The 63,396-nt window shown below is 37.7% G+C and overlaps 5 protein-coding genes across 7 annotated transcripts; 2 read left to right on the top strand and 3 right to left on the bottom strand.

The window, feature by feature from the left end:
* The first annotated feature begins 4,298 nt into the window (after nt 1-4,298).
* Nucleotides 4,299-5,801, top strand: LOC111366422 (polyribonucleotide nucleotidyltransferase 2, mitochondrial-like). The gene is made up of 3 exons (XM_022987183.1): nt 4,299-4,551; nt 4,596-4,801; nt 5,329-5,801. The coding sequence occupies exons 1-3, from the start codon at nt 4,299-4,301 to the stop codon at nt 5,437-5,439; spliced, it is 570 nt and encodes a 189-aa protein (XP_022842951.1). The 3' UTR covers nt 5,440-5,801.
* Nucleotides 5,802-12,365: 6,564 nt separating this feature from the next.
* LOC111367074 (cysteine-rich receptor-like protein kinase 42) lies at nt 12,366-15,651 on the top strand. The gene is made up of 6 exons (XM_022987775.1): nt 12,366-13,299; nt 13,597-13,710; nt 13,788-14,138; nt 14,275-14,509; nt 14,696-14,840; nt 14,956-15,651. The coding sequence occupies exons 1-6, from the start codon at nt 12,495-12,497 to the stop codon at nt 15,328-15,330; spliced, it is 2,025 nt and encodes a 674-aa protein (XP_022843543.1). The 5' UTR covers nt 12,366-12,494; the 3' UTR covers nt 15,331-15,651.
* A 6,071-nt stretch (nt 15,652-21,722) lies between these two features.
* On the bottom strand, nt 21,723-23,628 carry LOC111367073 (tRNA (adenine(58)-N(1))-methyltransferase catalytic subunit TRMT61A). 2 transcript variants are annotated; one of them, XM_022987772.1, is made up of 4 exons: nt 23,497-23,628; nt 22,902-23,385; nt 22,441-22,685; nt 21,723-22,316 (listed from the first exon to the last, which is right to left on the bottom strand). In XM_022987772.1, exons 2-4 carry the CDS (start codon nt 23,348-23,350, stop codon nt 22,084-22,086), a joined length of 927 nt encoding a protein of 308 aa, XP_022843540.1. In that variant the 5' UTR covers nt 23,351-23,385; nt 23,497-23,628; the 3' UTR covers nt 21,723-22,083. The 2 variants fall into 2 exon arrangements, with proteins under 2 accessions (XP_022843540.1, XP_022843541.1); XM_022987773.1 differs by having other exon boundaries at nt 23,488-23,627.
* Nucleotides 23,629-25,433: 1,805 nt separating this feature from the next.
* On the bottom strand, nt 25,434-34,322 carry LOC111367072 (DExH-box ATP-dependent RNA helicase DExH17). Its single transcript, XM_022987771.1, has 28 exons — nt 34,165-34,322; nt 33,687-33,775; nt 33,002-33,185; nt 32,312-32,473; nt 31,984-32,221; nt 31,831-31,867; nt 31,698-31,744; nt 31,090-31,127; nt 30,908-30,929; nt 30,605-30,817; nt 30,317-30,473; nt 30,181-30,232; nt 29,954-30,025; nt 29,761-29,810; nt 29,535-29,652; nt 29,386-29,449; nt 29,219-29,302; nt 29,014-29,139; nt 28,739-28,935; nt 28,474-28,662; nt 28,109-28,363; nt 27,968-28,017; nt 27,685-27,702; nt 27,446-27,528; nt 27,160-27,358; nt 26,649-26,686; nt 26,201-26,560; nt 25,434-26,120 (listed from the first exon to the last, which is right to left on the bottom strand). The coding sequence occupies exons 2-28, from the start codon at nt 33,764-33,766 to the stop codon at nt 25,579-25,581; spliced, it is 3,675 nt and encodes a 1,224-aa protein (XP_022843539.1). The 5' UTR covers nt 33,767-33,775; nt 34,165-34,322; the 3' UTR covers nt 25,434-25,578.
* An 18,888-nt stretch (nt 34,323-53,210) lies between these two features.
* Nucleotides 53,211-57,255, bottom strand: LOC111367070 (sirohydrochlorin ferrochelatase, chloroplastic). Of its 2 annotated transcripts, XM_022987769.1 has the most exons (8): nt 57,129-57,206; nt 56,322-56,415; nt 55,968-56,182; nt 55,599-55,816; nt 55,065-55,126; nt 54,727-54,837; nt 54,496-54,588; nt 53,211-53,605 (listed from the first exon to the last, which is right to left on the bottom strand). In XM_022987769.1, the coding sequence occupies exons 3-8, from the start codon at nt 56,000-56,002 to the stop codon at nt 53,501-53,503; spliced, it is 624 nt and encodes a 207-aa protein (XP_022843537.1). In that variant the 5' UTR covers nt 56,003-56,182; nt 56,322-56,415; nt 57,129-57,206; the 3' UTR covers nt 53,211-53,500. The 2 variants fall into 2 exon arrangements, with proteins under 2 accessions (XP_022843537.1, XP_022843538.1); XM_022987770.1 differs by lacking the exon at nt 56,322-56,415 and having other exon boundaries at nt 57,129-57,255.
* Nucleotides 57,256-63,396: the final 6,141 nt, after the last annotated feature.

Below are 63,396 nucleotides of genomic sequence, written 5' to 3'. Positions count from 1 at the left end.
AGATTGAAAAGGGAGGGATTTACAAAGGCATTGTTACTTCAATCAAAGAATATGGTGCTTTCGCTGACTTCAATGGAGGCCAACAGGGCCTCCTGCACATCTCTGAACTCTCCCATGAACCGGTGTGTGCTTTTGTGACATTCAGCATGCATTTTATTTATTTATTTATTTATTTATGTATGCAGTCATCTTGATGCAGGATGAAAATGAATTCCTGCAAAGTAGTTAGAACAGGTAGAATATAGCATAACTAGAAGAAGAAGAAGGCGGAAGCAGTAAGAAAGGGGGAGGAACCGGAGAGAAACAAGGGGAAACGGCCGGCTGCAAGCCAAAACCAACTTTCAATTCTAATTCATCATCAACTGTCTCAAATAAGAAACAAAACAGAAATAAATAGTAGAATACAAACCCTAAAGAGAAAGGCTTGGGCCAAACCCACTAAACAAGCCCAATAACGAAAACATAAACAATAGTCCAAATAAAATATAACTAATAGTCCAAAAAGAAAATAAATAATAAATGGATGTCCGAATCAACTCTCCCGGGGTGGGAGAAAAACTCGACCCCGTCGAGTAGATAAAGCAGAATGTTGCGCTGAATCTGATGCGAAAGGCTCCAAGTCATGCCACGGGGGACGATCTTTCTCGATAACCAAATACCGAAACTCCACAAATGATAACAATGATAGTTGTAGCTTATCCTCAAGGATATGATCCAACCAAGGAGGACGATCTTTTCTTGTAATCACATACCGATACTGAACTCCCAATAGTAAAAATTCATGCCACTCATCTCCAAAATTTTTCGCATTGGTCAACACAACCTGTTTATCTAAAATAGCATCAATTACATCTTTGTGTGCTGTGACATGTGTTATTGGAGTGAAAATGGTAATATATTTAGATTGGGGATCCACATAAGGAAGTAGAAAAGGATCATCAAGGAAATTAAAAAGGCTTCTGTAAGTAACTAAGTCTTCAATATGTAAAGTAGAGTGGTGGCCAAAATGTTATGAAAAATTAATGACATGCGTATGGACCAACATGCTTTAAAACTTTAAAAGGACTAGCACTACCGGCTTGCAATATAACATAATCCCCAATATGAAATTGAAAATATTGTTTATGCAAATCAGTTTGAAGTTTATATAATGCATTACTTGCGTAAAGTTGTTTATTGATCTTAATATGCAAGTCATGAAGATGATGCACAAATGCTTCAACTGATATCGACACACTAGCATGTGGGGACATGGAAATACGATCTAACGGCCGCCTAGACTTATAACTATGAACAGCTTCAAATGGATTCAAACCTAGAAACCGATTTACAGAATTATTATATGCAATTTGAACAGTTGGGGGAATCAAGTCCCAATTTCTAGATTTTTCTAGACTAGAGACTTGAATAAATTGCCAGGACTTTGGTTAACGACTTCATTTTGACCATCAGTTTGAAGTTGGTCAGTAGTGGGGAATGTTGATTTAATGCTAACCACAGGCGACTGGATTCTCCAAGGGTGGCCAGTGAAATCATCAAGCTCTTTGAGTTGTGCAAGGGTATGACATATAACATGTGACCAAGAGTTGTCAAAAGCAAGGGGTATAGTATCTAAAGTCTCGGGAAGAGTTTGGAGTCCACCTAAAGAAGTGTCCTCACTATCATCCAAGTCATCAAAATCTTCAAGTTTAGGTTCATAGACTAGATCTTCTAATGGCATATCTATTACATTCTTTCGTTCTTTCATGACTAAGGTTCGATTAGTACATTTGGAAGAAATGTGGCCAAAGTCCTTACAGCTGACGCACAACAAGTGAGAAGAAGTCCTTGAAGTTTCAAAAATTGTACCCTTATTTTCCAAGATTGTATGAAGATTAGACGGGGAAGGTCTTAGAAGGGACTTAACGGGAGGAGGTGGAGCCAATGAAATCGAAGGATGTTTGTCAATATGCTTTCTACATGGAGAAGATCTTGGACTATCACGACCTTTACAATTATTTTTCTAAATAGGAGGAACATTAGACGGAGAAGGCTTTATGATAGATTTATGACGAGGCGACGCTAATGGGATGGGTGAATGACGATGACCACGCCTTTCATATGGAGTACTAATAATCAACTCATAATCTCGAGTTAACGAGTAAGCGTGATCAAGAGTAGTGACACCTCGAAGGAAAAGCTCATGCCTAAGATCATCTCTCAGACCTTGGCTAAACTTACTCAAAGTCAAAGTCGTAGTCTCGTCCTCAATTAAATGACATTTGATTCGAAATTCCTCAAATTGTGCGATATACTCGGTCACTAGTTGATTTCCTTGTTTAAGGGCATTCCATTGAGTAAGAATTTCAAAATTATCTCGTTCTCGCTCATGAATCTGATCCCTATACCTACGATCGTGTCTAAAGCATTTTTTATCACCATGATGATGATGATAATGTCTATTATGGGACACTTTGGATTTATGAACGTCGGTTGAACGAGGGATTTTCTTAAGGTTGTTCAAATTAGCAGATAAAGCCTTACTTTCTTCAAAAGTAGTAATCACCTGAGTTTGGAGAGCCGCTATTTGTCGGGTGAGTGCATCAAATTGTGAGGGGTTCATGTTTAAAGTAGTAAAGTGACAGGACGACCACTATACAATTGTACGCAAAGCAATACTACCTAAATGAAATGCAATAGAGAGACCAATATGCATCAAGGACCAATGATTAAAACGTCAATTTGAAATTCTCTTTTCTTCCCTTCCAAAAATGCAAGTTAATAGTGCTGATGCTTGTAAATAATAAAGCAAGGGTCCAATGCTTGTCAAGATCAAATGGTATTGTCAAGATTTACAATCAAGTAGATAAAAGAGGTAACAATGGCACATCAATTCAGTGAGATAAATGGGGCAACAATGGCAAATCAATTCAATGAGTGATTCCAGTCAAGTGAAGTTTGAGGTCAAAGTTGTGATAGTAACAGCAACACAGAATCTAAGTGATGCACTTTTAAAATAAAACAGCAGTATAAACCAATGAGAATTAGGAGATAGCAACTCCTTGTAGTCTAGTTGCCTGAATTGCTAACGATTGGGCCTCTGATCTGCCTGTGTCAAATGTCTCCAGCTCCTGAACTCACGGTCATTGCATATTCTAAATTGTTGGCTTCACTGAAATTAGACAGATGCTGAAATAGAAACCTCTGTGTAACTGAATGGGTTGCTTGGTAGTAGAGACAGTAAACTGCTTGATCAATGAAGTCGGTGGCTGGCTGCAATCCTCGAAGAAAGTTGTTGAACAATTGGGTTAGTGGTGGGTCACCCGCGATGATGCTACTGTGGGCGGAAGGGCAGTTGCGGTTAATCGGCGTAGATACTGTGATGGCCTGGCTTCTGAGGAATTGATGCGTGAATGTGCCTGGGTAATGAATGGGTCTCTTCAATTGATTATGGGTGTGTGGGCTGCCGACGAAATTGACGAATGGCCAATTGTAATTAAAGGGCAAGAAGATGGAGAAGTATAGTGGATTGTTGCCTATATGAGGGGGATGATTGATTATTGCAGGTAGTGGCTTTGTTGATGTGGAAGGAAACGAGAGATGGGGCTGTAGTTGGTGACGACTGCGAGACGCCGTCACAACGCTGGGGAAGCTGCGCTGTGCCAGGCGAAAAGAAGAAGACGGTGTGAGGAGGATGATGTGAGTTGTGCGATACTGGTGCTGGCGGTGGAGATGGTGGGTCGTGAGTGGGTTTTCGGTGATTGATGGTTTGTCGGGGCTGAAGGTTCGGGCGATTGGGTCGCCGGCTGGAGTATTGAGTTTCTGGAAATGGATTAGTGGGCTGGGCCTGGGTTTGTTGAAAGAGGGTAGATGAGCTGGGTCATCGATTTGGATCAAACAGGGAAACAACTACTGGGTTACGTTAAATGGGCTACGTAATTTTCTGGATGCTTAAGCTAGTCTAGGGTTATGAGGCTAGGGTTTTGAATATAAATCAGTAAAAATTGATTAATATTAAACAACAACAATAATAGAACTTGAGCAGCAGCGTGCAACAATAGACTTCTAAATGATAAAGACTTCAAAATTTTTTTTTTCTTTTTGCAACTAACTGAAATTGGAGAAATTGCCGCTAAATTTTTTTTTTTTATTGCTGTTTTAAGGTTTTGACGGAAGATGGTTAAAGGGTTTGGATGAGCGATTGGATGGCGGTGTTGTGTATATTTTTATGAAGATGAATAGAAAAATATCTGAAAGACAATTGAAATATTCCCAAGTTTTAGCTCTGATACCAATTTGATGCACCAGCACTTAATTTGATGTGCATTGGGCTAGACGTTCGTGGGAATGTTAATTTATCTTTCAAAGCCACTTTACCTAGGCCAGGATCAAAGACAAATGCTTCAGTTGCTGCACAAGAAGCACCTAAAGTCTGGGATCCCATTGATAATGTGCACGAGAAAAAATATCAAGATGACAAGCCTTTAAACACTGGGGCCTCCTTGTTATTAGGAACATCTGGAGTTTTTATCCGAAGTGCTGTTGAGTGTGAGGAGGAGGAAAAATATGCTGGTTTGAATAAGAAGTCTAAACCTAGTTCGAGATCCTACAGTGAGTCAAAACGTCTCCAGTTGAGAATAATGCTAATTTTGTAAGAGAAGATGAAGATGAGAGCACTACCGGTAAAGCAGCAGCTGAGCCCACCTTGACTGCAAAGAAACTAAAGCTTGGAACAGAAATGACAGCTAAGGTCCATCAAGTTCGTGCTCGCGGATTAGTCCTTGATTTGGGTGGTGGTATTCGTGGAATGTATCGATTTGAGGTAAGTGCTATCTAATAATTATTATAGGAAATATCAGCTTCAAGTTTTTGATGATTATAGAACTTTCTGCACGTGTTTTCCATCCTGTAATGCCTGCTTCATCTCTTTAGATTTACCTACTTTAAGCTCATGTATCTTTCGTTATTCTAACTCAGTGGTTAGAGTATTGCTTTCGTACAGCGCGAGTCATTGGTTCTAATCCAATAGTAGGTAGAACTTATAGATACCGCAGCCAATGAACCAACTAGTCCCTATCTAAATCTTCCCGTTACTCAAGTAGCTTCCCCGTCTTTTTAAAATTGAACATCTCCAATTAATTCCCAGACTTCCCAATAGCTATCCACTTTTCGAAATAGATGTTTTTGTAATCTTGTTCGTTAATTATCCACGGTTAACCTTCACTATACACCTATATCTTCCCCGCCCCCCACCTCTTCCTCGTAGGGTTGAGAATAGTTGCTCTCAGTCGGACGAGTCCGAACCTAGGAAACCATTAAAACCAGTTTCATTTGTACTCTTCATTGCAGGTTGGCTTTCGGAGAGACTTCGAAGTTGGCAAGGAGGTTAAAGTAAAATGCTCCAGTTTCACAGCCAAGGGGATCCCTGTAGTGTCATTGGTTGAAGAGGAGAAGTCCTAAGCTTTCAATCCAGTGCAAGAATCAAGCTTGGCAAGGTGAATGTCAATAACCTGGCACGTCTGTTTCTTCCAAATTTGTGAGGAATCTGTGGAATAGAGAGCGTTGAAGATCATATCATCAGGTGGCTATTTCACTTCATTTCGACTAAGCTTATTAGACATGGCCCCATTTCAGCATGTTGCACTTTGCCAATAATGTTTAGTGCTACACAGCGTAAAATTTTGAGTTGGCAGGCATTGTTTTTAAACTGCGGTGATAATGTAAATTTTGGTTCCCTTTTATGTGAGTTCTCTTTCCTATGAATATTGTCATGATGACAGAACCTCAATAGAAATATCAAGAATTTGGTTCTGATAGGAATATTTTTGGAATCAGAATTTGTTCTCTCCCGCACACCTTATTCTATTCTAATAAAAAAATTGAAGGCCTCTGCTGAAAATAGGTGGCCAAACGTCTCGTATTGGCTTCCGAAAGGGTTAGTTGTGTAGGGTGATCGTGCTCATTCCTAGTATGGATGTAATGATACATTATTACTTAAAATTTTCTCGATATGGTAGTGGTTATGTTAATTGTACAATGCTAAAATATTGTCAGTGTGTAAATTAGCACCACAGTTTTTGTTATGTTTGGTGTACCACTTTTTAGTTGTAATAAAGGTCTTAACCTTTATTCATTATGACACACATTTCTTCATTTTTTTTTTACCATCCTGAACTTTCCATTAATGAGCACATTTTGACTTTTAATGATGATGGTTGCCATAAAGAAATTTGCCCCTCAACGAATACAAAAGTTTGACAAAATGACTTAACACAGTGTAGACGACGCTAGGAGGGCTGAACAACGAAATCGTCAAATCGCAAAATCGAACCGAAATCGTTTTCTTGAAATCGTTAGTTTGGTTCCACGTGAATTCATCAACGTTTTGGTTTTGAACTCAAATCGATTTGGTTTAAGTTTCAATCTTTACAAACCGTTTGCCAAAAAAATTGAAAATAAATTAGTCTAAATTTTATTTAATCCAATTAAAACTTAACACGTTTCAATTAAAAAGATACATCTATATTAGATATAATTCAATTAAACTCAAATCCACAATTATACATCTCAATTAATTAATTAATCATATCTAAATATTTATGAGTCATCATAGCTGTGAATGCAAAACCCTAAAATTGGGTAAAGAGTTGAACAATTGATGCTAAATTACATTCATCGATTCTTCGTCACAGTTGAACAGACAATAAAATCTAGATTTTAATTCAAACGTGCACATTTCATTTCCTTTTAATAATTTTCTCAAATTTTGCTCAAATTCAAGTCAGATTACCAAATTTTTTTTTTTGATAATTATTTTTATATTTTTATTGGTAGTTATATTGTTTTGTTCTAATAATTGTCAGTTTGTCAGTCTTCCTTAAAATAATTCATCAATATTTAGATTTAGTAAAAGTTTTGAATGATTCAAAAAAAGTATTTGAATGTTTTTAATCATTTTCTTTTATTAAATATATCATTTAACTGTAATCAATGAATTTATGTACTATATTTTTATATTTATGAAGAAAATGAAACATGTATTACACTTGCAGATGGACGTCATTAGTATCGACTAAGAATTTAAAATATTTATATCATGTTTTTGCATTATAATGATAATAGTTATAACTTTGATTTGTATTTTTTTTAATAATACAATTTATATTTTAACATGAAATTTTAGACTAATATTTATTATTTAACTTATTTGATATATATTGTATTTTTTTTTTTGTTAAACTGTGATTTTAAATCGAATCAAACTCAAATAAATGATTTGGTTTAAAAATTGAAATGGCTTGATTTGAAAAAATTTCAAACAGCTTTAAATAATTTTGTTTGAAAATTTACCTCAAACTATCCAAATCGAACCGTGTTCACCCCTAGACACTAGGCATTCGAACCAGAAAATTTACATATGTGAGGAATAAGATTATTTTTCCATTGTATCTACTCAAAGTAGGTGAATCCTCATTGAGTGGCATTGTCGAGCTCGATTGACATCCATAAAGTCTCTTAATGTGTCCTCTTGTCCTCCCCCATTACATCTGCAAACACACAAAAAATAAAATAAAATAAAATAAAAGGAAGGTTCTTGGGAAAGAGTGGTGAAAATAATATAATAAATCTGGGTAAAAAATATTACGAGTGTTGCGTGTGGATTTGTTATTGTTGAAAAATAATATTAATGATTTCAAGGTTAAATTCATTAAGTTAGCCTTGTCTTCCAATTTTTTTAATTAAAAAACAGAAACTTAAAAATTAGATGATCTCATCTTTATTTGGTAAAGTCAACTTTCACGATTAATGAGTTAAAACAAGAATGATTAAAAAAAAATTGTACATTACAGCCGTTCAACTTTGATCGGCACTTCAAATAAACATTACAATTTACACATAGGGAAGTTTATATTTACATTTTGCATACTCGTTAATTTATATTTTGCACACAAGACCCTTAACTAGAAATAACGAATCATAAATAAACTCCTAAAGTTTCAAAATCCCATTGTCAATGCTTAGGGATGTGTTGCTAGGCCTAGATTAAACCAAACCATGAGACAATCGATAGCAAGGAAGCAAGTTATGTTTGCTACTTGAACTGCTGTTATGTCTGAACGTCATCTTGCCTTTCATTCACTAGTTGATCCTCCTGTCAAATAGAAGCTTTTCAAAGGGTGCCTCGCTTGCCTTGTCTTTATAGAGGGTCACCACTCCTCGTCCAAGGCGTCTTCCCGCCCTATGTCAACATTAGGAAACAAGTGGATCAACTAAGCGTTGTCTCACCTCAGGCCTTACTGTTCGGTTATCTAGAAAATTATAAATCACTTAAATTTACTAGGTGTTTGTGACAACACCCGTCCTACAACAAATATCATTCAACGTAGTAAACAAGTTTATCACATTCTGAAATTTGCCTCTCTTCAATACATCGTATCTAAATCTCCATTCGACAAAATTACAAATCAATTTATAAATAATCAGACTTCATTATTAAAAATTATATTTCAAAGAAATTCATAAATATTAGACAGTATTTTCATAACTCGTTTTTATAAATTTACAAATTAAATTATCTTTATAAATACTTTTCAAATGGACAGTAAGCTTTCTCGAAAGATGCAAAAAGTTATCTCGTCTTCGCCTGGAGTCTACCATTTTGTGCTGGACCTGGACTTGCTATTCTGCAGCCGAAACTTTTGAATTTTTACTCTGTCCTATCATGGGTGACTTGTGGTCTTCACCAACTCGCCGCTCGCCGCAAGCGCCCTACCCCAGCCTACAGGGAAAAGAAGCTTTGTTCCGCATTTGTTTGGTCGTAACTTATAAGTTTTAATCAAAATTAAATATTATTTTTAATCAAATATTGATAACTGTTACATATTTATTTATGTAGAACTCAATAATATTCCTCTTTATAAATAAATAAAACGTTGGTTCGCAATTTTAATATATGAAGCACAGGGGCAAATTGGGCTCAACTTTCAAAAATGAGTAAAATGATCCTTAACTTTTAATTATAATTATACAATTAATCTTCTAAATCAAAAATAGTACAAAATTCATTTTAATTTGTCACGTGATACTTTAACGTCTAACCTTAAATGATTAGATTTTGGTTTACAATCCCCCTCGAGTAAAAGCTTCCACGATCGGTTGACCAAAATGAGGATCCCAAATTGCATAAGCAATAGATCTTACATGTAAAGGGTCCTGTACCCATATGAAACAGATTTGCAGAAGTTGGGGATAATGTCCAACAACATTTGAACGGAAATGTAAGAATATAATGAAAATTTTAAGGATTACCATTCTTGGAAATCAATTATGTAACTATAACGAAAAAAAAAAGTTGGAGATCACTTACTATCTATTTAATAAGTGAAAATCCAATGATATCATTATTCTTTTCGAGTAAATAATTTTTATCATTAGTGATCGATCTACGTGACAGTGTGAACCACCTAATTCATTGTCCAATAAAATTGTAATACATTGGCTATTGAACAGTAAATCAAGAACTTCCGTCATATAAATTAATAACGTTATTTAGAAAGGACGAGAACCATTAATTTTAGTTTTTTTTTTTTTTTTCTAATACGAAGATAAAAAATGGAAAATGGTTAGTCTTTCTATGTCCATTTAAGAATTGAGTCAAATTTCAACTTAAGAGGGCTGTTAGTGCGGGAGAATAATAAAAGATTGGAAACGTGATAACCTTGGATTGTCTATGAAAGTGACGAGACTACAATAACACCAAATATCCTTGCGACAACTTTTATTATTCGGCGTTGATTTAGGCCTAAAGTCCAATTCAACGGCTTTAAATTAATCACAATGTAATCCCACATGTAATTGTCGAGTTATTTTTTTTGGACCCCCCGCACACACACACACACACATATATATTGATATTTAATTGAAATTATGCCCTGTTTGATTCTCTTTTTGTCTCTCTGATTGAATTTCGTGATTTATTTATTTTTTTATTCCATTAGTCAAATGATTTAATTGGAAGGATCCATTAAATTTCTTCTCATTACTTTTCATAGTTTCAACCATTATAATCTACTGGAACACATGATAACTTTCCAATAAGAAAAAAATAATAATTAAATGTTGAATTAAAACAATTTAACGAGACGGTTAATATGGTTTGCTATTTAAGTTAGAGGTTAAGATTAATACTACAATGTTTCTATACAACATATTAAGTCTCTGTGTGTTGGGAATTAAAATTAAATTTTTGGTAGGTTCCGATAAAAGTTGATGAAATATATAGTTAAAAAATTGTGAAATTTATAAAATATGTGATTAAAAATAATTATTGATTTTAAGTTAGATTAAAATTTTAATTTTAATTTCTACTAAACAAGAGCTGTAATTGTGGTATCCCTACAATTATGAGACCATAGGTCATAACTCTCGCTACAACCTACTCCACAAAATTTTGGAATACTCAATTATTTATTTATTTATTAATTTACGAAATCTAAATTTTATTACCCCTTGTTTGAGTATTGTAGATGACATTTCCTTAGGCCTAAATCTATAATCACCAATTAATTTTCATTCCTCCCTAATGTCTAGGGTTCGTGAGTTCTATCAAAATTTAACGCTTACTACTACTCAACTCGTCGACATTGGTGACGACCACAAATATTTAGCAATTAGATGAACCTTCGTATTGATTTCAAGTTTCTACACATTGATAGTGTTACGTCGTTTTAGAAAAATTACAACTTACTTCTTAACCCTAAAATAAAAAATGTTCTACTTCACCACGAGTATAGTATAAAAAATACCGTAAAATTGGTTGGTGTTAAGTAAAATTAATAAGGTGGTTATATTGTCATCACAATTTTTATTTTATACACCACATTTTAGTTGAAGTTAAATTCAACAATCTTTGCTCATTTTAGCAAGAAACAATCTACAAGTATAGATTTTTTTTTTTTTTTTTTAACAGAATTGGTATTGAAAGACAATTGTCTTCTTGTGACTTGCTGTTGCAAAAAATTATTTTTGACAACAAACAATTACAAGACAACTATCTTTCTATAACAATTCTATATTTAAAAAAAAAAATCTGTACTTATAGCATTTTTTTTTTTTTGTAGCGGAGGAACCCATAGTCGCTACTCTTCGGGTGCGCATTGAATAAATCATCGGGCTTACGCAATAACCTGCAAACCTCGCTAGTCAGGTAAACCGCACTAAGCAAGTTCGGTGCGATAGGCTCGACCGAGAAAGTGTTGGTAGGGAAAATCGAACTCATGATCAAAGATTTCTGCGCTTACCTACTCTACTAACTCAGCCATCCCATAAGAGGCCTTTGTACTTATAGCATTGCTCTTATAGCAATTAGTTCCTTTAACTTTTTTTCGTCGAAATCTTATATTCAGCCTTTTAGTGTGTCTTATCCTTGATTATGATTTATATCTGATTATTTTGTTTCATGCTTTAAAATGAGGAAAAATAATTTTTACACTTTGTTTTTATTTATTTTTAAAAATGATGATAAAATAAGTTATTTTACATTGTCTCAACAAATTTTTGGACATAAAATTATTACTGAACACAAAATGGGTTAACTAATAAAAGTTTGAAGATAAGAACAACATGAAAAATCGTTAGAGATATAAAAAAGATTAAAAAAATCTTAAATATAATTAAAATTTAGTGTAAGAAACAAAAACTGTGGTGGGAATATAATGATTAATTGTATTCATACAGTAATTTTTTATATTTGCGCCACATTTTAATTACAAGAAAGGTTTCCAATATTTGTTTACTTTTACTTTTATGTCCTTAACTTTATTCTCATCATGTTGTTATTCTTAACCTTTAAATAATTAACATATTTTGTCTCTAATCACAACTTTCATCCTAATATTCAATTAATGTGCACTGTAAACATGGGTAAATATTTTGCTTAGCTTTTATATTAGTTATTAAAAAATACGAGGGATAAATATATCTTTTTGGCAATCATAACAAATATTTTGGTGAAAATCATCTCTACAAACAAGATGTGAAAATTAATATAGGGTTGCTGAGAAAAAAAAAATTAAAAATGAAGTTGAGAATATAAGTGTAAAAATAAGAAAAGTTTAAGGATATTCATTGTAATTAAAATATCATGCAATTAGTAAAACTGTAATTAGCCATATTATTGTTTTACCATTTTTGGCCTTTGTCCCCCAGCAACCACTCCAATAAATAAATTTAAAATCAAGGTTCTAGGGACAAGGATTTTGAGGGTCCAGAATTTAATTTAGTGTAAGTTGGAATATGTGGATATAAAAATAAATAAATAAATAAATTTAAAAAATAAAAAAATCATGCAAAATTCATTATGGGAAATGCACAACGGGCAAGCAACTTTTTGTAGGCTACAGACTTCATTGTCCTTGCAAACAATAATGTATCCCTGAACAAATATTCACTGTGTAGACCCATATAGAATTTGTAAAGCTACCAAATCCCCAGAGAGAAGGGCCTTCATCAATTAAATGGTTTTCATTTCTTCAAGAACGAATTTTTACATGCTTCTATCAAGCTCAAATTGTTCATATTTCAGATGGATCATAATTTTCACGTTCTTTTACATGTGCGTATTAACTCAATCAGATCCGAGAATTTCAGAAGCTGGGCTTCTATGTGGCCGATCAAGGCCGCCTCCAAATACCAGTTACATCCCATTATTTGTTAGAGAAATGGAAGTTCTTTCTCAACGCGTCACTTCCCAGAATTGGGGTAATTATTCAGTAGATTCCAGCACAATTTCGATTTACAGTTTAGCCCATTGTTACAGAGATTTGTCGCACGATGATTGTCTCCAGTGCTATGCGGCGAGTCGAACCCGCCTCCCCCGGTGCCTCCCCGCCGTGAGTGGCCGTATATTTCTCGATGGGTGCTTTTTGCGGTACGATAATTACAGTTTTTTTGGCGAAGCAGTAGACCCAAATTGGGATAGACGAAATTGTAATAGTTCAATTGTTGGTAATCCAAATGAAAATCAGTTCACCCGATCTGAATTTAATAAAAGTGTCGAGCATTTGATTGATAATATTACAGCAAGTGCAGTGCTGAACGATGGTTACGCGGTGGCGGGGTTGAGGGGTGTTTATGGATTGGCGGATTGTTGGAGAACTTTGAGCAGAAATAGTTGCAGGCAGTGTTTGACGGCGTCGTGTAGGGAGGTGATACGGTGTTTGCCTAGTCAGGAAGGCAAAGCATTGATTACTGGTTGTTATTTGAGATATTCAACTCAGAAATTCTACTCTAATCATTCTGATACAACAAATAGTGGTTCTGGTAAGTTTGATTAATCCTAGGATTAAACATAGGTGATTGAAATTTTTGTTCATCAAATTCTCGTCGGATTTGCTAAGAATATGGATTATTATCTGTCAAGTTCTAGTTGGAATTAAATTATATGATCGTTTTTCGACTTTGATCCTTCTCTTGTTTAATTACATAAGTCGTAACTTCTAAGCAGGTGATCTTGAAAGAGCCAAGTCCTTAACAATGTCCTTATCTTTTGCTTCTTTGTTTTCTCAATATATGATTGCTTGAAGATCGAATTTCTCATTTTTTAAGGTTATTTTTCAGAAATATCAAGGACGGGGAAAGTATTGGCAATTGTTTTATCGGTATCGGCCTTCTGTATGCTCTCTGTATTTTGTGGTTATGCAGCCTATCGAAGATGGAAAAAACGAAAACAAGGTATGGTATCTATCATAGTATAGTTTTCAAGATCGATACAGGTGATTCTAATTATGTTGAACGCGGTTTTTGTGCAGCAAACAAAAATCTTGGCCTAATTTTATATTCTTACAATAAGTCGAATTTGAATTTCAAATATGAGACTCTTGAGAAAGCAACAAACTATTTCGATCCTTCAAGAAAAGTAGGACAAGGAGGAGCTGGTGCTGTGTATCAAGGAACCTTACCAGATGGAAAAGCCGTGGCCGTAAAGAGGTTGTTTTTCAGCACAAGGCAATGGGTCGATGAGTTCTTTAATGAAGTTAACCTCATTAGTGGAATGCAACACAAGAATCTTGTGAAGCTTTTGGGTTGTAGCATTGAAGGCCCCGAGAGCCTGCTTGTTTATGAATTCGTACCCAACAAGAGCCTTGAACAATACCTCTTTAGTAAGCCTCTATTTTTATTTTTATTTTTTTTTCCTCCAGTTTCATCTGTTTTATTTATAAACTCTTTTAGTAATTATTTATAAATGAATGCGATCGAGTTATATAATTGTTTAATTTTTCTGTTTCTTTCGATCAGGTAACAACAAGGTTACGATTCTAAGTTGGAAGGAGCGCTATGATATTATAGTTGGAACAGCAGAGGGTATCGCTTTTCTCCATGGAGGTTCTGAATATAGAATAATTCACAGGGACATCAAGACGAGCAATGTTCTTCTGGACGAAAATTTTGCTCCCAAAATTGCGGATTTTGGACTTGCTCGAAGTTTTGCAGTTGATAGATCTCATCTTAGCACGGGAATTGCAGGCACATTGTAAGAAAAATTATCATTGCACTGCCCTAAAATAATTATATATACTTTTGGCATGTTTTGGTCTGAATGAAAGTAAATGAAGCTTCATTATATTCTCGAGTTCGGTCCAACATTACATACCAAACATGCACTATGTTATAAGATTTGCCAGTTTCAAAATTTGATGTATGATTTCTCGCGGTGCAGAGGGTATATGGCTCCCGAATACCTAGTAAAAGGACAACTCACGGAGAAGGCCGATGTTTATAGTTTTGGCGTGTTGGTTCTTGAAATCGTGTGCAATAGAAAAAGTAATGCCTTCGTCGAGGACTCGGGTTCTCTCCTTCAATCGGTACTTTCCAATTTCCACCATTACTGCTTCACATTTTTCATATATATAATACTGCCGATTTCTGGTTATTCGTTTGTACATATTTGTCAATTTGGAACACTGTTTTCTCATACAGGTTTGGAAACTATACAAGGCAGATAGATTGACAGAACCGGTCGATCCTTCTTTGATGGGCGATTTTCCAGAATTTGAGGCATCAAGAGTGCTAAAAATCGGGCTTTTATGCACACAGGCTTCAGCTTCCTCAAGACCATCGATGTCCGAGGTTGTCCGAATGCTTACTGATTGCGACTGTGAAATTCCCGAACCCAGTCAACCCCCATTTTTGAACACTAGCTTGCTTTCTGCAACCTCGACTAGGTCGACCTACAGCATAAACAGTTTGGCATCAAATGCACAGACAAGATTTGAAGCATTTTACACCTCCACTGAATCCTCTATTAAGAGTTCAGATGAACCTCTTAGAAGTAAACAGCAGAGTCAAAAATAGAAACCCGACTTTTTCTTATATCCATTGAAATTCCAATACAGCATAGCTCAAAATCAGACACTTCATTCGACGAATGCTATCTAGACGGCCTCAATTTATGCACGGAAGCGCAAGTTTTTTTTTTTTTCTTTTTTTTTTTTGGTACACTGTCAGTATAGTACGGTAGCTGGACTATGTAAAAACCTCGCGAATACGTGTACATGATCTGCAGTATAGTATGAGGGGAAGGGTACTATACAGAAATTGATTGTTATATTGAAATATTTGTACTGAGAGTAGGTAATGTTGGCGGTGGTTGTCATTTTACAAGCATTTATTATTTGTTTGGTTCTTTAATGTCGACAGCTAATCCTTTTCGGATAAAACTCCTTGGACAGGGGCCGACCTGTTTGGACAGGGGCCTATCCATCCTTTCGAGTCGGTCTGCACGTATAGGGACCTCTTTCACAAACCCCTGCTAAGTAAGACACGTGGGAGTAGATCTCATAATTTTATTTTATTTATTAATACATGTGGGGTCTCACTCCTACACGTTGAGGGGCTTGTGAGGCCCTTGTAAAGGCTGCGCCTGTGCGTGCAGCCTTATTCCTTTTAACAATTGTTTCAACTCTCAACAGAAACATTTTGGATTTAAGCCCTTGTTTGGGCGTCTATTTTTTCAAATTATAATGAAAGGAGTAGTAATTTTTTAAAAAATGTGTGGTTAAAAAGTAATGAAAAAATTTTAAATTTAAATATAATATTATTTTAATAAGAATGTAATTAATAAAAAGAGATAGAAAAATAAATTTTAATTTAATGGGGGAGGAACGGGGGCTAATTAATGGATGATGCTACATGTACATCTTTGGTATACATAATGTAAACTTTTTGGATATAATTAATAGGTACACCAAAATGTATAGGTAGAATTATCCTTAATTAATTTGGTTGCTGATTAATTGTTAAATTAATTATTCTGGTAAAATGTCTGATTCAGAATAGCTTTTTAATAGATTGTTGACGCATCATAATAGCGATGGTCTGACTTTTGGTTTATTCATGGTTAATTATGCTAAATTAGAGACATAATTTGGCAGTTTTCGGGAAGGGAATGGTGCAGGGAAAGTCTCTAACTTATTCTCTGTAATGAGTTATTTTCAATCTAATTTAAATGCGTTTAGTTATTTTATACAATTGGAAGAGATTACAAGTCGTTTCGTGTATCAACCTGACCGTTTCCATCCATTGAGGATCAACTTGCTACAAATCGAATATATCGAGGACTATGCTTGCTCATTACTTCGGTTAGAAACTAACTTATTACAATTCTAGAAACCTTCTATGCAAATTTTTATTTCTAAAAAACGTAACTAAAGTGCTGACAATACAAAAGAATAAAAGCATTGACGTGTTGTACAATCATATTTGGACAGAGCTCATCCATAAAACCAGCTTGTAAGAAGGATATATACCCACAAGGATATATACATTTCAAAAGCGATGTACAATGGCGGTCCTGACTAAAGGCGAGATAGGCGATTGTATAAGACCCTGCTTTAGTGAGGCTCACAAATTATGTAAAGTTAATTGGTTGGTTGAAAAAAAAAATTATATTTATAAAATTCTTTAAAATAAAACAATCATATGCAAGCACAAAAAACTAATAAAAATTGAAAATACAAAAATCTTTAAAAATCTATATATCGATATCATAAAATTTATCGCTTACATTTATTTATCACATAGAATATATCACAAACATTATTTTCTCTTTCTATAACTATTTGACCATTTATCTTCCAAACATTCTTTTTATTTTCGTAACCAAACAAAATGTCTCGTCCAACAGTCACCCACTATAATATTTTCAACCCAACAAGAAATAAATTACCTCCCTCTGAACCAAAATTTTGAAGATTCAAATTATTAGATTGGTTTGGTCTTACTGCCATTGTTACAATCTTACATGCTTCTTTCTTTCTCTCCTTATCTTCAAAATATATACAACAGAGTACATAGGCTAATGTTATTATTGTTTTGATATAATCTCATGATAATAACCTTTTTAGATGTTTGTTGAAGGTATTTTGAATTTAATAATTATTTTTCAGTGTTATACTTCTATTTGTAAGTTAATTTCTTTTAAATTAATATACTATTAAAAGCTCATTTGTATTTTATCGTCATTTTCATTATTTTGTTATTTATCTCTTGCGTTCAACATTTTCTAACTTTGTACATTAATCATTTAAATTTATATTTAATTTTGTCCGAAATAGATGCAGTGAGAAAATGATAAAAGATACGAACATACCCTTTTGCCATTGTATTGTATTTCTATCTGTCAAACTTCGCTTATAATTTGTATTGCATGTTCAAATTTGACATTTTTATTATTTTCATCTTCAGAATTTCAAATTTAATTGTCTATATTAGATTATTTATAATTATATTAAAATTTTCTCTAAAAATATTCAAAATATACGGGCCCCATTTTTTAAGTTGGCATAAGGCCCCCAAATTATCAGGGACAACCATAGTGATAGAGGATACAATTAACTTGTTTAAGGGAAAATTACACAAGACCAAGTGTTTAAATATCCCAATTCAAAAATCAGGGTTGAAGTTTCATTATTCAAAAATCAGGTTTTGATTTAATAATTTAAATATTAAATATTCTAACCAATTCAATTTTCAAACTCTAATCTTATCTTTTCTCTCTCTACTGTCTTTCCTCTCTCTCCCTTCTCTCCATAAGAAAACCACTGTCACCATCGTCGGCGGCGATTCACGACCGACGAAGCTTTGAAGCAAGCTCACCGGCAGTTATTCTATTTTGTTTTGTCTCTCTTCTCCTCTAAAGCAAACCTCACTTAGTGGCTCCAATCGTTCTTTGATCTCCCCTTCGGTAGCGTTCACACACTCCGGCGAAGCTATAGTCCTTGGCGTGAACACAGCTTTGTTCGCAGGAGTATTGGCGCCGACTATGTTCACAACAGCATCGGGGAAGCTTTGTTCGCTATGCTGCTTTGGCATCGACTGGTGCCGCGTTGGAGGGGCTTGGGGCTTTTTCTTTCTCTTTCCAATCTGAGGAGGTTGTGGTGAATCATAGATATGGGCATAGTATCGTGCAGTAGTGGTGGCTGCGACGATATGGGGATTATTTGGTAGAACCAGGTTAATTGAAGGTGTAGGTAGCGCAGTGATTGATTGAACTGGTGGTTATGGTCATAATAAGAGGTAGTCGTGTTGGTGGTGGAAACGGTGGTGAGATTGTGGGTTGGGTATTGTTGGTGTGTTTGGTGGTGGCGATTGTGGTGGTTTCTGGCAACGGTGGAGGTGGTGGTTGGTTCTTGTGCTGTTGTGCAAGCGACGGTGTGGTGGTCGGCGTTTTTTGGTCGGTGCTTATTGGTGGTTATGGTGGTGTTGTGTAGAGACAGTGGTAGTTTTTGTTGGTGATGTAGTGCAGGCGGTGATGGTAGTGGTGGTTTTTTACTGCATTGCAGGTAGCAAAGACGGTGTTCGTTTTGTTGATGGGGGTGGTGCGTTGCACGCGATGGTGTGGTGCTAGTCCGATTTGATTAGTGGTGGTTTTAACTATGCACAATTAGAATTGGTGGAGGTGTAGTGTAGGCAACGATGGTGGTGGTGGTTTTTTTGCTGAATTGATGTTTGTTTTGTTGACGGTGTTGGTGCAGTGCAAGCGACAATTGCGCGGTGGTGATTTGTGATCAAGATTGGTGTTGGATCAGGATCGGTGGTGGGGGTATTTGGTGCATGTGATCAATAAATTTGAACATATGTGACCCTGTGACTTATAATTTTTTTGATCTATGACCAATGAAATAATTTGAGACCTGTAATTTTTTGATCTGTGACCTACAAAATCTTTGATTTGTGACCTCGAAATAATCTGTAACCAATTAATTCGATGATATGTGACCAATAAGTAAATTTGTGACCAATAATTATGAATTTGTGATCATTAATCGTGTAACTGTGACTTTATTATATTTAATTAATAAATATTTTCAATTAATTATGTAGAAACATGAATTTTGAATTTTTAAACTTTGTACCTCATTTGTGAATTTGTGTAAACAATACACCTTAAATATGAATTTTTCCCCTTATTTAATCTCTTCAAGCCCGTTTTTGCATCAATCCATTTTTCCACCTACGGAACTAGTCTTCTACTTGGAGTAATCCTTCCCTAGATCTTTGGTCCATGACAAGGGTTCCCAAGACACGATATCTACGGTAAAAATCACGTTGTATAGAACTCATCCTTAAACCGTGTAGAAGTACTCACATTTCAAGTGAGTCGTATTATCCGAGTGAATCAAGAGGTTGGCAATTGGGACTATAGATGCTGGGTTGATGTGCACGTCGCATTATTTTTGTGTCCCCTATTAAATCGCAAGATGTCACGTATAAACAAATTTATTTTCAAATGTATGCTAGAAATACGTGTCTGGATCTTCTTGTTTTTTGTTTGTGCAAATAAAGTGGTGTCATTTTCCAAGTTTGAATAACTTGACAGACAAATTTTTGTGGGGAACGAAAAGAGACGAGGAAAAACCATACAAGTCATCCATAAAAGACCCTTCTGCATCGACGACATTAATTATACACCTGGTAGAAAGTAGATGACCAAATGTAATTAATGAGTTCACATTGTCAACACACTTTATCTAAAAGCTTGGATTACTTTATTCTAATAAATTATCTAAATCAACATCAAATAGTTATATTGCCAACACCAAAAGTTGGTTCCAGTATGAAATCAACTATGCCTATTCAAAAAAGATGCAACATAAAGGCAACAAAGACACCAACTCTGCCTAGACGAGGCTGTGATTACAACAGAGCAAGGCATGGAGAGACTAAATTTTAGTTCTTTCCGTTTTATTGATCATAATCAGTACTGTCGAGTTCACTATACCAAACATGTTAGGAGGGTTCTCAACCATTACTTTTAAGCAAGAGGCAATTCTTGATATCTTTCTGTTCTACAGTAATGCAGGACTAAACAATCGCTACACCTAAAGATAAATCTGCCATCCCTTTTGCATCTTATTTTATAAAGGATCGAAATTTAGTCCATGACGCGAAAAATTATGCTGAATGCTGACTCCCTCTATGTTAGAGAACTGCCTTAACAAAGAACCAACATAAATGTCAACAAATACAAACACATTACTGAGTTTGCTCCAGTGAAATAGTTGTATTATCTTAAGAAGTGTGAAAGCTATTCTCATGTAAATCATCCCAACGTCATAGAGCATAATAGGCTAAAAAGAAGCATTTCAGGAAATTAGAATACCTATAACTGAAGATGCCAAGATTAAATATTAAAACTGCTAATGTATTTCCATAATCAAACCTGACAAAATATTAAGACAACTAAAGATTTACAGATTATGTTCAAAGTTCTTAAAAGGAAGTGTGCGTAACAACAGGGAAAGCCCTGAAACTTTCATATACTGCTTAGAAGGCAGCCCTCCATCTTCTCCCGAAAAGACAGAAAAATAAATAAATAAAATAAAATAAAAAGTCAAATAAAATCAATATTTAAGTATTACACGCTTGCCTCAATGTATATAGTGGAAACACAGCAATAACCACAACAACGTTTTTTATGATGAATAAATTTGGGGGTAAGCTAAAGCTTGCGTTAATCTTTTTCTCCGTTTCATTGTTACTTCTATTAGAATATTCAATGCGATGAGACATTTACATCATGTTAATTTAGTATACATTTTCATCTTTTAGCATGTTCTACTAAGATCTCATCACTGTGACGAATGACTTCTTTAGCTACACATAAACATGCACCAACTCCTTAAATTGTGCTTTTCTTAATTTAGATTTATATTGAAATATTAAATAAAAAGATTATATACGGTGGCCACATTACATGAATGGGTGGCCAAACAAATACTGAACTGTCAGCTGTTCAAATCTGGACAATAAATGGCAGATCGATTCAATGATTTAAACATGGATTTGACACGGCTGGAAATAAAAACCCACCAGATCAATGGTACTTCATGTTGAACATGGGTGTATTGCTATATAGCATTAGTCCAAATGCAAGCTTTAGAGATGGCAGGTCGATAACCATAGGAAACTTCATGATAAGCAAGACTGTACAGGAGTATACTGTTTTAAGGGTCCCCTTAGAGTGAAGAGTTCCCATCAGTTGATATGAACTTCGAAAGAAGCCTCAAAATGCACAACTCTAAAGGCAATGGGGAAGAATTCACTTTGCAAAGAGCTGAAACATCTGCGTGTAAAGTAAAGAAACACAGCACCAGGAGTTAAAGAAATAATATCAGGAAGAACTACTAGAGGTCAACCGCCCCTTCAAGGCATGGGTATCGAAAAACGATCTCAATTTTGTGAACTTAAAAGTAAACAAAGTCCCATCATATTCAGATATCGCAAGTACCAGAGCAAGATTATTATTCACTGACAGCTGCAGTTCAAAAAAGGAGTAGAACAACAATTCTGCATGAAAACTGCAGGATTTTTTTGATCGGTAAATGTAAATATCATTGGAAACTACAGGATTCTATTAATGTTTTCTTGCTTTAATACAGGATTTCAAATATTTCACTCCAATCAATGCCTTGAAATCTCATCATAGAGGAGCTGATAAGGGTCTCTTCTACACCGATATTCTGCAATTCCCTCCACAGTGGCTTGCTCTTTCAAAAAATAAGCAAATACTAATAGAAAAGTTACTTTCCACTAGTGTAAAAGGGTTCACAAAGTGCATTTGAGTCTTGCAAATGTTAAATATCCTGTATGACCTCTAGATTCGCCATTGCGCCTCGCCATGATTGTTAGAGAACTGGCATTTTCAAGCCCCTTTGTCGAGCGTTGTCTCTTCTTGCAGCTCTTAAGAGACATGGAACCACCATCATTATCTTGCCAGCTCCGCAAGTTCCCTTCTCGAACTTCATATGTGTGCAGAAGCACTTCAAATGTTCTTACATCTGCACAAGCCAATCATAAGCATCACCACGAATGAAAGCACTCAAGTTTAACATATCAACTACCAATTTGATTGTATTATCTATACCAGTATCATTAACCACAAAATCTAGGAAAAAGGCCTACCAGTAAAATCAGATCTAAGTGTTTCGCATGATTTCTGTGCTTGCTCAATACACGGTGAGAAGGAGCACAGCACCCCATCTTGTTTCAACATTTTTGAAGCAGAAGGAATAGCCAACCAAGGTTGAGGGAGATCGAGGAAAACTGAATCTGCCCGCCCTAAAAATTCATCTGGAAAACCCACACCCTGTATATCTCTCACCCCCACAGTCACCAAATTACTCAATCCCGTCCTTTCAAAATCTTCCCTGCAATAAAGAAAGAATACTCTATCATAATCAATACTAAAGACATTTACTCAATTTCTCAATTTCTACAATGCACTTTTGGAATAGATGCATGAAATACAACCGTAATCAAATATACATATTCAGTTCTTTCTCAATCTGCAGAAAATCAAATAGTATCCTATATTCATCAAATTATTTTACTTATACGCATTAATCTTGATTGAAGATTCTTACCTAGCTGAGGCGGCCCTTTGTTCATGAAAATCAAAAGTGTAAACATGTCCACTGGGTGCAATAGCTCGAGCAAGCGAAGTAGTCAAGGATCCACTTCCAGTGCCCGACTCGAGAACCAGGCAACCCGGAACTATCTCCAAGTACATGACAATAAAACTTATATCGGCAATATATAAAATTTGGGTTCTGTGGCTTAGAACCAGAGTCCATAGCTCAGCAGTTGGGGCCAACAAGTATACAAATCCACCCTTATTACTAAACACTTTGGAACCAAATGGTTTCCCAATCCAATCTGAATGCTTAAATACACCGAAACGATTCTGCAGAACCCCGCTTTCTGAAACTTTTACTGCCTTCATGTTATCATGTCTTTCATAAACTATTAACAAATCACCATCGCTTATGTAGCGAGAAAACGACAATTTCTTCGACGAATCAAATGGAAACATTGTAAAAATTTATGATCAATTCTCAATGTAATAATCTGCATTACAATTAAAAAGGAGCAAAATCATGAAGTCATGTTTCAAAAAGCCAGAAATTTATCCGATAGCAAATTAACACATATATATGGTTCAATAAATACATTTCTTACTCAAGCTGCTTGATACACAATCCACCTACAAGTAAGAAGTTGATTGAACTCGAATTTCCGCTCCTCAGCAAGAATGAATTCGAAGGCGAGCGAAATTTGGGGGAGATGGAGAGAATAAAAGAACGTTGCTCTGTACGGACCAATTCGTATGGTTTAATAGCCCGTGATTTTACCATACTGGGCCAGGCCCACGCCAGAGAACAACTCTTTTTTATTTTTTTTTAAAATTTTTTTGCTGAGCGCACTTATTAAATTGTAGAGTAATGCTATTCAGAGTTAAGATCAACGATAATCGTCTTACGTGGTAATTTGTTATTTAATACATTAATATGATAATTTTTTATTGTCTTATGCATCAAATAACAAACTATCATGTATACAACACGTAAGGCAACTGCCTAGAATCTTCACTATAATTAATTGTAGGGGTAATTACATTTACACAACAATTTTTATATATTGCACAGCATTTTAATTACACCTTAAGGTTCTTAATGTTTACTCATTTTAATATTTATATTCCTAACGATTTTTCATGTCATTCTTATTCTCAAATCTTCATTAGTTTTATATTCAAAGGTACGTTAAATGGAGTAAAATAACTTGTTTTTTCATCATATTTTTAAAAAATAAATAAATGTGGGTAAAAATATTTTTTCCTGATTTCAAAGTATTAAAACAAAATCAAGGACGAGACGTGGTAATTAATGGAAGGTTAAAGATAATAATTAAAAAAAAAAAAAAAGGAGTTCAGAAAATCATTGTTATAATAAACAAAAATTGAGGAGTTTGACTACAATTAAAATGTGGTGGCAATATAACCACTCTTAATTGTGTTGTAATTATATAGTTATTGGTAATGATCATTATACACGTCTGGCCCTAGTTATTATGATTATTGTATTTCTTACTACCATAAATTGTCTTATAATTATTAAAATTTAGTTCTCAATAAAATGAATACATTTTCATTGACTTCTCTTTTTTCTCCCTCTAGTTTATAATAAATTATTAATTCTTTGTAAGTTTTGAGAACATCTTATAGCTCCTATTTGATTTAGATTAAAATTAGATTTTAGTACAAGTTGATAAAATATGTAGTTAAAATTAATTTTAAACTTTGACTTTAATAAAAAGTTAGATTTTTAGTTTTATCAAAAAAGGAGATAATAGGAAAAATAAATAATAACTATAAATAGAAAATTTAAGCTTAGTTCCATTAGGTAATTACAAATTTTAATTTATTTCCTTCAATGCTTAAACAAAATAATTACAGGGTATTCATAATTAAAGTTAAATAAAAAATTGCTCTATTGATAGTCCCGTGCCAACTTAGTTCCTGAGCTATTATTATATGTTTTTGTTTCCAATATCAAAAGGAAAAATAAGTTGGAAAAAATTGCTCTATTGATACTCCTGTGACACTCAGGGTCCGTTTTCATTGTAAAGATGAAATTAAATTGTTTAGAAAACGAATTTCAGGAAATTGAATTGTCTAGAATTGTTTTCTTGAAAATTATAAATTATAGTGTTTGATTGATATAATTTTTCACGTGAAAAATGTTGTAATGAAAGCGTTTTTTGGTATTCGTTTGACTCTGTTTTATATGAAAATTATCAATTAAAGGGATATAATTTACTAGTATTAGAAATATAATTTGTTTCCATTGCTTAAAAAATAAAAATAAAAAAATAAAGCCAAAAAAATTATCTATTTTCCCTAAAATCCAAGAAAACTCAAAAGTTCAAGAAAACCAAGAATTTGAATTTCATGGGAAAAAAATGTATCAAACACCTAAAGTTGGAAAATCCAATTCCAATTTCACCCTATCAAACACACTTTTAGTTCCCGAGCTATTATTATATGCGTTCTTTCCAAAATCAAAAGAAAAAAATAAGTTTGAAAAAAAAAACAAGGAGTTTAAACGGGGGCTTAATCAGTATGTGCGAGTGCACAATATTATGTTTAATATACCTAACAAATTATGGAGACAGAAAACAGCATAGGAACTTGGAAGAAACCAATACATGCGTGAGTTCACAATACCATTTGAAATACATCACAAAGCCAAAATAAAGAAATCAAAGAAATGAAAAAACGCTCTGAAACCCAAGGAATGAATTCTCTTTCTTGATTTCCCCTTCTATTGCCAGTGAACAAATCTGTCCTTTCAATAAGCTTGGAGAAGATAGTTTCTTCGCAATACTTTCTGCAGAGCTTCCCAATATCGTACTATGAGATGGCTCTTGAGTAGTTTTTAGCTCCAAACCAGTAAAATAATCTTTTGAATTCGCGTCTCTTTCTTTAAAAATTGTGTTCCTACTTGTATCATTGGTTTCTCCATCTATGATCCCAACATTTTGTACCAACTGATTTGGATTTGCATGCCCGCGTCCGTAAAGATAAGAACTACCACGTTCAGACCCATTCTCGTTCCAAGATTCACAATCCAGGGTGACTAGATTAGAATCAACGGGCTTCAAATTATTAAATTCCGGGAAGTTCCTTTGTTTTTTCCTTATATACTCAAATATATTTCCGTCAGTCAGATTTTCAGATTCAACATACTGAGTTTCAGTTGTGAGCTTGTTTTCTCTAGCCCAAACATCAGCATGGAGTTTGCCTTGAAAAACCATAAAAGCTATAAAGAAAACATACAGCAGACAAGAAAAAACAATATCATTGATACTGTCTTCGACTCACCTGTATCACTCATGAGGTAAGAGGCAATAGAGCTGTTATGGCCATCTGGAGATGAATCTTTGTCCAAAAATTGTCGGGTTTGCTCTACTTCTGTAAGTTCAGGATATGGAATAATCACATTGCCACGAGGAATTTTACTGCCCTCTTTTTCATCCTGAAACTCAGTGCCACTATCAAGTTCAAGATGCTTCTCACGAGTGCGTTTTCTGATGAGAGTAAAGGTCTCTAACGAAGGAGAACATGTGTCGTTTGAAATGGGCAGAGTGGGTAAGTTCTTTGACTTTTCACGAAGGTGGTCAAATACTGTTCTTTCAGTCATAGTTTTGCAATCACTATCTTCAATTTCAACAACAGGGATATCTTCAGGATTACAATAAACAGTAAAGTCAGTATATTGAAACGTTGGAGGACGACAGAAAACAGTAGAGGAGAAAGAAGCGGTTTTTACCATCTTCCGAATCTTCATCTAGAAGTTTGAAGCTGGGCCTGGTCATGAAAAGTTAAAGGTCAATCACTGCTATAAAACTTCACTATAGCCCTCAGTGGAACTCTATGATCAACCATAGTTATTCAATTAAACTAATTGTAATATCAAGCGAATCCCTAATAATGTACATTGTAGATCACAATGATACAGGCAAAAAGCATTTTCAGTGAGCCTTAAAAATGGTAAAAGTACTTTATGAGTAATTTCTAAACTTGGGCTAAACATAAGTATAATTTTTTTTTTTTTTTTACCAAAAAAAAAATTTTTAAAAAAATGTAAAAGTTAGTTACTTTTACATTTTTCAGTAAGCCTTAAAAGTTATATTTAACTTTATTTGCCAAAAAAAACGAAGTAAAAGTTAGTTATAGTTCAAAATCTTGTCCTTTTAACGCTAGTCTTCTTCTTCAAAAAAAAAAAATACTTTATAATTTTATTTTAGGCTTAGCCAAACACGCTCTAAGTTGGTGCTTACATGAAATTTGATTTCTCTGAGAATTCAATTGAGTTGCAAGGCTCTTTTGTTGGAGCATGAGGGAAATTGTCATTGTTATCTTTTATGATATACACATCCTTGGACTTGCAGGAGGGCACTTCCTTTGGAATATATGTACCGGTGGCATCCACGTCTGTCTGTGCAGTGACAATAACTTTTTGATGGATATCGATACCTACTGCATAAACATCAAAGTCACAAGTTCATTTAGCCAGCAATGAAAGAAAAGAGACAATATGGCAGTAAACTTAGAAAAGGAGGTTACTATGTTCTTCAAAGATCAAATCCGCTTTAAGTGTGAGCTTTCCTTGCTGAGGGATTGGAAATGTCACTGTTGTGCTGTAAGGGCTGTCAGAAAAATCAAGTGTCAACACCAAATCTTGAAAAAAAAAAAAAAACACCGGAGATATTTTCAAGCAAAATCCTTCATGAATTCATGCACATAACCGAGGGTGATTCCCAAATCAAATTCAAGCTCAAGGTCAAGAATTGTAGTTTCCGTACCTTGAGAACAACTCCACTCTGCAGCAAAAAAAAAAAAAGAAGAATTAGATACAGTCAAGAAATTGTGCCCCTTCTAATTTAAATATAGTGATTGGTCATCCATTAGAAAATGAGATGCAGATTATCAAACATAGATACCTGGTGACGAAGATAGTGGTAGGAAAATATTTTATATTCAAGGATAATTATGAACCAACAATCTAAAAACAAGCTTTTCATTTACCCCTTGAATATATCCTGCACCTCTTAAAATGTAAGTACACACACATAAACTACTTTATACCTTATTTTCTCATGAAACAGAATGAGGTTATCTTCTTCAATACCAACCATCTGCAAGATAATGTAAAAAATCATTAGATGAGGAAAAAAACTTAAATGTCATAATTGAAGGACATATATATAAATATTCTCGGACATGTACCATATTAGCAAAATGGTGTTTAGTTGATTGCATAGGCTGTGATAATCTAGTTAATGTTATCACCAGCTTGGACTTCCCTTGCCTTTGGTGACCCCCAGTTTCCTCAACCTTCATCTCAACTTTTGGGGGTAGCGATAGCAATGACTCCTTAATATGGTTCCCAAATGGATATTTTCGGCCAGTGAGCAACTCTATCTTCCTTGGATCAGCTTCAAAGAGGGTATCAAATGATTTTACTCCCATTGATTGCAGTGCCTAAGTAGAATATTACAGGTAAGGGGAAGAAAAGAAAAATGTTATTTTATTTTCAGTGATCAACAATTCAAATCAAATGTCTCAAATAGCTTTAGAAGCTAGAAACAAACCTTTGCAGTCACCATTCCAATGCCTGGTAATTGTTTCAGTAAGTATGGACTGTCATCCCATAGCTTCTGATGTAAACATTTGGCTAGAATTGATGAACTCAAAGCTCCTTTATAGATTTTCTTAAATGTAAAATACTCTTTCAGGCACTTTGCAATTCTACACCCATTTGAGCAAATAGAATTCATGTCCTATAGCAAAAACCTGGTTTAAGCTTCAGATAGATGGAAATATCACAAATCTTAAATTATTTGTGAGGACCAAAACCTGGTTCATTGACAAGTCATGAACCAAAGGATCCCCTGTCAAGCAGTCATTCGCCAAAACAAATATTTTCTCTTCTCTGGTTTGAATGCTTTTTTTCCTTTTTCCTTTCTCTCCAAGTACATGAAAGCGAAGCCGACCATCTTTGTCATTGTTTATGTCATTTAGGAGTTTCTTTTCATTACGCCTCAGTTGTATCCCTTCATTTTAAGATTAGAGGACATGTATCATTCATATTCATTGCATGAGGAACATTGTATATGGAGATGCATACATACAGGAGATTTCTTCTGCCCGACATATAACATGAAGTGCATCTTCTATACTGCAGTTTGCAGGGGACTGTATAATGTGTTTCAATGTATCAAACTTCAGATAGTACTTTGTCATCAATCTTCCAGGTTCTGAACACAAGAAAAGAAGAATAAAAAAAATTCCATCCTGCATGATAATCACAAGACTGAGAATATGAATACATGATACCAAGTGGCTTCAGCAAAAAACCATCTTCATCAGTCCAGACCGTTTGAAACCGTGATAATTCGTTAACCTTCTGAACGCAAATCTCTGGCGAAGATGAAAATCATGGAATGAATGTCAGCATAAGAATTAAAACAAGTTGACTTTGTGATTATCATTCATCAATTTACCTTGCAAATGTTTCTCTATTTGGTGGCCAGGCAGCGCCTTCTTAATTGCATAATTCTCAGGATTCTGATGCGTGAGAAGTTTCAAAAAGAGTGATCAATTGTAAGTGGAAATCCAAATTGTGGGCTCCAATTAGGCTAAAAGAACATGCCTTTTTCATTCTCACGTACAAATATGAGCATTTCATCCATTCAATTGCCCTTGTTATATCTGACACAGTTAATTGAACTATCTCTGCAGTTAGATGCTCCGTAATACATGGAAGCAATCTAAAGAGAAAACAAGGCGATGAAACAATTAAGTCAAATGGCAGGTGCATCACTTCAGTTTATACAGTATAAAGAAGGAATAACAGAGTGATTAAGGAATAGACATACTGTGATTCCACCATCTCGCACCCATTTAATAGATTCTCGTACAAATGGACCTGAGATATGATATTTGCGTGTATTATGGATGTATCATTTCATTCTTTCTTTTTTATCATATGTGGGTATGGGGAGTGAGTGCGCATGTAATTGTGCTCATGCAGTGCGTGCATGTCTGCATGTTTGAGAAATAGAGATCTACAGTTGCTTTTCTGGTCATGATTATGACGATTCCTGTATCATCAAACGGAGGACGGCCTGCCCTTCCACACATCTGCACAAATCGAGATAGTTCATTTTTGCTTGAAAAGGTACACCTTGAGATGTAAAAAGATCATGATGAATGTTTAGCTAGCACAACTACAACCAAAATCAGTATGGAAGGTTACAAGAACTAACTACGGACTATAAATCATATGGTTGACATACTTGCAAAACCATGGATCGATCATATTCCAGGTATATCCCTTTCTCCTTGTTGCTAGAATGAGTCAAAAGATTAGAACAAAATGCAAGTATGTACACATTTATGATGAAAATGTCCAAAAGTAATTTTGAGGATTACAAGTGCTGGGTTGACTTGATGACTACAGTATGTGCTGGTAGGTTAATTCCATGAGCAAGAGTATTTGTGGTGCACAAAATTTGAAGATCACCATTCAGGAAAAGACCTTCAACAAGATTGCGATCCTTTAAAGAAAGTCCACCATTATGGTATCCAACTGCACGAGACATAACTAGTAAGTTTAACGGGAATTTATATAAAAAATTACTCCAAAATTATGCTTCTACATAATTACAAATCCCAATCTTCTCATGCTCACCCTACCGCTATGCAGAAAGGAGCGCTTACCTCCAAAACGTATGTAAGATTGCATTTGTTTGTCACCACATGATAATGACGCTTCACTTAACCTTTCCAGTTGCTCTCTGCTTTTGATGAAAGGATTTGAATGGCCAAAACTCATTGCTATATGAGAGATGTGCTGCGCTGCTTCTTGTGCTCCTTTTCTGGTTGAGCAGAAAATTAAGGCAGATTTTCCTCTAGAATATTGCATGAGAATGTCTGCAAAATAAATTGCTTCATACGCATAGTCCAACAAAAAGAAGTGGCAATGGGATAATCTGTTGCTGTCGATCAGGTTTCACGGCTTACCAAAAATGTAGTTCTGAAGGCGCTGAATGACCAATGAGAGCAATAAATCATCAAGAGAGGTACAATTATTTCAATTTATAGAAATTGAAAAACATGTATTCATCAGTTGAATATCTTAAATGAAAAAATAAAAGGTTAATAGTTCAGAATGTAAATTATGGATTGAATCGTACTCCACATACCTTTTCAAACAGAAAATCATTTTTTGCTGGTGTGTAGCCTGCAAGCAGGGGATTATGATATTAAACAAATAAAAGCTAGTGGGAAATATATGTAAAATCCTGTAAAATCCTTCCAATACTAAATATCTCAATAATAAATATCTTCTTTTGATCAACATATGGTAAAATAACTAAAATATGTTTTCCCTGATTTGAAAATTTTCATTACTATTCTCTAATTTGTGTTTCCAACAGGTTAAGGCATGATAGGTCAATTTTTTAACGAATTTTTATGTTGGTTTGAGTCACCGAACTTAAATGTTTTTATAATTGGGTCACTCATTTGTTAGTTTGACTAGCTGAAAAGCTGAAATGACAGTCCATTTGGCAAATATGCTATTGACACAGACAAGTCACAAGCAGCATGGAAAATTAATATGATGTTGCATTAGTAAATTGAAAATAATAATAATAATAACTCGATTAAAATTTCGCAAATAGTTTGATGATCTCCAGTGTGCGCGACCTTTAAACGCAAGTGCCAACAGAGCATGAGGGAAATTTACACTTTTATCTAAAGGAAAAAGTAACTCATATTGGGAACAAGTGTCGAAAGGAGTTTAGCATACCAAAAACTTTGGTTGTCAACTTTACAGGTCTCATTTCTTCTCCAAACCTGCAAATTTGGGATTCATACAGAATCAAACATGTGGATATGAGTACAATTTTCACACTTATCTTATGATAAGGATTTGAGCACACCTTTTAATTCCCTGAATTGGAACCATAAGCCACTCCGCTACAAGAAGGAAAAATGTGTTCTTAATTATCAAATCATCATCCCAATATATCAGCAAAGTTGAGCTGAAATTTGAACCAGTTTAGTTCAAGTTTGTGTAATAATGTGAAGATTACCCAGGTCATTGATATTGGGGATTGTGGCAGAAACAGCAATGTAACGGACATGAAATAAAGGACTAGATTTCATTTCAGGCTTGCAAGAAAGCATCTTAATTCTGCTGACTATTGCTTCTAATGCTGCTCCACGAGGATCATTCAACAAATGAACTTCATCAATAAGCACAAGTGCTATATCACTGAAAAAGCTCAAGCCCCCATCCTTTATGCGATACCGAGTCACTGCATCAAATTTCTATGAAAAATGGTGGTTTAAATAGACATATTAAACAACAGTCAGAATCAGATCATTCAAAGATGAAATTGATTATCGTGGCTCACTAACCTCCGGAGTCGTAAGTATGATGTCAGCATCCTGTATATTCTTAATATTGTAGTACTCATTATCCCCTGTCAGCTCCAGGCAACTTATCCCCAACAATCCTAACTTCTGGGTCCAATCTCGTAGCTTCTCTTGCACCAAAGCTTTTGATGGCGCTATGTATATCTACAGGCCACAAAGTATCATATATATATAAACCATAACCAGCTCATATAGGAAATATAATGATTTCATATATTGCAGTTGATTCAGAATTGCATCCATGTCAAAGTATAGAACAATTGCCTTTGCAACATATAAGAGTCAAGATTAGCATGCAGCACACCTGCTAAGACAAGAGACAGTCGACAATAAATATTTGTTGTCACCAAAGCTTCCACGTGAGCTCTACTTTCGTATTTGAAAAGATTGGAAATTTTACATTTTGGAAGGGACATTTATTACAGTAAGTGTGAGCCTCCATATTCACTCTCTTGCATCTTTGAAGCACAAATATCTTATCACTAAGGATAGAGTATTACTGTAAGGTTTTGTGTTCTTCCAGCTGTCAAATAAGAATAAGCAGACAGTGTTTTGGAGCAATTTTTTTCATTTGTTTCATAAATTACTATTTTTAGCTATAAGAAATGAGTATCACAAACTCTCAGTAAACTTGGGTAAATTCACTAAAAGCTAGACCGTTCAGAAACTTACAGTTTTAAGGGTCCCCTTTAAATGGACAAATTTCCCATCAGTTGAAATGAACTTTGAAAGAAGCCTCAAAATGCATAACTCAAAAAGCACTGTTTTTCCACTTCCAGTTGGTGCAGAAATAACCATATTTATATCGGAAAGAAAGCATGTGGGAAAGCATTCACTCTGCAATGAGTTGAAATACCTGCATGTACGGTGAAGAAAAAATTTAGCAGAAAGAACATTAGGACCATCTATCCTCTACATGTCAGTTGGGCAAGACGTTTTTTTTTTTTTTTTTTTTTTTTTTTAATACCGTGGGTGTTCGGGCCAATTTACGCACACCTCGACTAATCCCATGGGCCCTGAAGTTTACAACTGGTTACTCACCTCAGTACCCTGAGGGGGTCGGTCAGGCAAGACCACTGGAGTTCATGTTATCTTTTTGAATAGGAACCTTTCAAAGTGTTTTATGCTGGTCCCATAAATGAGTAATGATCAATTTCCATGATTTATATTACTCTAAAGTAGCAGTCGAAAGTGCTGGTAGACATGATAAAAGTTAGACGTCCTCACTGTTTGCCACTGCCAACTGGGTTATAAAGATCTTGAAAATTTTATATATCAAGATATGACTGTCCATATGAAAGAGGACAACCAACTTCCATAACGAATGGAAACAAAAGACTGATCACTAAAATAGTACCTGAAGTTAAAGGTAGAGCGAAAAGGAGCAGGTAAATCAGTCACTGCCTTCAATGCATACGTATCTGAGAATGAGCTCATTTAGATGAACTAAAAAAAAAAACTCTATAAAAGGTATGAATTTATTTTATCACCACGGAGCTTCCACTAAAATTTCTATGAAAATAAAATTATTTGACTTGTACAGGAGCAATTTAAAAATAAAAATGAACTCCAAAAATAAAAATGAACTCCAAAATTTTCGAATTAATGAATGTTGTTACAGATAATGAATCACTGCTGTAACTTATCGTTCCAAAAAGCTCAGCAATACTAGTAATGCATTTGACTCTATAGAACTCGAGATGCACTAAGTTCGATGAAAATAGCATGATCTATGATTCAGATACGCATAATACACTCAAGTTAAAGTAAATTTAGCACCGATTTCACATTCACCGGTAAATTTAGAGCGAATTTAGCAGAAAATGCACATTCACCTGTGTAATTGTAGCTACTTGTAGTGTAGAATAGTGTAGAAGAGAGAGATATAGAGATAATGTTGAGGCAGGGAGAAAACATAAAAGGCAGAATGATTTGGATGACGGTTATATATATAACCTTGGGCGGGAGCGGGAGAGAGAGGGGTAATGATCGCCTGCTGAGCCTCTTCCAGTTGCAAAAAATCGCAGTTTACAGAGGATGCGATTTTTATTTGAATCTGCTAGTACCAAACTTTAGAATTTAATTTGGAAAATTGAGCAATTCATCCCCAATCTATGCCTTTATTTGCAAGCTAGTCTTGACTTTTAGAAAAGAGTATTTTAATTCTCAAATTTGCTTAGACCTTATTTTTTACAGATTCTTTAAAATTCACTTTTTTTTTAATCACACTTTTTCTCAATAAAATAATTTTACATGTCACTCGATTACATTTTCCTACTTTTTAAACATACATTTAATTTTTTTATTAAAATAATCTATATCAAACAAACTCTTAATACCAATATTGGTGCTACTCTGATGCAAAATAAAAGGTCTCCCAATGATTGCTATTAGTTTGCCTAACAGCAGTATAAGAATAAAATCAAAAATCGTTTAAACACATTGAAATTTAAAACACTAAATAACGGGATAAGTATATGATTGCTATTTGTGAATGATCCAATGGAATTTTGTAAGGCATCCTTCGAAGTCAGACCACTAGAGTACTTTTGGATAAATTGATTGTATTTTCTTACATCAAATTTAATTTTTTTTTTTTAATGACCGTGGGTGTTCGGGCCAATTTACGCACACCTCGACTAATCCCATGGGCCCTGAAGTTTACAACTGGTTACTCACCTCAGTACCCTGAGGGGGTCGGTCAGGCAAGACCACTGGAGTTCATGTTATCTTTTTGAATAGGAACCTTTCAAAGTGTTTTATGCTGGTCCCATAAATGAGTAATGATCAATTTCCATGATTTATATTACTCTAAAGTAGCAGTCGAAAGTGCTGGTAGACATGATAAAAGTTAGACGTCCTCACTGTTTGCCACTGCCAACTGGGTTATAAAGATCTTGAAAATTTTATATATCAAGATATGACTGTCCATATGAAAGAGGACAACCAACTTCCATAACGAATGGAAACAAAAGACTGATCACTAAAATAGTACCTGAAGTTAAAGGTAGAGCGAAAAGGAGCAGGTAAATCAGTCACTGCCTTCAATGCATACGTATCTGAGAATGAGCTCATTTAGATGAACTAAAAAAAAAAGGTCCATTCAGTATACCGATATTACAACTTGTAATGTGAGTTTATAATTCCTTGGGACGTCAGAGATAAAATAAGAGTCTGAGGTACACGAGAGATCAATTCGATAAATGAATTGATACACCAAAATTTAACTTCAACATTATACATTACATTTGTCATGCGTCTATCACGTGTTGCTAGGTTTGTTTACTTTTTCTTTTTCCTTTTTATATTCACCATGTTGCGATAATGCCTGCCTAATTTTACCTCTTCACTCCTATGCATAGAATTTCATCTCAAAATTGGGGGAAAAAAAAAATTATAACAAGATGATGCATGTGTAAACGTGATTTAAGTTTTCAATCCACACAATGATTCAAATAATTCAATCCTAGAATTGACGAATCACCTTCGTCAAACTTTCTAGCGACAAATGTCATCAAAACAATGCTAAAAGTAAGTTATTAAATGGAAATTGAATAACTACTCCAGTAATTCACGAAAATACTCTATAAAAGGAATGAATTTATTTTATCACCACGGAGCTTCCACTAAAATTTCTATGAAAATAAAATTATTTGACTTGTACAGGAGCAATTTAAAAATAAAAATGAACTCCAAAAATAAAAATGAACTCCAAAATTTTCGAATTAATGAATGTTGTTACAGATAATGAATCACTGCTGTAACTTATCGTTCCAAAAAGCTCAGCAATACTAGTAATGCATTTGACTCTATAGAACTCGAGATGCACTAAGTTCGATGAAAATAGCATGATCTATGATTCAGATACGCATAATACACTCAAGTTAAAGTAAATTTAGCACCGATTTCACATTCACCGGTAAATTTAGAGCGAATTTAGCAGAAAATGCACATTCACCTGTGTAATTGTAGCTACTTGTAGTGTAGAATAGTGTAGAAGAGAGAGATATAGAGATAATGTTGAGGCAGGGAGAAAACATAAAAGGCAGAATGATTTGGATGACGGTTATATATATAACCTTGGGCGGGAGCGGGAGAGAGAGGGGTAATGATCGCCTGCTGAGCCTCTTCCAGTTGCAAAAAATCGCAGTTTACAGAGGATGCGATTTTTATTTGAATCTGCTAGTACCAAACTTTAGAATTTAATTTGGAAAATTGAGCAATTCATCCCCAATCTATGCCTTTATTTGCAAGCTAGTCTTGACTTTTAGAAAAGAGTATTTTAATTCTCAAATTTGCTTAGACCTTATTTTTTACAGATTCTTTAAAATTCACTTTTTTTTTAATCACACTTTTTCTCAATAAAATAATTTTACATGTCACTCGATTACATTTTCCTACTTTTTAAACATACATTTAATTTTTTTATTAAAATAATCTATATCAAACAAACTCTTAATACCAATATTGGTGCTACTCTGATGCAAAATAAAAGGTCTCCCAATGATTGCTATTAGTTTGCCTAACAGCAGTATAAGAATAAAATCAAAAATCGTTTAAACACATTGAAATTTAAAACACTAAATAACGGGATAAGTATATGATTGCTATTTGTGAATGATCCAATGGAATTTCGTAAGGCATCCTTCGAAGTCAGACCACTAGAGTACTTTTGGATAAATTGATTGTATTTTCTTACATCAAATTTAATGTATCATCTTATTGACATAGTTACTTTAATTTTACACTAGTCAATTTTTAATTATCCGATTAAACAATCTTGAAAACTATGAATGAAATAGTGATAGAATAATACCTCCTGATCTACCTGGTGTCCTTTAGCGTTCCTGTTACTCCGACGGGCGTATGTAACCTGAAAAGTGAGTACAGGGCGGTTATGGAATAATGCCTCCTTATTTACTTGGCGGCCTTTAGAGTTTCTGCTGCTCCGACGGGTGTGTGTAACCTGAAAAGTGAGGGCGGGGATTTCTCCCCCATTTTACCTCCGGCGTGAGAATTAGTATACGTGTTAGGAGAAATAAGGACGGAATTCAGATGATTGAAAAATATGCAGTCATCCATACCTATGTATTCCTCGAGGGTATTTATAGACATTGGAAACCAAGTGAGAGCCGGATGGTTGTGGTGCCACGTGTCCCCACATTGGCCTTTCCATTACCCCCACGTTATGAGTGGGGGGTCTTAACTTCCTGTTTGGAGGTTGTACTCGTGGTAACCGCCATATAACCTTGCCAATTCATCAGAGATTTTATGGCTAAGTGTTGAGATGACCCTATATGTAATTCCATGTCGGTCGATGGTCTCGGGTTGAGGTAGAGCACCCGGGGGTCAACGATCTCTCATAGAGATAGAGCACCCCCAGGGGGTCGATGGTCTATCGTAGAAGTAGAGCGCCCCTGGGGGGTCGACGGTCTCTAGTAGAGGTAGAGCACTCGGGGAGATCGATGGTCACTCGTAGAGATAGAGCACCCGAGGGGTCGACATCTCGCGTAGAGGTAGAACGCCCCTATGCGTCTATCACGTGTTGCTAGGTTTGTTTACTTTTTCTTTTTCCTTTTTATATTCACCATGTTGCGATAATGCCTGCCTAATTTTACCTCTTCACTCCTATGCATAGAATTTCATCTCAAAATTGGGGGAAAAAAAAAATTATAACAAGATGATGCATGTGTAAACGTGATTTAAGTTTTCAATCCACACAATGATTCAAATAATTCAATCCTACGCCCCAGAGGGGTCGATGGCCACGCGTAGAGGTTCAATGGCCTCGTGTAGAGGTAGGGCGCCCCGACTGGGTTGACGGCCTAGCGTAGAGGTGGAGTGCCCCCGAGGGGTCGATGGCCATGCGTAGAGGTAGAGCGCCCATGGAAATCGATGACCTCACGTAGAGGTAGAGTGCATATGGGAGGTCGATGATCTCGCGTAGAGATAGAGCACTCATAGGGGTCGATGGCTTCGCATCGGCGTGTAGTGATCTACCTTGCTTATCATCGTAGGTAGTTTTCTATGTTAACTGATATCATTAGACCCTATCCCTTATCGATATATTTTTTTTGACAGAGGGGTAGCAACTTCCCTTATCCGATTTTTTTTTAAACTAGTTCGAATAAGCTAGTCGAGTAGTACAATTTAATCTAGGTAACTATTTTACTGTACATTTAGCACCCAACCAATGGGTATAGTCTTGGAGGGAATTTTCTCCCCAAAAATTTGAATCCCTTTTGCTTATAAAAAGGGGGGTGGTCTCCTATTTGAAATCATTTCCATTCATCCTCAACATCCTACATTTTCTCCTCCTCAAGGTAACATTCTCGTCTTTCATTCCAAGATTTTTACTTAGAGTTTTTGCTTTTCCCCTCTTTTTTCTCTTCTTTTTTTAATGTATAAGACTATCATCACTTCTTTCTCCAATGAGAGTGGCGACGGGGAATGTAATGGATCGATCGAACCTTCGTCGGAAGGGTCGGTCGACTCCGACGATGGGCCGACCGACCGGTGGGCCGGTAGGTCAGTGACCAACAAGGCTGGTCGGGGGTCGGCCCGCCTTCCTTTGGACTCCCCCCAAGATGATTGTTCTTCTGTCTCCTTGGATAGGCTGCCTAGCGAATCCTTTCCTTCATCCAATAGTTCCATTCATGATTCCGATAATAGGACTTCTTCGGCCGAACCTCAAATGTTTATTTCTAATTCTCCCAAGAGGCATATTAGCTCTACCAAGCTTCCCAATCAAAACTTAGAAATCGGGCGGGATCCGGCTGGAGAGCCTTTACAATTCTCCGCTCAAGTTAGAGAAATGTCTTGCCAAGTATGATCGGGTCGATGACTATGTCTATAGAGCCCCTGGTCCCAAAGAGAGGAAACTCGGGTCTGACCCCCACAAGATAGCGGTGTATAAGGACATCATGGATGGCGGTTGAAAAGTGAGTACAGGGCGGTTATGGAATAATGCCTCCTTATTTACTTGGCGGCCTTTAGAGTTTCTGCTGCTCCGACGGGTGTGTGTAACCTGAAAAGTGAGGGCGGGGATTTCTCCCCCATTTTACCTCCGGCGTGAGAATTAGTATACGTGTTAGGAGAAATAAGGACGGAATTCAGATGATTGAAAAATATGCAGTCATCCATACCTATGTATTCCTCGAGGGTATTTATAGACATTGGAAACCAAGTGAGAGCCGGATGGTTGTGGTGCCACGTGTCCCCACATTGGCCTTTCCATTACCCCCACGTTATGAGTGGGGGGTCTTAACTTCCTGTTTGGAGGTTGTACTCGTGGTAACCGCCATATAACCTTGCCAATTCATCAGAGATTTTATGGCTAAGTGTTGAGATGACCCTATATGTAATTCCATGTCGGTCGATGGTCTCGGGTTGAGGTAGAGCACCCGGGGGTCAACGATCTCTCATAGAGATAGAGCACCCCCAGGGGGTCGATGGTCTATCGTAGAAGTAGAGCGCCCCTGGGGGGTCGACGGTCTCTAGTAGAGGTAGAGCACTCGGGGAGATCGATGGTCACTCGTAGAGATAGAGCACCCGAGGGGTCGACATCTCGCGTAGAGGTAGAACGCCCCTGAGGGGTCGATGGCCACGCGTAGAGGTAGAGCGCTCATGGGGGGTCGATGTTCTCGCGTAAAGGTGGAGCTCCCATAGGGGGTCGATGGCCTCATGCAAAGGTGGAGCTCCTACGAGGGGTCAACAGCCTCACGTAGAGGTAGAACGCCCCAGAGGGGTCGATGGCCACGCGTAGAGGTTCAATGGCCTCGTGTAGAGGTAGGGCGCCCCGACTGGGTTGACGGCCTAGCGTAGAGGTGGAGTGCCCCCGAGGGGTCGATGGCCATGCGTAGAGGTAGAGCGCCCATGGAAATCGATGACCTCACGTAGAGGTAGAGTGCATATGGGAGGTCGATGATCTCGCGTAGAGATAGAGCACTCATAGGGGTCGATGGCTTCGCATCGGCGTGTAGTGATCTACCTTGCTTATCATCGTAGGTAGTTTTCTATGTTAACTGATATCATTAGACCCTATCCCTTATCGATATATTTTTTTTGACAGAGGGGTAGCAACTTCCCTTATCCGATTTTTTTTTAAACTAGTTCGAATAAGCTAGTCGAGTAGTACAATTTAATCTAGGTAACTATTTTACTGTACATTTAGCACCCAACCAATGGGTATAGTCTTGGAGGGAATTTTCTCCCCAAAAATTTGAATCCCTTTTGCTTATAAAAAGGGGTGGTCTCCCACTTTGAATCATTTCCATTCCTTCCCAACATCTTAGACTTCCTCCTCCTCAATGTAACATTTTCCTCTTTCATTCCAAGATTTTTACTTTGAATTTTTGCTTTTCTCTCTCTCTCTCTCTCTCTCTCTCTCTCTCTCTCTCTCTCTTTGCCATGTACAAGACTATCATTACATCTTCCTACAATGAGAGTGGTGACGGGAAGTGTAATGGGTCGATCGAACCCTATTCGGAAGGGCCGGTCGACGGCGGCCAGCAAAGCTGGTCAAGCTGGCTAACCTTTGTCCTCCCCCCGACCCGATCGTTATTCTGATTCCCTAGATAGGTTGCCGAGCGAATCCTTCCTTCGTTCGATAGATTCATTTGTGATTCCGATAATGGGACTCCTTCAATCGAAACTCAAATGTTTGTTTCTAATTCTCCCAAGAGACATATTGGCTATACCAATCTTCCCAATCAAAACTTAGAAATTGGGCAGGATCCGGCCAATGAGATTGTCCCTCTCGAGATTCCAAAAGGTTATAGTCTTTACAATTCCCTGCTCAAGTTAGAGAAATATCTTGCCAGGTATGACCGGGTTGATGACTGTGTCTATAGAGTCCCCGGTCCTAAAGATAGGCTCCTCGGGTCTGACCCCCGTGAGATAGCGGTGTGCAAGGACATCATGGATGGCGATTTTCGACTATCCATTCATCCCTTCTTTGTGTCGATTTTCAATGAGTTTCATCTTATTCCTAGTCAAATAAACCCCAATGCTTGGAGAAAAGCATTGTACTTCTTATATGTTTGCCTCATAAGGAGAATTCCACTTTCCATAGACTCTTTAGGTGTGTCTTCGAGATACATGAACTAGTTTAGTGCAATGCGTTTGTCTTTTTTACCACTAGGGTCCCTTTGCTATTTCTTAAGTTTAGGAATTTGAATAGTGGGTGGAAATCTCGATTTTTCTTCGCCCGGCCTTCAATAGGTCAGTTTCCTTTCAATACCAATTGGCGGCATCCTCAAATTCGCCTTTTCAATAGCCAAGTAGAAGTTACCTCTACTCTAAAAGCTCAAATCCAACAGTTGGTTGATATATCCCCCAATCGCATCTGACTTAGGATCGGTCATAACCATGAGGAACATGTTGATAGTAGGGATGAGTCGTCCTATTGGTAGGTTGCTTTCATTGGTTTCTATTATTTTTGGCTTGCACATATTTTTTGTTTGTTGCTTTTTAGGACTAATAAGTTTGGGTATGTGCATACAGATATGGACTTTGATCTGGACGGGGTATTGAAGACCCTGTCGGGAAGCAACGAGGGCCTTGCTCCCATCGATGGTAAACTCTTGAGCCCCCCTTTCTTGTTTCGTGTTTTTACACTTTTTTGTTTTGCGTGCCTGATGGGTCTTACCTCGCATGTACAAGGATGGAATTTGACTTGGAGAATACCATGGATTCTATGCCTGAACAAGGGCATAGAAGTGATATTGAGCCTGTAATACTCTGAAATTTTATGCTCGTTTAAATTTCTTTGGGGATAGCGATTTAACTTTCAATACTATTTTTGGCCATACGGTAAAAGGGGACAAGACCTTTGTAGTTGTTAATATTAGAGGTAGTTAATGAATATAGGCATGAAGTGTCAAAGGTTGTGTATGCATGAAGTGATTATTAGTTAGTCGAAATTTAAGGCAAGTTTGGAGTTGAATAAAGTGGATTATTTTGTTAGAACTTCAATTGACCAAATGATTAAATTATGTTACAATCTACAATTTTTGAATATGTAAGTTGGGTACAAGTTTAAATTTGGGGTACACTTTGTTAACAATGAAAGTTAGCGGATTTAGATTATATTAGTTGAAAAGATAAGAGGCTTCCTTTGCAAATCTAGGTTTTGAGGCCACTTATTACCCTATAATCAACCCACTTGTCATCCATCATCACCATACACTTAGATAATAGACTAAACATGTGTACAAGTAAGAAAAAAAAATGGAAAGAAAGAGAGGTGAGGCCGTGGAGATGGAAGAGGGAGGAAAAAAATATCAACCATTTATCCTTATCTTTATATATATATAAATACATCCATATCCATTGCCATAGAAAGATTTCCTTCATTTTACAAAACACTTATACACTTAAAAAGAGAGCAAAAACCGAAAATAAGAAAGGAAAGGGAAGGAAGTAAACCTAGCACTTCCAATTTACATTTCAATCGAAGATCTTCAAATTTTACGGTAAGATACTTTCCATGCTTAAGAGTTATGATTTTCATGGTAATATTTATGCTTAAACTATGCATGAAAAACCATAATATGATTATGGTGGGCAAGTCCACAAAGTTAGATATCTATTTATGCCTTAGGACAAGTCCGAAGGGCACCGGCAAGCCGGAATGTGCAAGTATGGGTTTGATTGCATTCTTTTGTGTAGTATTATCATAATGAAAATCCAAGCATGGTATCTTACTGAGTATTTCTTATACTCATAGTATGTTATGCTAAATTTTCAAATCCATGAACTTTTGGATTGATGGAAGTTAGTTGGCTTAAGCGATGATGGATTAGGGACAAAGAAGTTTTGCATCGAAAGTTTTCTTTTGTATGTTTGTTTCGATGACAGTTTTTCCATCTATTTTTCTTATGGTATTATGTAAAAGTATGTACATGACATGATGAAATATGGTATTAATAGTAAATTTTGTAATTATATCTTTCATGCTATGTTAAGAGACATTTTCTGTAGTTTATTTTCCTTACAAGAGATAAAAAGTAGAAACGGACAGTTTCTGGAGTCATTTTCAAAATGATGTTTCTAACTCTATAAACGTCCATTTGAAACTCTAAAAATATGTATGTTTTCCTCTTTGAGTTTTCTAAATATGGCCAAAGAAATCACTCAATTTGGATAACTATGGCCTGAGTTATCAAGGTTTTAACGTCTAAAGGTCAATCTGGATTTCCTATGTAATACTTCACTTATTTTCAGTAAAACGTCTATATCATATGATCTTGGAAATTTTTCATATTTTAACCTAGAAAACTATTTGAAATTATCTTTCTAATGCCGCAAATTTCATATAAAACGGAGTTGGGATGAATTTTATAAAGATTGTCAAACTTGCTGCCTCAACTAACCTTGATAGTGCCGAGGCCGTATATATAAAGTATAACTTATTGTCGACATGCACTTTTATCGGCTATCAAATTTTATAAGAATGATTTTATCAGATTGAAAATAAGTTTTTAACATGTAATACTTCTATTTAAGAGTATTTACATGTACCAAAGGCAGAAATTATTATGTTTAGTACGTGACCTTCGAAGCTTAAGTTCGAGGCGTCACAGAGCCATTCCCCGTCCCTTTAAAGAAGAAGAAGACAACTGACCCTAGGAAAAGGTCTAGGTGGCAAAAGAGACTTCCCAGCCCTCAAATAAGCCTATTAAGGCTGCTCCTGCTCCTAGGCTGGGTTCTTCCAGTCCCACGCGGGGGACCGTGAGGATTCACGCCTTAATTTTGGGTTTCCTCCTACCCCGGGTTATCATGAGATGGGGATACTCAAGTCTTTGGTGTCTCCTACTCGGGCCAGTGCAATTCCAGGATGCAGCGCAGACGATATCGAGAGGGCTGCGGCGGTCTATCTCTAGAGAGTATGTTTCTAATTATTCTTTTAGGTTAAGTCCTATCATTTGAGCATGGTTTTAACACTCGATCTCCACTTTGTCTACTCATCCTTTAGGTGGTGACCCTTCAGATCGGGCTTGCTGAATCAAGTCACCGCAGGCTTCAGAGTTGAAGACTCTTGCAGAAGAAAGAAAGAAAGAGGCCCACCATTACAGGAGAAAGATATCTTCCTTGAAGAAATCTCTAGAAGCATTGGAGGCACGAGCTCGTGAGCAGGAGACGGAGAATGAAAACTTGTGTTCGATGTTGGCTCATGCTCCGGAGGAGGCAGTAGAGAGGTATAAGGCCTCTGCTGAGTATACTAGGGACTTGGAGGCATCCGTGGAGCAGTATAAGTCATCGCCTGATTATGCTAGAGCCTTACACTCGTATGGTGGGAAGGCAATGGCGGCATCCATCAGACTAACAAAGGAGTGGATATTGGTCGAGCATCCTTCTATTGACTCCTTAGGTTTTGATAAGTTCTTTGCACAGCACAAGGGGACGGAAAGCGGGGCGCAGCCGTCCAGGTCACTTGGAAATTCGTCACGAGGTGGCAGTGGGGGTACTTCCCCTTCGAGTGGAAGCATGGCTTAGTAGTAGTACCTTTTGTTAGCTCTCATTTTTTGCGTTGCCTTTTATTTTTACTGGTAGCATCATTCCCTACTTGCCCGGGGTGTGGGCATGAGCACATCACATATTTTTTGTATGAATGCTATGTTATCGGCTATTATATAATGTTGAACGCATCTTTCTTTTAACTTGTTTTTTCTAGTGTTGTCTTCCTCGTTCAGTCATTTTATAGAATGGGTGAATGTCATTCGTCCCGCGCGTGGTAGGGTTGATTATAATGGTCGACAATGTTAGCCAATATTCTGACCATTTAAGGCTTTCCCCCTAACTACATGGGCTAAGTTGGTTGTTGGGAGAGGAGTCTAGCGGTTAAGGGTCTTAACCAATTTTTTGATTTTTCAAGGCTCTCCGCCTAGCCGCGTAGGCTATGTCCACTGTCAGGAAGGAGTCTAGCGGTTAAGGGTCTTAGCCAATTTTTTGGTTTTTTTAAGGATCTCTGCCTAGCCGCGTGGGCTATGTCGATTGTCAGGAGGTGGTCTAGCGGTTAAGGGGTTTAGCCAATTTTTTGGCTTTTCAAGGCTCTCCGCCTAGCTGCGTGAGCTATGTCGACCGTCAGGAGATGGTCCAACAGTTAAGAGCCTTAGCCAATTTTTTTTGCTTCTCAAGGCTCTCCGTCTAACCGCGTGTAAGGGTTTGCTCGTTCTTTATACATAAACCCTTGTGAGGGTTTAGCATAGTTTCAGCAGTTCTTCCGCTTCCAGGATAAATTCTCCCGTTTGTGCCTTATAAAAAGAACTAGCAGGTTGATGGATCATTTTCCGTTGAGCGACGGCCCTTCCACTCGACACCGTCGGATCACTAAGGCCGACTTTCATCTTTACTCGATGGTTGGGTCTTGCAGTCAAGCTCCCTTCTGCCTTTGCACTCAAGGGCAAATCTCCGTTCGACCCGAGGAAACCTTTGCACATCTCCGTTACCTTTTGGAAGGTCTATGCCCCATAGAAACTGTCCACCTCGCCTAACCGCGTGGGCTATGTTGACTGTCAAGAGGTGGTCTAGTGGTTAAGGGCTTTAGCCAATTTTTTTGCTTTTCAAGGCTCTCCGTCTAGCCGTGTGGGTTATGTCGATCGTATGTCCTCACGGGATGAGCATGGGAGATTCAAGATTGCATGTTAACATAATAAATACTTGGATTCGTGAGCTCAGTAGGAATACCGAGACATCCCAGCTAGGCTAGCCCTTCCTTAGCACCCTCATCGTCCGCCACTACCGAGGTCTTTCATTGAATGAGATAAGTAATTACAACTAAGAGCGCCTTCGTGAGGTGTTACATGGAGAGGATTAACAATGCAACCTATTCTAGTGTATTTACAAAAGCATAGCCTGCGCATCTACCTTGAAATCTACTGGTAATATTTTTGAGATGCTTTGCATTCCATGGCATAGCCAATGGCTTTTTTTCATATCTTTCAGGCTGTAAGCTCCCTTCCCCAAGCTGCGGGTTACTTCATATGGGTCTTCTGAATTTGGTTCGAGCTTTGTTAGGGGATGTCCTGCTACTGCTGCATCTCTTAACACGAAGTCCCTCGGGTGAAAGATTCTCGGTTTCACCCTACGATTAAAGTACTCAACGACTCTTCATTTGTAGGCCATCATCTTTATTGTCGCCTTCTCCCTTATCTCCTCAAGCAGGTCGAGTTCCCCTCTGGTCACCGTGTCATCGGGCTGCTTGACCTTCATCCTACCTGTATCACTTAAGATCTCAACTGGAACCACTGCTTCCATCCTAAAGGTCAGTCTGAATGGTGTCTTCCCGATCTGCTGTCGTGGGGTATGTGATACGTCCAAAGTACATTGGGTAACTCATCCGCCCACAACCCTTTCTCCTTTTCATGTCTGGTCTTCAGATCTCGAAGAATAACTCGATTTGTTACTTCAGCTTGCTTATTTGATTGAGGATGGGTGACCGAGGTTAGTCTATGATCGATGTAATAACTTGCACAAAAGGACTTGAAGCTATGATTGTCAAATTTTTTGCCGTTATCTGTCACCACCACCCTGGGTATCCCGAATCGACATATTATATTTTTCCATACAAAACATTGTATTTTTGTTGTCCTAATGGTTGCTAGTGGCTCCGCCTCTACCCACTTAGTGAAGCAGTCGATGGCAACCAGCAAAAACTTTCTTCGTCCTTTGGCCATGGGCAAAGGCCCCAAAATGTCCATTCTCCACTGAAAAAATAGGCATATCCCAAATATGGCTACCTGTTATTCAGCTAGGACATGGATCAAATTTTCGTGATGTTAGCATGTGTCACATTTTCGTATTAACTCTTTGGCATCTTCTTTCATAGTCGGCCAATAGTAACCTTATCGTAGAACTTTGAAGGCAGGAGATGTTGCTCCTTGGTGGTTGCCGCAGATCCCAGCATGTATTTTAAACAGTACCTCTTTCGCTTCGGTAGGTCATATGCATTTCAGATAAGACATGGTAAAATCACGCTTGTAGAGTTGCCCATCAATGATGGTAAACAAGGCTGCCCGAGCTCTCAATCTTCTCGCCTCCAGGGGATCTTTCGGTACCTTATCTTCTGCTAGATACTTGATTATCGGATCCATCCAACTTTCCTTGTGTTCAATATTTTTCACCTCAATCCATAGCTGAATGCTGAGTTGTTGTAGGACTTGCACACCTACCGTTCGAGGCAAGTTTTTTGGGTTGGCCGATGCGAGCTTTGTTAGTGCATCTGCACGCTCATTATCTTTTCGCGAGACCTTCGTCATCTTAAAGCTTGTGAACTCTCTTTGTAAATCCCTTACTTTCATTAGGTATGCTGCCATCCTCCTGTCCTTTGCTTCGTACTCTCCCGATACCTACCCAACTATTAGCTGTGAGTCACTGCATATCTTCACTGAAGTCACTCCAACCTTGTTGCCAAACCCAAGCCTATGATTACTGCCTCATACTCGGCGTCGTTATTGGTAGCAGGGAACTCAAAGCGCAACGAGTATTCCAATTCTTCAGAGTCTAGTCCGATCATTATGATTCCTGCTCCCAATCTTTCTACATTCGAGGAACAGTCTACAAAGATCTTTCAATCTGCCTTTTGCCCTTCTGGGGGCTCTGTTGGGATGGTGAGCTCAACAATGAAGTCTGCCAGAGCCTGCGCTTTGATGGTCATCCTGGGCCTGAATTCAATGTCAAACTCACTTTTTTCAATCACCCATTTCTGTAGCCTCTCGAAGGTTTCTGGTCGATACAGGATCTGCTTGATGAGTTGGTCAGTAATTACTTGCACCACATGGGATTGAAAGTAAGGTCTAAGCTTCCTTGTTGCAACAATCAACGCGAGCACCAGCTGCTCAGCCAGATTGTATCTTGTCTGTACGCCTTTGAGGACTTGACTGACGTAGTAGACCGGCTTTTGTGCCATTGGGAGTTCTTTCACAAGAACGGCGCTAACTGCCCGTGGTGACACCGTGAGGTAGAGACACAGTACGTCACCCGAGCATGGGCTGGTCAGAATAGGAGGCTATTGTAGTGACTTCTTTAAGGATTCCAGCGATTCTTCGCACTCTTGAGTCCACTCGAAATTGGTGGAGCCCCCTATGGCTTTAAAGAAGTGGTAGCACTTATCCGTCGCCCGACTCATAAAGCGATTGAGGGTCGCCACGTGCCTTGTCAGCCGCTGAACCTCTTTCTTACTAGTGGGGCTCTTCATTTTTAGTATTGCCGTATCTTGTCAAGGTTTACCTCAATTCCTCTTTCGGTGATCATGAAGCCTAGGAACTTTCCACTGGCAGTACTGAAGACTTACTTCTCCAGGTTGAACTTCAAGTTATTGTGTCGGGCCACATCAAATACTTTTTGTAGACAAGCCACATGATTAATAGCTTTGACACTTTTCACTACTATGTCGTCGACGTAAGCTTCTATGACATTTTTGATTAGTTCCCGAAAGACCTTATTCACCATCATTTGATAGGTTGCTCCTGCATTTTTGAGGTCGAACGACATGGCCGTGTAACAATATGTCCCAGAATCTGTGATAAATGATGTCTTCTCATGGTCGAACTCCGCCATAGAGATTTGATGGTACCCGAAAAATGCATCCAGAAAGCTAAGTCTTTCATGATCTGACGTGGCGTCGACCAGGTGGTCTATCCAAGGAAGTGGGTATGAGTCCTTTGGGCATGCTTTGTTGAGCCCGATGTAATCTACACACATGTGCCATTTTTTGTTTGACTTCTTCACTAGCACGATGTTGGCCAACCACTCAGGGTACTACACCTCCCGAATGAAACCAACTTGCAGTAGTTTTTCCACCTTCGCTTTTGCTACTCCTTGCCTTTCGAGGGTGAGGTTTCTTTTCTTCTACTTCGTTGGTTTAGTTCCGAGCAAGACACCGAGGTAGTGTTGAGCGATTGCTGGGCTGATCCTGATAATGTCATTCGGGCTCCAAGCGAAAACATCTAGGTTGTATGCAAGGCACCTTACCAACTTTCCCTTTTCGTCAGGTTCCAAACCAGTCCCAACGCTAAACTCCAGTCCTTCCGATATGATCATTTTTTCAACCATTTCAAGTGGTTCGATCTGCCCTTTTGGAGGTTCAACTTCCAATATCATGACTAGTGGGTCTCCCTTGACTGATATGCTGTCGACATAACATTTCCTGGACACTTGTTGGCCCCTTCGCACATACCCGACTCTTTTCTTGGTTGGAAATTTCATGACCTGATGATAGGTTGAAGGGATGGCCTCGACTACGTTCAGTAATGGTCGACCATAGATTGCACTGTAGGTCATAGGAGTTTTAACAACTAAGAAATTCGCCACAACTAACAGAGTGTTCGGACGTGTGCCGAGCGTGACAGGAAGCTCCACGGTTCCTTCCGGAATTACCATGACCTCTCCAAAGCTTTATAGGTGGTGGTTACCAGTTTCAACTTATCAGGAGAGATCTTTAAGCCCAAGAAAGCATCCCATATAAGTACATTTGCTGTACTCCATCAACTAGCACCCTCTTGACATTGAAATCTGCTATGTCGCATATTATTACCACAGCATCATCATGGGGGGCATGCCCCACACCCATCAAATCATCATCGTCAAAAGTGATGTTCTGACTAAATCTCTCCTTTTTTTGGATGGAACGGATCCCGAGAGAACATGCGTACCTTTTTCTTGCCGAGTTTGAATTTTCGCCTCCTGCTATCCCCCCTGCAATCATGTTTAGAACTCCAGCTCTAGGTGGGGACAGTCCTCCATTTCTTGTTTGCCCCGATTGTCCTTCACGTATTTGCTCAAGAGCCCCCTATCTTAAGAGGCGCTCGATCACCTCCTTCAGCTGTAGGCACTCTTCAATATCGTGCCCATGATCCTTGTGGAAATGGCAATTTCTGCCCTGGTTTCTCTTGCCGGCTGGCGTTGCCATGGGTCTCGACCATTCAAGCTCCTTTATGTCTCGTATTTCCATCAACAGCTTAGTGTGCGGAGTGTTTAAAGGGATAAAGACCCTGGACTCCTCCCGTTTTTGTCTGGCTTGTTGGTCTTGGTTTGCCCTCTTATCCATTTGCTCACTCATTGGCCTATTTTTGTTGGCAGACCTTAGCTCGTCTCTTGCCTTTCGCTTGTGACTCTTTACTTCCCATCCCTCTCTGAGGTTTTTTGTAACCTTCTCCGCTTCCCGGCATCAACGTATTTGTCTCCTTTTTTCAATAGGTCGTGCATTGATTCCGAGGGATTTTTGGAAAGTGACATCTTAAAGGCCTGATTTCGAGTTCCATTCATCAACGCGGTCACCACTACCGACATTTAAAGGTCCTCTATTCCAATGGTCGCTCTGCTGAATTTGGCCACATACTCTTGCAGAGACTCATCCTTCTCCTGGACCACCTACATCAACCTGATAGCCGTCTTCCTCTTTCTTTTACTACTGAGGAAGTAGGCCATAAAACTCCTGAAAAGTTCATCAAATGTTTGGATAGATCGGGGGGCAAGTGTTGCCACCTAGTCTCTAGCTTCTCTCTTGAGGGTCAGGGGAAAAGATTGGCACATCACTGCATCAACTGTTGCATAGAGCCTCATTAAATCAACGAAGGTCCGAAGATGGTCAAGTGGATCTATGACTCCGCCGTAAGCTTCTGTCATAGGCTGATTGAAGCTCTTAGGCAAGGGGATCGCCATAATTTCAAGCGCAAATGGGTCTTCTTCTAAGACCATCTGTTTGCGCTTATCCTTTCTCCTTGATATTGCATCATCTATTTTTTGCTTCATGATCTCCTCCATTCTCCTCTCCATATCCGCCATGGGTGGGGTGGGCTGCAAGACCGTAACCCCTGGAGCCCCCCGAGCCTGCAGTTACCAATTGGATGACAGGCGATATTTCTATGTGTGCCTCCTGGGGTGGTGGCACGGCTTCCACCAAATGCAACGGGAGGGCGGCTCTCTGCGTTTGATCCTGCAAGAGGGCCATCATAGCCACTAACTGGGTCTCCAGGGCACTGAACTGGCTTTGTGTCACATATTGCGATGGCAGTGGCGGATCAAGGCCCCTGTGACTATTCTGATTCCGTCTTCGCCGTTGCTGCTCTTAAACGCGTGTCACTTCTTGTCCGTCTTCTTGACATGGCTTTGGTATTCAATAGAAGAAACTTCCCATAGACGGCGACAATGAAATGGTGGTGGAATAATACCTCCTGATCTACCTGGTGGCCTTTAGCGTTCCTGCTACTCTGACGGGCGTGTGTAACTTGAAAAGTGAGGATGGGGTGGTTATGGAATAATGCCTCCTTATCTACCTGGTGGCCTTTAGCGTTTCTGCTGCTCCGACAAGCGTGTGTAACCTGAAAAGTGAGGACGGGACTTTCTCCCCCATTTTACCTTTGGCGTAAGAATTAGTATACGTGTTAGGAGAAATAAGGACGGAATTCAGATGGCTGAAAAATATGCAGCCATCCATACCTATGTCGCCATCGGGGGTATTTATAGACGTTGGAAGTCGAGTGAGAGCTAGGTGGTTGTGGTGCCACGTGTCATCATGTTGGCCTTCCCATTGTCCCCACGTTATGAGTGGGGGGTCTTACCTTTCCGTCCGGAGGTTGTGCTCGTGGTAACCGCCATATAACATTAACAATTCATCAGATATTTTATGACTAAGTGTTGAGATGGCCCTACAGGTAATTCCATGCCAATCGATGGTCTCGCGTTGAGGTAGAGCACCCGAGGGGTCGACGATCTCTCGTAAAGGTTGAGCGCCCCCAACGGGTCGACGGTCTCTCGTAGAGATAGAGCACCCGGGGGGTCGACGGTCTCTCATAGAGGTAGAGCGCCCCCGAGAGGTCGATGGTCACACGTAGAGGCAGAGCGCCCATAGGGGGGTCGATGGCCTTGCGTAGATGTATAGGGCTCCCGATGGGTCGACGGTCTAACGTAGAGGTAGACTGTCCCTAAGAGGTCGATGACCACGCACACGTAGAGATAGGGCACCCATGGGGGTCGATGGCCACGCGTAGAGGTAGAGCGCCCCCGAGAGGTTGATGGCCATGCGTAGAAGTAGAGCGCCCATAGGAGATCGATGGTCTCGCCTAAAGATAAGAGTGCTCATAGGGGGTCGACGGCTTTGCATTGGCATGTAGTGATCTACCTTGCTTATCATCGGAGGTGATTTTCTATGTTAACTGATATCAATGAACAACCTACCGTCTCACTAAATTATACTCTTCAATTTCCTTCTCTCACAATGTTTAAAGTTTTCGTAGTGAAATAAATTATAAATTAATGAGGGGTACAATCGAAGGGACGTATCAATCTTTTATTAAGAAACATGAAATTTGAACTCATGTCATGGATCATAGGTAGCAAACACGTCATCATGTCATATTTAAAACATTAAACTAGACGACATTGGACAACATACTTCACAAATCTTGAGACATACTTCACTTCTTTAATTAATCTAACATTGCATAAGATATCTTTAATATTTGTTACATTGTAGCGAAATCAACAAACATTTCATATTATAGGGAGAACAAAAAAATGCATTGCATACTACTTTTCCTTAATCATGTCTTGTGGTCTCCATCAAGATACGAAAAATACCAATATTGCACGTCTATGTTTTAGATTGCAAAATAACAAGATATGATTAAGGTTGTGCACGCTTACTTTATGTCCTATTCAATCTATCACACCAAACATTCTCTTACGGCATATTATTGACAAATTAAAGAAGAAATAAAAAAGTTAAAATCTTATCCGTGTTCTATGGAATGGTGCCTACGGTGGCATACCAAAAATGCCCCCGTCTTTAGTTGAGGATGGACAAGAAATTATGTCTTCAATTAAATTATAAAAACAAATGAAAGTGAATGAAATCCAATACCGAATTAACTAACTTTGGTATAAGAATGCAATCTCATTTTTAGTTTAGAATAATTACAAAATCCAGATAATTCATTTCCAGAGCTGAATGTACCTTGGACTGAAAAGAACACATTTCTGTCACAAGTATAAGGATTTCCACCAGACATCATTAAGTATCGAATAAATCTCCCCATATGAGCTGGATAATATCATCTCAAGATAACAGTTGAACGGTACAGTTTTATTACATGTTACTAGGTAGTTCCCCAGTCTTTGAGCTGAAAGAGCTATTAAGGATGGAGACTAGTAACCAAGTTTCCAAACATATTAGTTATAAACCTGACATTTTCCTGTTCCAGCACAAACTGAGCATTCATCAGCTTCTCCAGCAACATGGCTCAAGCAATGCTTGATTCTGTCATTCACCACATCCTGTAACACCAAATTTATTTATTCACTAGTAATGTGCAGCAAACAGCCTTGGAAAAAATTAATAACATATGTTTCTTTCTATTTCAATTGAAAAGGGCTCCATATTGCCTAGTTAATGGAAACTTTGAAGTAGAATGATCTCAACAAACGCCAACTCATATATCACACACTAAATGCTAGATACTTTAACGAAGGATTTTTTAAAAAAAATGAGAACAAAGAATATACTAATCCTCATTTCCCATTTGGGGTAACCAACATGAATCTTTTCTGTCCACAACATTCAACATCTATTTAAAGATCCAATGAAATCAAATCATTCTCAACCACACCAGGCAATTAAGGGCCTTTTGGTCTGAATTTACTAAGCCCTGTTTGAGTCCCATTTTTCCAGGAATGCATTTTTTTCAAATGTCATTTTCAACCACACATTCTCCCATAAAATAATTAATACACATATTTCAAAAAAAAATCCTTACTATTTAACCACACATTCCCTAAAAAATCATAATTCTATAATACATTTTACTCCAAAATGAGGATCAAACAGGGGCTAAGCCTCATTTCCCATTTGGTCAATTTTCTAGACATGTTTCGTTTGAGTAAAAAAGGTTTTACAGAAAGTTGACCGAAGTAGCTTCCTCAAAAAGCTCTTCAAGGAGAAGCAGAAGTCAAATGCTAAAGACTCGTGGGATTTGTAATAAGATTATACACGCTAGTATGGTCATTTCCAGAAAGGAATAACCAATTAGCGATCCTAGCATATGGTTTTGGATAGGTTCAACAACAAAAAGAAAAGAAAAAAGGGAAGTCTAGTTAAAGTTATGGATAGAAACCCAATAAAGATGAATAAAGGAAACAACAGGCAGAGGAAAAGGATAAGTTCATACCACGAGCAGCTCATGGAGACCAAGTGGAGCTGTAATGACAAATGACACACCTGGATGCTCCTTTGCAGCTTCAGCTGTTAAAGAAGGAATATCCTGTTGAACACAATGGTCAAATTTACTTTCGCTGGCCTTTTATTCCAGTGTCTAATTTAGACTTTCTGATGTCACAAATTATGAAATATCCACACCAACTAGACTGCAAGGTGTTATGGTATTTTATGTTTGACTTACCTGGTGCCAATGTCTTCCAGGAAACAAGAAAAAGGGGCTCACTATTATACGATGAGCTCCTTGCTGAACACATAATCCAAAAGCATCTTTGATTGATGGCTCAGCCAGTTCCTAGGAAGAAACTCAAAAGGATTTAAAATTCAATTTCAAAGGCCGTGTAAAAAAACAGTTTAAAATGCGAATGAGAAGTTGTTTGAATGAACTACGGACAGCAACAATTGAACAAGGGATTGAGTGTGTGTATTAACTAGCATGTATGCACATATCATATTATAAAATTCAGTTGTCCACATCTGGAGTTTCTAAGCAAAAGATCAACTGATAAATGTAAACTGTACCATGTGAGCAGGCTCCAAAATTCGGTATTTGGTTTTCTCTCTGAACATTTCCACAAACTCGTCTGAAAAAAATAAAAATAAAATAAAAAATCGTAATTTCAGGCAATGGAAATAAAGTGATCGTGTAAGAATAAGAAACAAATTACCCCCTTGCATTTCATTGCTGTTTTGCCTTCCCCCACTACCCGACCCCAAACAAAAAACATGAAGGGATACTAAGTCCTCTTGCTTTTTACAATATTAGCATGTCATTTCCCTGTCCTTGAATACTAACATGAGTGGAACATTTTATTAAACAATTGTGTCTCCATCCAGTAACTGGATTCATCATTTAACTCAAAACAATATTAGCCGCACACATAAATTCCATAAGGTGGAGTTTATATCCTATTCATAGAGAGGAGGTTAATTTGCAACTCTCAGAAAACACATGGGCAGACACGTGCTTAACTCAAAGTAAATCAAGTATCTAACACCATAATTTTACAATTCACATGGAGAATTCAACAGTATTGAAGTAACAGAAAAGCTTACTTAACATTAGATTGGACTCCTGTCGACGCGAACCATGATCAACAATAATTACACCATCTCCATCACCAATCCCATTCAACTCCACCCTAACACCACCATTTGCCGTGGCCAAACACAACCTCAATGGTAAGTATCTATTTTTCAAGTGGTTTTTACGTAATCTTACAAGTTCAGGAATTGCCCATCCAGGTTTTCTTCCAGTTACTCTACTTGTAGGGCTTGAAAATTTTCCATCAACAAAACAAACATCAATTCAAAAGACGGCAATTAAACTAACCAGTAACTTCAATTTAGTGCCATTAAGTGGGAAACTTACACATGTAATCTTAGAAACAACAAGGATAGGTTAAAAAAAGAGAGTAAGAGTACCTTCTGAAATTGAGTGAAGGAGACGATGCCTCCATTTTTCCTTTTAGCTCGTGCCTACTAAAATTGAGAAATGAGCCTAATAGCCTGTTTGTGCCTTATAAGCTCACCCAAATCAGCCAAATTGAATGAACTGATGAACCGATGAAAACCAGAAAAACAGAAACTGCAACTAAGGTTGGAGAATTGGACCTTGAACTTTGCACTTTTGCAGCACTCTGAAATTGGGATGAAGAGCAGAAATCAGCACTTCGAAAAAAAAAATAATAATAAATAAATAAATAAAAATTCCAAAGATGGATTAATCAACAACAACAATAATAATAATAAATAAAATAAAATAAAAAATCAATTCACCTCAATGCTGAAATGCTCAAAAATCGAATCAAACCATCAGTTCTTCGAGATTGAAATGGAAGTAATCGGATATACAACTAATTGTAAAAGCAATCTGAAACCAAAAAAGAAAAATGCCCCAATATTCTCTTTAGTATATGCCAAATATTTCTTAGCCATTGAGCATTTGTCAGGGATATGAATAATACTTGAAAGTGGTATCAAACTCCCTTCTAGTTACTTAAAATTTTCTGCTTAGAATTTATTTCCATTCACAGGAAGAAAACTCCATCTTTCTCAGCCCAAAGAAAAAAAAAAAAAAAAAAGGTAAGAAAAAAATAATTGAAGTTGTCTCAGCTTCCAAGTGATTTTTACTCTGTATATTGTTGATTTCAACTGTAGAGATCACACATTCCAGTGTCATTTGTTACAAGAAGTCACTTATTATTATAATGGCCAAACAATAACTATTTTCTCTAGCTCCATTCATTGTCAAAGAAGCACTCGTGACGTATACCAACATTTCCATTTTCTGATTTTTTGGCTTTTTTTGGCAAAAGGAAATCTATACAGTGCAGAAACCCGAAGCCACGAAATTATCCAAAAACGCAAGTAGAAAGGGAAAGTTTTGCAAATTATTTGTAACCATACACATAAGATAGAAGCAGAACATGAAGGTACTGAAATCAAATTCCAAAAGAACACTTTTCAATTCGAAAATGGATTCCCTGTGGTAGAAGAGAAAAAATAAAACTTCCAACAATAAAAGGATAATCAATTGGACTGTAAAAAAAACCACATGGAACAATATAGTGTGAAATTGGGTACCTTTTGTTCCTTCTCAATAGCACAAATTACAGATTGTTGGGTTTTTCTGGTGAATCAAAGGAAAGTGAGAAAAAAAAACCAAAAAAAAAAAAAAACAAAAAGCAAGAAAAATAAACTATAAATTCGAATTGGGCTTCAGCCCTTCACAGATTTAGTGGGCTAAATGGGCCAATATTTTGAGTAAACAATAAAGGGCTAAATGGGCTTCCATTTTAATGGCTTTGATCCCCGTAACTTCGGAAAGCTTCCATGTCGGTTCTCAAACCTCTATAATCATCCGAATTGGGCATCCTTTGAGTTTTAAAAGTGTGCAAATCAATCTTCAAACTTTTTAAATATTGAATTTCACTCTCGAAACTTGTGATCTTCCTCCAATTGCTCTCTTAATGATTTTTATCAATCCAGAGCAATCATATCAATATTCAGCTGCTATGAATCAATATCAATTACACTCAAATTTCCATTTTTTATTTGCTCCAAATTCCTCTAAATTCATATTTTATATATAATTCAATACAATTTATTAAAATCCACTCATTTTGCAAATATTATTCAAGTTGACAATCACACTCTCTTATCAACTATCGTATTCCTACAACCCTATTGTCACTGAGTGACTATTGTCCTCCTCTAATAAAGTAGATATATTTTTCATCAAATACTAATTAAGAGGGTGTTTGATTGGAATAAAATTAGATTTTTTAGTAGATGGTGATAGAAGTTTTTAAAATATGTGGTTAAAAAGTTGTGAAAGCCATGAAATAGATCTGTTTCGCGCGGGTTAAGTCGCTAACAATTAAAAAGGATCAGACGATTGTATAAGGGACAAAAACCTCTTGAGACAAAGTCCCAAAAAGGGATGTTCTTTTATTGGCGATGAACTTTACAATTGGAAATGAAAAACAACGTGCCTCCAAGGGGCGCAAATACACGAGTTACTGAAAGAAAAGTGTTTAAGTCTAAAAAAACTAAGGAAATGAAAATTACATGTTCTCTATTCGAGAGTCTTGGATTCGGTCCCTTGCTTCTATGTCCTTTCTCCCTTTTATACTTCATAGACGATCTCTTTGTGATTAACTACTCTGAAAACTGCTTGATCGTCCTATAACTACCCACTTTCTTCGTAGTGGTCATTTTGTCATGAAAACTGCCTTTTAACTGCTACCATTATCTTTTATCGTTCAACCGCTTTTCGATTGAATTCCTTAAATCGTGGAACGTGATAGGGCTGCTTTAACAACTGCTTTGATAACTGTATTTCTTGATAACCACGACGCGTTATGTTTGTTGATACCTTGGGCGACTTGGAGGTTTGGGCGAGAATAGAGTAACAGCTCTGGGCGACCGTATGACACTCTATTCGTTCAGATTCTGGGCGACTTGCAAACTTGGGCGATGGCGTTACCGCATTCTTGGGCCTCCTTATTTGGGCCTTCATCTTACTTTGTTCGATTGGGCTTCGTCCTTTGGGCTATCTGATTTGGGGATCCTCTAATTGGGCTTCACTCCTTGGGCTGTTCGATTTGGGCTGAATTTTTATGTGTCAACAATTACCCCCCAATATGGCAAAATTAATAATAATTATTAAATTTTGCCATATTCACTTTGTGTTTTCAGCAACACTAGAAATTTCCAAGAATTTCAATCATTGTTTCCTTCTATAACTTGAAAAGGTGCGTCGTTTTGCAAACCCTTATAAACCCCAAAAACGCCATTTCACTGCTACCAAACCACGTCTCATATTTTTGCGTCTCTTTCAAAATTCACTGTTCATCTTTTGCTTCCTTGCTACGTAACCTTGAAAAGCTTCGTTCCTTCTCCAATGGCTGCTTCACAATCTCAAGCTAGCGATTCCTTTAGTTTTGACGACTTTCAGAGACTTCTGAGTCGCCCATACATAACCCCAAGTTTTCTCGTGCCCGCCGACGTTGGACGTAATGAGTTTTACTTGGGTCCTTTCTTCAACAATGCGGAGGCAGTTGAACAGGCAGCGGTGGGTCAGCTGTTTCCTTGCACTCATGGCCCTCCTTTTCTAAACTCTCTGCCGCTGGGGCCACTTCGCGAAAGAGGTATTCGCACTTGGCCTAAGTCTGACGTAGCTTTTCGTAGGTGGCATGCTCGCCTTGTGGGTCATGGTCCTACTAAGGCACTTTTTGATAGCGCTAGGATTTCTGATTTGTTAGAAATCTCTATTCGCCCTCCTACTTTTGATTCTGCACTTTTTTCGATTGCTTTGAGCTTTTGGTCTTTCGAGTATAATACGTTTATTTTCCCTCTCGGCCCTATGTCTATTACTCTTAGGGATGTTGGGGCCCTGGTGAATCTACCACCTTTGGGCGATACCATTTTCCCAGGTATCTTAGTTTCTGGTGGCGCCCCAAAGTTTGGTAAAAACTATACCGACTCTTATTCAAGCCTGCAGACCCTCCACAATCATTCGAGTGCTGAGCCTACCCACACTGAGCGAGTGGCCTTCCTTTTAGTTTGGCTTTGTAAATATGTTTTATGCGTGCCAAGTATAAAGCCTTCTCTGAGTTATTTACCTATAGCGCACGAATTGGCGCGTGGCAGGCCTTTGAATTTATGTTCTTTGTTTTTGGCTGCCCTTTATAGAGGCATGGCCTCTTTTCAAGCTCAATTGAAGAATTGTGCATCTCCCACTGGCAGTGGACCTCTTTGGTTTACTCAACTGTGGTTGAGATCCTATTTTCCATCGCTTGATGCTCCATCCGGGCTAGCTATGGAGCCCCTAACTCCTGTAAATATGTCCAGAAGGGACATTTTTTCATTCTTTTATTCTTTAGATTCAATCTCTTTCTTTTTTCCTTTTCCTCCTTTCTTGACTCCAAACTATGTACATCCCCCTTCCACCATAGATAGCGCGAGCACCTCCCTGCTCATTTGGATTCAGTTTTTAACCGGGAGGGAGCTATTTCATGATATTCTAACTGGGACTAATGCCAAGGCAGGGGTAGAGACTTATGCTCCCCAATTTTTTGCTCACCAGTTTGCTTTTGGCCAAACTTGGCCTGTTCCTCCTTGCTATTCAAAAAATTTAGTTGACCGTTTTCATACCATTACTAAAGCGGAGGCAGAGGCTATAGATGCTCGTAATCTCCTTTTAACCAGTCATTTTTCATTGGCCCCTTTCAATTCTAGCCATGCCATTCACCCTCTTTTTGAACAACTCTGGCCATCGGTGAAGCGCAGATTATTTGCGACTAAGACCAATCGTGCCTTTCATTCATTAGACCAACCGAGTATTTCTTCTTCTCCTCCTCCTGTTTTGGTCACTCCTTTGTCTATTCGGAGCCCCTCTCCTTCTCATCGCACTAAACAATCTGCTCGTCCATCTTCTTCCCTCCCTGCCAAGCCTACTACAGCCAAGAGTGCTCCAAGCCGTAAACGGCCAGCCTCAGCATCTCCCATTCTGGAGGATGATGTCAATGATGATGATGATGCCCCTCTTATTGTCAGGAGGAAGGTAATTAAATTGGTTTACTTACAAGATACTTTTCCACACTTGAAACTTTTCTGTGTGCTAATGATCTTTTGGATTTCTCAGAAAAGTTCAGCTTCTCTTTCAAAGGCTTTGACATCGACAACTCCTGCCCCATCATCTTCTGTTGAGACTACTTCATCCAAACCGGTTGATGAGGGGGCTACGCTTAAAGAGACATCTTCAGTCCCAGAATCCTCATCACAACCCATGGATGAGCCACCTTCTTCCCAGGGCGTCGACCCCCCAAACATCGAAGCAGAAGGTAATTCAATTTTTTTTTTTTGATGTCTTACCTTTGCTCGTGCTATTGGTTTCTGATTTGTTGCTCTTGAGCTTTGCAGATACTCCTATGAGTCCATCCGTTGTGGCAACATCTTCTCGCCCGGACAAGGGAAAGTCCTCACGAATGGATGAGTCGTTGGTGGTAAGTTTGGCTGAAGGCGCGCCATCTTCTACGATTGTCGACGAGGTAGTTTTTTGCTTCACTTCTATTTCCACCTTGTTCGTTGTAGTGAGGATTTTCAATATTGGCAGTCTTCTTTGCAGGATGCTGACAGGATTGTGCGGTCTATCCAAGACTTGTTCGCTTCCTGAGGGCAAATTCAGACGTTTCGCCCTGCTCCATCCGATCGTCCTGCTGCTTCTTCAGAGGAAGACTTGAAGTTCCTGAAGGAATTAATATTTGAGTACGTATCCTTCATGGATATGGATATTGGAAGGGCTAGTGCTGCCAGGCACAAGAATGAACTTGAGCACTTGAGTGCGAAGTTGGAGCAAGCATTGACGCTTCCGTCGCTCAATCTTTCTGCCGATTTTAAGTTGAAGGTTGTCCACTCCGAGGTCCTTTCTATGCTGGCCAAGAATACTGAACTAAAGGCCAAGCGTACTCAATATCTTCGAGCCGTAGCTGAGAAAAAGTCTTTGCGTATGGAGATTAACAAGGCTGAGGACGAGTTGAAAGAAATCTCCTCCGAAGTCATGATTGAAGACTCTTTGATGGTTAACTTGGCTGCTCAGATGAGGGAACTTCAAGCTAAAATGGACGACTGCAGGGCGAGGATGGCGGTTTAAAATCGCAACGCCTCCTAGGGAATTGAGCGAACTAAGTCCTTGGTCGAGCAGTACAAGAAGTTGGAAGTTGATGATGATGACGTCGCGGCTGAATTGAACATCACTTCCTCTCGACAGATGAGGATTGGGAAAAACTTAGGGAACGAATTCGTTCTTTATGGGGTAGACTGAATTAAGACATACGATGTCTTTTTTCTTTTGTAATTCGATTTTTCCCTTTGTAACTTTGTTCATAATTAATAAACATTAACTTCTTGTGCATTTATTTGACGTTTATTTTTTAGTCATCAATTCTTTAAGCACTTAATTACTTTGCATTAAGAATCTTGTCCATTCCCTTTTGATATTCCCACTACTGTTCCCAAAACTTAGGGCTATTTAATTCCGTTTATTAGACAGAAATGTGGCTGTTCATATTCTGCCTCTTCATCTTCACCCCCTATAAATGCTTCGCATTTTTCATCCTCTATCTTCATCTCTTCATTTTCTTTTTCGAAATCAATTTGCTGTCATTTCTTGGCATTCTAACGATCAACCTAATTCAAAAATGGATTGTTTATTCCGTCCGCCTTATATTTACCTTGATATCACCTTTGGTATGGGAGGTATAGGAAATATTTTCTGGCCAGCAGCGAAGTTCTTTCCTGCAAAATTCTTCCCATCGTCTCTTCATTCTTCACAAGGAGTCAATGATGGGAGGCAATTTTTTAGGCTGCTCGTGGACCACTTTGATTGCTGAGAGTGCTTCTCAGCTTGCCTGCTGAGAGTGTTTCTCAGCCTCTTTGCTCGCCATTGCAGCGATGCATTTAGGAAGGTGGTGAAGCCAGTACATCCTCTCACTCGGCAATCCCGCCATTGCAGCGATGCATTTAGAAAGGCGGTGGGGCCAGTATACCCTCTTACTCGTCAATCTCACCATTGCAACGATGCATTTAGGAAGGCGGTGTGAAGCTTACTCAGCGATCAACCGGGAGATCATCTTACTTTAGTTGTATTTTGTAGCACGTCCATCATTTGTATCTTTTGTATTCTTGTAATGAACTTTTGATAATAAAGAACTTTATTCGAACGTATTTCGCTCTGTCTTTATTATCTTTTGATCGCCCAGAATGTTTGGTTATGTTTTTATCTGTTCACATTCCCATAAAGAAGGAACATATTTTTTCAAATATTTGTCGTTAATGAATCTTACGTGCTTGGTGCCATCTAAATCTTCCAAGTGGTACGCCCCATTGGGCAACACACTGTTTATTTTGTATGGTCCTTCCCAATTGGACGACCACTTCCCGTACTTTGGATCCTTGGTATCCAAAGGGAGTATCGTCTTCCAAACTAGTTCGCCCAAGCTGAACGACTTGGCTATGACTTTTTTATTATAAAACTTAGCCATTCTTTACTTTTGAACTTGCAACCTATCTAAGACGTCCAACTTCAATTCGTCTAAACTCAACAAATTTTGAACTAGTGATTCGGCATACTCATCATCATTCAACTTATGTTGCAAGCACACTCGAATAGATTGCACGTTGATTTCCATGGGCAAAACGGCCTCCTGTCCATAAACAAATTGGAAAGGAGTAACTTTGGTACTTGACCGAGGTGATGTTCTATAAGCCCATAAGGCCTTGTTCAAACATTCGTGCCAATTTCTGGCGTTTTCATCTATCATCTTTCGGATGATATTTTTTAGAATCT

Source organism: Olea europaea, chromosome 18 (assembly GCF_002742605.1).
Source record: "Olea europaea var. sylvestris chromosome 18, O_europaea_v1, whole genome shotgun sequence".
In the NCBI taxonomy this organism is placed as follows: Eukaryota; Viridiplantae; Streptophyta; class Magnoliopsida; order Lamiales; family Oleaceae; genus Olea; species Olea europaea.
Note: the sequence above shows the minus strand (reverse complement) of the source record. Positions and strands in the feature narration are given on the sequence as shown.

Excerpts from the sequence above, each read along its gene's own strand:
- LOC111366422 (XM_022987183.1), top strand. The coding sequence starts at position 4,299 with ATGTGCATTGGGCTAGACGTTCGTGGGAATGTTAATTTATCTTTCAAA. Across the intron at positions 4,552-4,595 it reads GGAGGAGGAAAAATATGCTG|TCAAAACGTCTCCAGTTGAG; the intron begins GTTTGAATAAGA and ends TCCTACAGTGAG. Across the intron at positions 4,802-5,328 it reads GTGGAATGTATCGATTTGAG|GTTGGCTTTCGGAGAGACTT; the intron begins GTAAGTGCTATC and ends TCTTCATTGCAG.
- LOC111367074 (XM_022987775.1), top strand. The coding sequence starts at position 12,495 with ATGGTTTTCATTTCTTCAAGAACGAATTTTTACATGCTTCTATCAAGC. Across the intron at positions 13,300-13,596 it reads TACAACAAATAGTGGTTCTG|AAATATCAAGGACGGGGAAA; the intron begins GTAAGTTTGATT and ends GTTATTTTTCAG. Across the intron at positions 13,711-13,787 it reads ATGGAAAAAACGAAAACAAG|CAAACAAAAATCTTGGCCTA; the intron begins GTATGGTATCTA and ends GTTTTTGTGCAG.
- LOC111367073 (XM_022987772.1), bottom strand. The coding sequence starts at position 23,350 with ATGTTTCCATTTGATTCGTCGAAGAAATTGTCGTTTTCTCGCTACATA. Across the intron at positions 22,686-22,901 it reads CAAAGGGCCGCCTCAGCTAG|GGAAGATTTTGAAAGGACGG; the intron begins GTAAGAATCTTC and ends TCTTTATTGCAG. Across the intron at positions 22,317-22,440 it reads ACTTAGATCTGATTTTACTG|ATGTAAGAACATTTGAAGTG; the intron begins GTAGGCCTTTTT and ends TGGCTTGTGCAG.
- LOC111367072 (XM_022987771.1), bottom strand. The coding sequence starts at position 33,766 with ATGAGCTCATTCTCAGATACGTATGCATTGAAGGCAGTGACTGATTTA. Across the intron at positions 29,450-29,534 it reads TGTACGTGAGAATGAAAAAG|AATCCTGAGAATTATGCAAT; the intron begins GCATGTTCTTTT and ends CTCACGCATCAG. Across the intron at positions 29,303-29,385 it reads AATAGAGAAACATTTGCAAG|AGATTTGCGTTCAGAAGGTT; the intron begins GTAAATTGATGA and ends CATCTTCGCCAG.
- LOC111367070 (XM_022987770.1), bottom strand. The coding sequence starts at position 56,002 with ATGGAGGCATCGTCTCCTTCACTCAATTTCAGAAG. Across the intron at positions 54,838-55,064 it reads TTTTGGAGCCTGCTCACATG|GAACTGGCTGAGCCATCAAT; the intron begins GTACAGTTTACA and ends GTTTCTTCCTAG. Across the intron at positions 54,589-54,726 it reads CTGGAAGACATTGGCACCAG|GATATTCCTTCTTTAACAGC; the intron begins GTAAGTCAAACA and ends TGTGTTCAACAG.